This window comes from Mustela nivalis, assembly GCF_964662115.1.
Source record: "Mustela nivalis genome assembly, contig: HAP1_SCAFFOLD_1240, whole genome shotgun sequence".
NCBI lineage: Eukaryota > Metazoa > Chordata > Mammalia > Carnivora > Mustelidae > Mustela > Mustela nivalis.
This window is the reverse complement of record NW_028135424.1, coordinates 105,332-177,420: the sequence shown is the minus strand read 5'-3', so window position 1 is coordinate 177,420 and position 72,089 is coordinate 105,332.

The window sequence follows — 72,089 nt, the reverse complement described above, 5'->3', positions numbered from 1 at the left end:
AGAGAGACAGAGAGACAGAGAGAGAGGAAGAGGAAGGGAGAAAGAGAGACTGTTAGGGAAGTAGCACGGATCACTGGCAAGAAAAAGTTCTGAAATCCAAAAATGAGTATTAATTTCACCTCTCCAAGTGCTTCACTTGGATCCAAAAATAAATGAAATCATCCTTAGGCTGTTGTCTCCTAACTCCAAAACCCAGAGATTGGGTTTAACTGATGCATCATCAGATAAAACTAGATTAGGTTGCATTATTTAAAAGACAGTAACAAAAGTGGTATAAACACATAATAAAAGCCTGAGTCAGGCAGCTGAGGGCTGATCTGGTCAAGCCACAGGGTAGGGACAGGGGCTTCTACTTTGGGCCTTCTCCATCCTTGATTTGCTAACTCTTGGTGTAAGATGATTCCTTACACCATGTCCACATGTCTAGCTGCCATGTCCACATTCCAAACAATGAGGAAAAGGAATAGAGAAGCAACATGTTTCCTTCCTTAAAGAAGACTTTGAAAGTCTCAACACACCTTCCATATCACATTTCATGGTCTAAACTAAGTCACGTGGTCACACACCTCTGTCACAAGGAAGCAAGCAAAGGTAAACTTTTACTAAGCAGCAAAGTGCCCAGTGTTACAAACAAGACAGCCAGCCCAAAGTGGAATTAGTTATGCTAAGACTCCCATCACCAAACCAAGACTTCATTACAGTTCCAGTTCTGCCAGAAACAGAATCTTAAACCAGTCAGTCAGGACTCTCCTGATCAGCACTGTTAAAGAATCTGTCTGATAGACCCCAGCCATCCCCCAAAGGAAAGTAAAATTGCAATAACCAGTTCACTTTTTTACTGCTTCCTCCTTACCACTCACTTCTGCCTATAAAAGTTTTTCATTTCATACAGCTTCTCAGAGCTCCTTTTTTTTTTTTTTTTTTAATCAGTCCCTTGCCTTTGATTTGGGAAGTAAAGTAACTATAAGTGTATTATTCAAACAGCAAATATTTACTGAGAACATGTGTGCTCATGATATGTTTGGTGTCCATTCTGCTCTTTTTTTTTTCAATTCTTTATTTAAATTCAATGTACTTAATATATACTATATTATTAGTTTCAGGGATAGAATTTGGTGACTCATCAGTTGCATGTAACACCAATTCACAACAATATGAATGGACCTAGAGGGTATGATGCTAAGTGAAATAAGTCTGAGAAAGACAGACACCACATGATCTCACTCATACATGGAATTTATGAAATGAAACAAATGAACATAAAGGAAGGGCAGGAAAAATAAAATAAAATTAGATGAAAATGGAGAAGCAAACTATAAGAGACAATGAACTCTAGGAAAATCAGAGCTACTTTTTACCAACTAGATTGGATGCTGCCTAATTCAAACTGATTTTTACTCAAACTTTAAAAAGTTACAACGTGCCTCAGTTTTATCTTTTAACACCAGCCTAGCAGGAGGCAGAGAATGGATTTAGGGAGGCAAGTGGCAATCTCTGCCTATGGAAATGAAAGCCTCCCTTCTAGAATATTGAAATGTGTCAGTGACATGTAACACTTTCTCCAAATATGGCATTTAGACAACACTGCACAGCTCTAAGCTCTTTTCTCTCTTTACCCTAGCCCTCCCTTACCTGTACCACTGTTGACATTTTCTACCAGCACCATCCCTGAGTCGGCCAGTTTCCTTCAGGTTTGCAGCAGATTATCTAAGTTACCTGCCTTGTTTAGGGGTATGAAATTAGAAGATGCTTTATAGGGAAAAACCTACCAAAACATCAAAATGTAATAATAAATACTAGAAGTAGCTAGTAGTGCAAACTGGCAAGAGACAGAATTCACTTCTGAAACCATTAGAGTGAAGATCCAGGAGTGAATGGAGAGGTGTGATGATGCTAACAAGAGGAACAAGAGGCCAGAGACGGCTGCAGCTGACACGTTGTACGACACATGTGATTCACCCCAGCAGCATGAGGGCTACGCCCACCCCTGCATCAGCTGTCTCGCTTCATGCTCACAAGAGCCCTACAAGACAAGTATGCGTGCGTGTGTGTGTGTGTGTGTGTGTGTATTTTTTTTATCACTATTTTACAGATAAGGAAATTGAAGTTCAAAGAGGTCTTGAGACTTGAGGTCCCACATGAAGTAGATGGAAGAAATAAAATGAAAAGAGACTCAGAAAGGGTCACAAAAGTTACTGACCAGTAAGATGGCCCAGAGGAGCGAGCTCTTGCATCGAGACAGGCCACGGTGAGGAGCAGGGACCTCTGCTGAAGAGACACCACAAACCCAGGGCAGCCTAGCAGAAAGGGAGCCAGGAATCATACTTTGAACTCTCTCTCAACACTTCTCAACACTTCTGCTGATCTCCTGCAGGTACCCCTGTTGGATGAAGCAAAACAGAAGTCTAAGTGCAAGGAGTTCTCAATATAATCTACATAGGTGAGCGTCCTAGGGCAGAAAGCAAGGTTGAAAGCAGAGGGCTGAATCTGGAGGGGCAAATAAGATTCCAGCACAGAAGGTGAGCCATCACTGTCTTCTCATTGTATTCAAGGACCACAAATAAGTAATATAACTTTGCTCATTTAACCATAAAATTTCCTTTCCCATTGCCCCACTCACACCTATACAAGCAGGTCAGAATACAGGATGTGATTCAGCACCCTCTCAATACCAGCAGGTAACAAGTTAGTGCCTTGGCCCACTACATCTAAAGATTTCCAAAACCTGAGCCAGACTATATGAGAGAGGCAATTGACTCTCTTATTTTTTAAATTCTGTTGGGAGCACAACTTATATAATTTCTTCCATAGTTTGAAGATACTCAAGAACTTTCTCCTATTTTCATTCCTCACCCTATGCCCCCCCCAATCTCACATGCACAGGAGATGGTGGCCGAGGGACACACTGAGGCAAAGCCCAAGGGCCATGCTCCGGCCCCTATGTCCCAGTGAGGTACACCACCTGCTCTGGGCCAAGCTCAGGGAACACATGGACTCCAGCCCGGCATATTTGATTACAACTAAAAAGGCACCCTTGTTTTCCTAAGAAATTAAAAAAAAAAAAAAAAACAAACCTTTGTCCTATTATATGATTCATCTATTTACCAATGCATCTTCTACTTAGGTTTCTTAATTCTTATCTTAAGGGAAAGAAAATAACAAGGCAGCAACATTCTTCAACTCACTATTTCCTAACTTGAACACATGTCTCTACCGAGATCTTTCCCATTGGTGAGCAGGTCTCTATTCCATCCTCTAAAAGTGATCTGTTTTCCCTTTTTCTTCTCTTTTGCATACCATCTTCGTCCTTACACTGCCCTTCCCAAATGCCTGCTTTTCTGGTCTTTTCTGGCTCAACATTTACTTCCCACCTACTCATTTTTTTTCCCCCAAGAAAGCCTGCTTAGACTAACGCATTCCCCAGAGGAGTTTTGTTTTACTTTAAATTTCCATAGCAACTATCCTCATCAGCAAAACACTAAACACTATGGACCCTCAGTATCTATTAGTGCTGCCTAAATTTTCCTTAGGCTATTTAAGAAATTCAGTATAACAATTTTTGTATGGAAATCAGCCTGGGTTTTTTTTTTTTTTTTTTTTTGAGGATATACTCTTCCACTGTATGAATTTACTATTGTTTTTAATCAGTTCCCTATTGGTGGACACTTAGATTCCTCCCTTCATTGTTTCACCATTATGAACAAAGTTGTGTTAATCATAGTGATAAATATCTGTGCCCCTTTGGGAGTATTCTGTAGAACAGATGCTGAAGACTGGATTTCATAGGTCAAACAGTTTACCTGTTTATTAGTTTAAGAGATACTACCAAATTCCTTTTTAAAAATGTAGTAGCCATTTGCCTCTTATCTTGTTTACACTGCTCTCATATCTCTCCACAACCTGCCTTGCAAAACTGGATACTACTCATCATTAAAATGTTTTCTCAGGGGCGCCTTGGTGGCTCAGTTGGTTGAGCGACTGCCTTCAGCTCAGGTCACCATCCTTGAGTCCCGGGATAGAGTCCCGCATCGGGCTCCCAGCTCACGGGGAGTCTGCTTCTCCCTCTGACCTTCTCCTCGCTCATGCTCTCTCTCACTGTCTCTCTCTCAAAATAAAATGCTTTTTAAAAATAAAAAATAAAAAAAAATGTTTTCTCCATCTCTTCAGTAAAAAATAGTGTCTGACTATATCCATTTGGATTTCTATGATTAACAGTAAGATGGAGCAGTTTCCCACTGTTTATAGACAGTTTGCATTTTTTCTCCAACTTGCCACTTAGCTTTTTCCATTTTCTTCTTAGAATATCTTTTTCTCATTGACTTACATATATTCTCCATATTGTATAGATTAAGACTTTATTTCAAGCATATGTCTGTCATTTATTTCAATATTTTCTCGTCGTCTTGTGCTTGCCATCGATTAATTGGTTTCTTTGTAGATATGAATTTTGAGTTTTTACGTGGTAAAGTAGGTGAACCTCTTTAAATCTCCTCATAATTATAAAAATATGAAAACTTATAAATGCATAAAACTTCTCTCTCTCTCTCCCTCCATCCCTCTCTGTCCCTCCCTCTTCCCACCTGCCACCCGCCCCCATCCACATAGTTCTGACATTTTTATGGAAAATCTGGAAACTCTGCTTCGGCTTTGGAAATGTTCTCAAATTATTTAATAATGTCCTCCCCTCTATTTTCTCCATTCTCACTTTCTGAAACATCTGGAAATCTTGAATTGGTCCTTTAAGTTTATTTTCTTTTCTCTCTAATCTATCTTTTGGTATGTTTGCCATAGTTTCTGGGAGATTGTCTCAATTTCATCTTCCAAATCTTCTACAGAGTTTTTAATTTGTTTTCATATTTTTAATTTCCAAACCACCTTATTTTTGGCTTTTAAATGTTTTGTTTTTATAGCTTTCTACTTTTTATACCATCAGTGGAATGAATACCTTATCTCTCCAAGGATATTAATGAGACTAAGTCTGTTCCATTTTATTTTTTAGGTTTCCATCTTCTTGCTTAGTTTCTGTTTTCCCCAGTTGGTTTAGTCTATATTTTCCCTCTTCGTCTCTGGATTCAAATCATAATTTCCTTTAAGTATCTCATGATCCTTGCCATCCACTCACATTTAAGAACAAGATGCTACAAAGCTGAGTATATGCTCTGTGCATGGGCCCTCACTCTCAGGGAGATCTGCCTTTGCCACCATGTCAAGGAAGCCTCAATGTTAGCCTTTTTTAAGTCATTTCTAGGGATGATAGGGGGCCAGGGTAGGAGGGCATAATCCTATCGAAACATTCAAACATTGGGAAAGATGGTTGATGGTCTCAACAGTCAGGAAGTAAACTTTCATTTAACCCCTTATTTTCAACCCTCAACTGTGTCTAGTGTTCCCCAGGCCAGACCCTCTGATTGTATATATTGGACAATAAGCCTCTAGCCACTGCCTGGAAAGGATGGGGGCAGGCTGCAGCTACATGGAATGGGTTTAGATCTAGGAGTCTACTACCTATAAACAAGTTTCAACCTACTATACTAAACTAACCCTTGCCTTGACCTCTTACTTCCAGGGTGCTTGGCACTCTACCAGTTCCTGACACTAGGGAGTCCATGATGTGTATCAGGTTTCTTCTCCACTTTCCTTACTGCTTATTTAAAAATCAACTCCTCTCCTCTAACACAAGAAACAATAAGTGTATATGAGGGTGTGGGGGAAAAAAGAACCCTCTTGTACTGTTTGTAAGAATGCAAACCAGTGCATCCGTTCTGGAAAACAAAATGGAAGTTTGTCAAAAAGTTAAAAGTAGAAGTACCCTACAGTCCCATAATCACCCTACTGGGTATTTACTCCCAAAATACAAAAACATGAATTCAAAGGGATACACTCACCACTAAGTTTATAGCAGCATTATTTACAGAACCCAATCTATGGAAGGAGCCCAGTGGCCATCAATAGATGAATGGATAAAGACGTGGTATATATATATACAATGGAATTACTCAGCCACAAAAAAGGATAAAATCTTGCCCTTTGCAATAACATGGATGGAGATACAGAGTATAATGCTAAGTGAAATTAAGTCAGAGAAAGACGAATACCATTCAATCTCACTCATATGTGGAATTTAAGAAACAAAACAAATGAGCAAGGATAAAAGAATCAGAGAGAGACAAACCAAGAAGCAGACTCTTAACTAAAGAGAACAAACTGATGGTTACAAGAGGGGAGGGAAGGTGGGTGGGAGGGTGGGTGACATAGGTGATGGGGACTAAGGAGGGCACTTGTGATGATGAGTACCAGGAATGTATGGAAATGCTGAATCACTATATTGTACACCTGAAACTAATATAACATTGTATGTTAACTGTACTAGATTTTTTAAAATAATAGAATTTAAAAATAAAATAAAATAATTAAATATATTGCATGGACAAAAAAAAAAAAAAAATCAGCTCCTCTGTTTTGTTAGATCAGCAACCCCTTATCCTTCTGCTTTCCAGCTCTGAAAATGTTGTTATTGTCTCCTCTCCAGATCGATTTTTCCTTGTGGGATTATAGCTTTAAGAAATATTTTAGGAGGGCATGTATTACATGGAGCACTGGGTGTGGTGCATAAACAATGAATCTTGGAACACAGAAAAAATTAAATTAAGATGTTAAAAAAAAAAAAGAAAGATTTTTCCTATAATTACAATGGGTTTTCAAAATGGAGTGGAGAATAAAAAATGTTTGTTTCACCAACTTTAAAAACTCCTTAGTATCAAATTTTAACATATATATTTAAACACCTTTCCCTATAAATCTCCAGTGTTAATGAGTATGTACATCCCCTCCTCCTACACATGCCCACATACACACAAAAAATGAAAAGAATAAGAAAAATATGTGAGCACACTTGCTAATTTCTTCTGTACTTTGTCTCCTGAGTTAAAATCACGAGAATCAAATTCTGGATTTATTATTCTTCCATCATGTTGTTTACACAACATTGGGATAAATGGGCAATAAACAAGCAAGCATGTAACCAAATGTTATTGTTTCACATAACTATGTTGTCTCTATAAAATAAAGGAAAGTAAGGAACAGAAGTGGGGCGATATTTTGGATAATGTGCCAAGGAAGCTCTTTCTAGAGAAGTTATGTCTGTGCAGAAACCTACACAATGTAGCACAGCAAGTTGCGTGTACTAATGATATCTAGTGATAATCAGCATTCATTGCCACTTTCTTCTATGCACTCCCCCATATTACAGAGGCTGGAAATCTACATTTCTTACACTTCCTTGCCAGCAGGTTCTGAATACAGTTAGGTTCACCCAATGTGATGAATTACTGTGAGAGCTGAAATGTGCAAGGGAGGAAATAGGCTCATACCAGCAGGGGCCACTGGTCTTCGTAACCTATCACCCAGAAGAAGCTGGTGCTTTAGAATGATGGAATAGTCTGTTGAAAACTTAATTACACTACTACCCGAGAAACAGCACCTTCCCAGATTGGTGTAGTATATGGTCCCAAAAAACATTCAACAAATGGCATTGTTTCTACCCTAGTCACAGTAAGTCCAGAAGCCAAGGATAGAAATAGAAGTGGCTTCTCTTATTAATATAATTTATGAACCAGTCATGTAATGTTCAGCACCTTCCTTAGTCTTCTGCAGTCCACTAGACAGAGGTACTGATTTCCATGGGAAAAAGAGTCCCACCAGAATACATGACAACTAACTGTTCCATTAAATGGGAAATTGCACCTGGCCTCCTGTCATTTAAGACCTCTTATGCCACTGGACCAACCATCAAAGAAAGGGATACCTCTCCTCCTGGAATGAGTCTTCATACTAATCAAAGGAAATTAGGGTTGCTATTGATCAAAGGGGCAGAAAAAATGATGTCTGGAACACAGGGGCTTCTCTGGAGCACCTTCTACTATATCTGTGCCCTGTAATAAAAGGTTTAAAGTATAAATAAGATACCTCATGACTCAGACCCTAATGAAATCCAACATAATCAAGACCACTGAGCACTCAGAATTTTCAAGAGACAATCTAGCTAACTCATCAGGTAAAAAATAACCAGACTGAGTTTCTGGGTGAGGAAAATATAATACGAAAGAAGACAGAAATTCTAACTGCAGCTTCATGACCACTTGAAACAACAAGGACTGCAGTAACTATACACATTTTCTTCCTTGTGGTTCAAGTTTATTTATTAGCTTGATCAATTTCCCCCTCTTTTTTCTTAATGTTTTATGTAATTTTTAGATTATATTTGCCTTCTTCTACTCTAAAATGAGCTCTTTTTTTCCAAAAGAAATGTCAGGTGGAGTGTGATGAATGTGGAAATGTCATTCTGAAATAGAGAGATGAAGAAGAGAAAAAAAGAATTAATAAAGAAGACACAAAGGCTGCTCAATGGAGTAGAAGAAAAGCGCTCTAGAAACCAAGAAGAAATACAAGAAGGGAAAGGTCTCTTCTGTACAAGGCTGCTGAGAGAGTCTGAGGAGATCAAAGTATTGGTCACTGTATTTTACAAATTGTTGATTATTATTGACCAACTAAGAGTGGATTTTGTGACGTATGTGGTTTAAAAACCCGACAAAACTGGGTCAGATGTAGAATAGGAGAAAAGAAAGTAAAAACAGTGAACATAGATACTTCTTCCAAGAAATGTCTGTTTTAAAGGGAAGGAAAGCTACAGGAGTTCAGGGCTGATACATAGGGTAACTGAAGGGGAATATGGTGTCAAGGAAGGACTTTTTCAACACCAAGAATATTACATTTTAGTAGGCTTTGGGAATGATCTGGGAGAAAAAAATTTTGATAATACAAGAATGAAAACCTCAGGGAAAGTCCCAGAGTGGAATGGAGCCTAGTAGGTAAGTAGTAATTGAACCTGGTTGAGAATATGACAATTTGTCCATTGTTAACAGGGGGCAAGGCAGAGAACATGGTACAGATACAGGTATGTTAATAGATGGAAATATTCAAGGTTAATTATACTTCCTTTTTTATTTCTAACGAAATAAGAGTCAAACATCAGCTACATAAGGATGGGCAGAGAAATTGGAGGGTTGGCTTAAGAGAAAGAAAAAGAATGTGATGCCTGGGTGGCTCAGTCAGTTAGGCAGCAGATTGTTGATTGTGGCTCAGGTCATGATCCCGGGATTGTGCCCTGCTTTGAACCCTGAGGCAGGCTCTGCACTCCATGGGGAGTCTGCTTCAGGATTCCCCCTGCTCAGTCTCTCTCTCTAAAAAATAAATATGTAAATCTTTTAGAGAGAGAGAAGCTATGAAATACTCATCAGGAAAATGGAAAGGCAAATTTATTGGAGATAACATATGAGAATTATTGAGCAATAATGACAAACATGCATGAAATTTCTGGTTTTAAATACAAAATCCAGACCAGTTGGCAAGACTATGTTTTACTCTATCTGTATTCAGCTGCTTAGATGTAAAGAAGTTGGAAATTTGGATTTAACTTGGGGGTGGAAGCGTTTTTCCCAGGTAAAAAGCAGAGATAGAAAGGCGTTTGAGCATGTATACAGCTGGATGATCATGATGAGGAACCCCAGCATCCAGCCTAGTCAGAAGAACAGTGAAAACAGATGGGAAGCAGGTGGTAAGACAGAAAATTTGGCAGATTAGAAGACTAAAGGCCCTAGAAGACTGAAGGGGTCAAAGTATTGTTGCCATCAAGAGGTCGTAATCCCTGAACAATGAGATTTCAAAGTTGGTACAGTGGTTGTATATGACAAGATCTAAAAGATGACCACAGGAATGGAGAAAATGATTACGGAAAATGAGAAGGTCCAAGAACTAAGTGGATAATGAGAACTAGGACGTATGAAGAGGAAGAGAGCAACTCTTCAATGAAGGAGCAAGAGTCACAGGTGGTGAGGGAAATTCTGCTTATAAGGAAAAGTAGCAATGGGATATGGTTTGAAGTTGAGGCCCTTCAAAAAAACTAGGATTTTTAGGGAAGAGGACTTTCTGAGAACAGCAACCAGAGATAAGAGGATTTGCCTAATTTCAAGCTCTTGTTCTGAAAGAGCTTTAGAAGAAGAAACATTCCCTCAGGATATCGCCAAGTTTCAGAAGAAAAAAAAAAAGTAATTTTACCACAATTAATTTTTAAGTCAATACACAGGTTTCAGTCTCCCCATTTTAAAATCACCTTCTCATTTCAAGAGGCATTCTTGAAACATATCAAATATTTGGATATAAGCTAAAAAATAAGGTTTCATTATAGTTTACTAGGCATTTGATACATAAACGCTTTTATCTGAACCAACAAAGAAATTATATTACTTTACTATTATTATCTTGCCATTAGCCTCTCTCTGAGTTCCCATTCAGTATTGAGAATACTATAGCACTTTCTGCATGTCGGAGATAAGTAAGCAGAGCTGGGGAAATACAGAATCTGGGCTCAGTGTATAGAATTTCAAGAGCCAAAAGTATCACAAAGATTTATTTTTGGAGAAAATGAGATTCTTGCTCAAATCCTTTTTTTATAACCTCAGCAGAAGACCAAGTGATACAGAGACCATAATTTAATTCCATAGCTTCTTTTTAACCTTTTTCTACATACACCCACAGCACAACCCCATACTGCACACTGGGGAAACCAGGTGTTATGGACTACAATCTAGTTGTCATGGCAACACAGTTGCCTCCAAGCAGCTAAAACCAACATATTTTCAGACTATGCAAAAACAAAAAAAAAACACTAATTCTTATACACAAACCTGAACAGATCTTTCATTTAAGATTAAGGTCCATTGGTATAGCAGGCACAATAAGCATCCTAGAATCAAAAATGTAGAAGCAATTCCAAAAGTCCTAGCCATAAAGATATCTCTACTGCCAAATGGTACCAACTTAGCCCCCCATCACTTACGACCAGACACATACGTATAGCTCCTTAGTTGATCACTTATGTCATTTGATAGCCAAAAAGGAGGACATTACAGGGGCATGTGACCCTTGAAATGTTCAGTAGAGAAGTGTTGTTTCCAGATTCTACTTGTTATTGTCAGATTTTCCTTTTCCCTGTCTTACCTCCTCCCACACCAGCTAGCCAAACGCACAGATTCTCTCTCACTGTCCGTCTGTCTCTCTCTCTCTCCCACACACTCAAATACACTACACCTTTGAAAACAATGTCCCCTCCCTCAGCAGACTTCTCTTTTTTTTTTTTTTTATTAAGACTTTATCTATTATTTAATGGAGAAAGACACAGCTAGAGAGGAAACACAAGCAGGGGGAGTGGGAGAGGAAGAAGCAGGCTTCCCAGTGAGCAGGAAGCACAATGTGGACCTCGATCCCAGGACACAGTGGGCCGAAGGCAGACACTTAATGATTGAGCCACCCAGGTGCCCCCTCAGCAGACCTCTGATGCTCTACTAGGAATGGGAGCGTTTGAGGGTGTGTGGAACTGAACCAGGATTAACTTTCAAAATCTCTTTTCCTACCATGACCCTTGTATACCTTGAAAGGGGCCCCTTCGTCAGTTGGCAAACGGGCTGCGAGCTCCTTGTGTATCCTCACAATCCTAAGTTAGACCATAAAGAGGTTGCAGTAGCCCAATGGGCAAGCCAGCAGTTGTGACCTAATAGAAGTACCAGTCAGAGGCAGTTACCGCATGAGGGGCAAGCCCTTTCACCCAGCCCTCCTCCCTTTCCTTCTGAAATTCCCATTTCTAAAAACCAGGATAGACTGTAAATGCCTGTGTGGCCTGAACCTTTCCCCCTGCCATTCCTCACAGTATATGAAACCAAGAATGACCACAGAGACTCATCAGAGTGTTGACTACTAAGTACTCATCAGGTTCCTGAAATGCAGGGGCCTCTTCAGAGAATCTGGATCTCTGTTAACCACCCATGCACAGACACAAAGTAATACATTCTTGCATAGGTTAGAATGCTGCAACTGCAAAGACAAAAACTGAAGAGACTAGTCTCAATGAATAAAACAAAACAAAAAACAAAACAAAACAAAACAAAAACCCACCCTTGCATAGGGCCTACTTGGGTCTTAGCTTGTCTCACAGTTATTATTCTTCCCAAATTTCTAAATAGAATTAATCGGGATAAGGTTGCTTTGGAAAACATACTGCACTCTGCCCCCCTTTATCCTGTGGGCCTTTCCTTGGGAAACCTCAGGTGGAAGGCAATGCCACTCACAAATCAGAATTTTCTACTGGTCTTCTTTCCTGGAAAAGGAGAGAGAGTCCTCAGAAAACTCTCAGAGGATGGAAGAGAAAGGTAAAAAGGCAATTATTTATAAGCTTTATGTTATTAGAGTTTGGGGTTTGTTTTTCCTAAAAAATATTTCCACATTTTCCAATCACCTAGAGTCAATCTATTGTCTAACTAGGTCTTCACCTTCTCCAGAAATAGCTCATCTCTGTGTGTGGCCAACTCGGGCTGAGCAGAACAGCTGGACGGGGCATGCTTGCTCCAGCCATCCCAAGGGAAGAGTTTCAAGACCGAAGACCAGAAGACTCCTGCTGGTCTGCTTCCCACAGAAGACATAAAACAAAAACAACTAGAATGCTAAGATGCCAGAGCCTTTCTCTTCACCATTCAACTTACATACCGAGCTCTCCTCATTTAGGGGTATGGCTAGTCAAATGTCCAGAGGCTCCTGGACTGAAGTACTAGTACCCTAGTACTTTCTTCTTCACCTACTGTTTCTATATCAGCAGATAGAATTTTTGCCTGGTTCAAAAATAATTATATTAAATAAGCATTTCCAACAAGGTCTGCAAGGTAATACCCCATTATTATTACCCTTTAGTCAGTACCTTATACATGAGCAAACTTCCTTTGCCTCCAAACAATGATCTAAAGAATAGTATGTAAGAATTGGGCTGGTTGAAATACTATGGTACTAAGCGCAAAAAAGCATCTGGATATGATAGAAAAGGCCTGGTAAGCACTGGCAAAGGTCCTTTGTGTCAGTTACTCTTTACCATCAGGTCCATTACCTTCCCTCCTGTGACAGGTAGAATAATGGTCCCCAAAAATGTCCACAGCCTAATCCCTGGCACTTAGGAATAGACTGCCTTACATGGCAAAAGGGACTTCACAGACTTGGTTAAGAATCTTGAGATGGGGAGATTCTCCCAGATTGAGTGGCCCCAATATAATAACAAGATGGAATCAAGAGGATCAAAGTCACCAAAAAAGGGGGATATGGCAATGAAATCAAGAGTTAGAATGATGCACTTGGAAAATGGAGGAAGGGTCCAAGAGCCAGAAACTCAAGCAGCCTCTAGAAGCTGGAAAAGAAACCTTTTTCCCCCAGAAACCTCCAAAAGAAACAGGTCTGCTGACACCTTGGTTTTTACATATCTGACTCCAGAACTATAACAGAATAAATTTGTATTGTTTTTAAGTCATAAAATTTGTGCTACCTGGCTACAGCAGCAAAGTGAAATTGAGACTCCTTTCCTTGCCCACTCATTCAAGAAGCTAACACCAGCCAGCCAGGTTTCCCAGGCCTCCTGGAAGCAGGAGGTGCTAGAACAAGACTGGAGGTTGAGAAGAAGAGAGAAACCAGGATACTGCTTTTCCCTCTTCCCACTCCAGGTAATGTCTCCAGCTGTCTCGGTTTCTCTCATATAACCCAGGGTCACAGGTTCTAGAAATACCAATGCCTCCCTGTGTCCCTCCAGTCCAGTTTCTGGGTGGCTTCACCTTCCTCTGTCTGTTTATGCAGCTCTTCTAACACATTCTTGATGAATTTAGCATATTAAATTCTAATAAAGTATATGATTTGTGTTATGCTTTCTTGGCTAAATCCATTCATGAAACTACCATGTTCCTAATGTCTGTTTATATTTATTTCCTATACCAGTGTTGCTTATTCACTACTGGCTGAGATGACTCATACATTTAAAATCCTCTCTCACATCTTTTAGATTACAGCAGAGTAACACTGATGGCTTTCCAAGGGACTGACAGTCTTTTCCCTTCCCTCCTGCCCTGCTTCTGTCAGCATAATGAAATAGATAACTCCCCACATCAGTGGTTGAGTTGGGATTTCATTAGTTTATGCAAATGTTTAATTCAGGTGTGAATCAGTCAGCCTCTTTCTATGATCTAGTGACCTAGAAAAACGAGAGTGACTATGTTCAGTGAGGAATTCTTGGTTCAATCAGCTTAACTTTCATTAGCAAATCAGAACTCACAGTTTTCCGTGTGTGAACTGAAAAGATCATTCATGTCAATTTCACTTAGCTTTATTGCTGCAGTGAAGGTAATTAGGCAAGGTTTTATTTAAGACATTGCTAAATGAGGCTATCTTTGGGGACAGCTCAATATACGATTTGTTCTTGAGCTTTATTTGTCAAGGTCTTAGAGTTCTTTGGAGTCAGAGCACCAGCCCCTGTAAATAAAATCTCAAGGCCTAATTCCTTCCCTGTTATATTAATTTGCTAGGGCTGCCAGAACAAAGCACCACAAGCTGGGTGGCTTAAATGACAGGAATTTATTGTCTCACAGTCCTAAAGGCTCAAAGTTCAAAATCAAGGTGTTGAGAGTGTTGGTTTCTTCTGAGAACTATAAAGGAGAATCTGTCCCACGTCTCTCACTGGTCTTCTGGCGGTTTTCTGGCAAAAATCTGGTGTTCTTGAATTTTAAAGTTCTGCTCTTACCTTTCCCTAATGTTCTCTCTGTGTACATGTCTATCTCCAAATTTCTCCTTTTTATAAGAAAAATAAGTGTATTGGGTGAAGGCCCACCCTAATGACCTCATTGTAACTTAATTATATTTATAAAGACCCTATCTCCAAATAAGGTCATATTTTGAAGAATCAGGAGTTAGAACTGTAAACATATGAACTGGGGGTAGATGAGATTCAACCTGTAAAACCTGTTCTCCAAGGAAAGCCTTTTGGCATTCATGGTTTTAATTCTAGTAAAAGTGACTCAACTTTTACTCTTAGAATATTAACAGGTTTCTCTTGTGCCAGTGCCAATCAATAACAAAACCCATTTGACCCAATGGACTATTTTCTCTACTTTTAATGTTCTTTTCAATGGGAACAACAAGAGTGATGTTGACAATTTTTTCTGACTAATCCTGAGGATAATAGACAGATTGATGATGATGATGATGATGATGATGGTGATTTGAAAATTAAGTGTCGTGGTGAATTAGTGATATCTAGTTGTATATTCCTGTTAAGCTCTGTGAAGTCACAACAAAAGTAAGATATTTTCAGGACTCAGGAGTAAAAGAAATGATAATGCAATTTAGACGAAGAAAAACACCCAATACCACATTACTAATGCAGAACTAGAACTGCTCTGCCCTATGTTCTTCTCCCCCCAAGCCCAGATGTGAATACGTTAATTTATTAAGTTCCTAAATAATATATCTTCCTACTTCTTATTCATCCTTCAGTTTTATTCATTCCTTCTAGACTTTCCAAGGGAGAATTTATTTTAGAATAGGAAGAGAAAGGTAGAATATTCAAGAACAATGTACTGTAAATCATATATAAGAATGAGACCAGACACACAGTTTGAAAACCAGAAGAATGTCCCTATTTATATGGTTATATGTGAGAGATATCGATAAACAAAAGCGCACTCGCCAATCATACTGAACACATTCTTGGTTATATGAAAATAAAACAAAAACACAAAAGTCTTTTTTACCAGATCAATGTTGCAAGTTCTTAGGTCATAGCTCCCAAATAACACTTTTCTATCGCAATCTGAACTAATTCAAGGCCACTTTTCATAGGTTTAGAAGCAGAGAGATCAACTCCATAAACAGTAAGAGAAATGAACATGGACTCAGAATACTGTTTCTTCACAGGTACAGCGACCAAGGGCCACTGCGTGACTCAGGCACATACACCTCATAACCGGCTATATGAACAAAGCCACTTGCCCCACTTCCACAGTGGGATTCTCACAGACTCCTTCCCCACTCCAAGTCATGAAGTTTTTATCTCCAGTTACTCCTGCAAGGTCCCAATCCAGCAATACTAATCGTCTTTTCTTCTCTTATGCCCCAGCCATCACCACCTTGACTCATTTATCATGTTAACATAGAGCAAGTATTTTTCCATATAAAGCCCTTTTGTTAAGACTAACAACTGTAGCATGATAAGAGTTGTCAGCAAAAACCACAAAGAAACAAATACTTCTTTTAAGAAGTTTCAATCTTCTGTGAGCCACACACACTAAAAATTAGTTGATTATAACCCTCAAACAGGAAACATTTTTATACCCTGCTTCGACGGGGGAGGGATGCAACAACATGCTGGCCTCTTGCTGGAAGCCTATTCTTTGCTGTGTCTTCATCATGAATTTAGTCACTTGAAAGCATCAAATGTATCAAAGAGTTTGGCAAGAAATCTTTCCTTCCTTTTCTAATTTCCCAAAGACTTTACAAACTTTGGCCCTTGAACACACAAAACCATACAAGCCTATTACTGTAAACTTACTCTGCCTGAAAATTAATAGACAGAGCAACTTTATATTCCAGACATAGTCTAAAATTGCAGTTCTTGAGCTTTGGAACCAACCAGAAAATTACAAGTGAGAACAAAGGATATCTCAGTCTCGTATGTCTGGAAGAAAATTAGCATTAATACCTGTAGTCTCCAACTCCGTATGGACTGAGGAGAGGTCAAAGTATATAGTGTCAGTTGCTTCCTTTAAACTCTCATTCTCCCAACCCCCATATCCATCTCACATCCATACTGTTTATATAAGCACACTTCCATTTTCAAAACCCTATCTCATACTAACCTTGGGACTCCACAATGTATTTTAAGTTGAGGGTTTTTTTTCTTTTTTAAAAAATCAGCAGTTAATTGGCATATATTAGTCATAATAACAGTGTAAAGCTTAAGAGAGGCTCCAGAATCAAACTACCCCAGTTCTAAACCCAGTGCTACCAGCACTCACTACTAAGTTGAAGCATATGAAAATGCCCTTTTTTGTAGGTAGGGCAAAAAGCCATCTAATATTTACAAGTCTACATGATTCAATTTAACTGAAGTCTCATCAAACTGAAAAAAATAGAAATAATAGTCCTTTGCATAATTAATGAGATAATAAAAAGGTTTGGGTTGCATAATTAATTTTAAAATTGGCAAGTTAAAAAGTAGGGTAGGATAGTGCATCTCCAACATGCATAAGAACTACCTGGAGGTGTGAGATGGTTCCCTAAGATGGTTCCCTTCCTGGTAATAGGAATCACTTGGAGTGTTAGTTAAAAGACTCCCCCCCCCCACCCCAACCCCCAAAACACCAGTACTCCTTACCAGACTCCTCCCTTGGAAACTTTCATTCTTGGTCTAGACACGCGCAGGTATTTTTTTTTATTTTGAACAAGTACCTGCAGGTAGTCCACAACTAGAAAAGTATGGGAAGCACTATTATAAGACAGGTGGAAACCAAATTCCACATGAAAAAATCATTTCAAGCAGAGAGGTCAGAAAAAGTTTCCCTAAGGAGACAACCAGTGAAAAAGGCCTTAAGAAATGGAAGGACTTGACTCTAGAGAGATGTGGAGGAGAACATTCCAGAGCAAAACTAGAATGAGTAGAAGCAGAGAAAGTTAGGATATTGTAGCACAGAAGGGGTCAATGCAATCAGTTCCATTTACCTGGAGTATAAGGTTCATGAAGAGGAAGATCTCAAACACCACATAAAGACATTAAACCTTTATTTTGAAAAAAATGAGAAATATATTGACTATTCTGGAGCAGTGACATGATCAAAACTGGGCCTTTATCCCCATAGCTATTCATTATTGAAGTTGGACCAAGACTTTGTGTCGAGGAATCATGGTGGATAAGGAAGCAGAGCCTGTGATTTGGAACTGAGAGCTTAATGCAATGAACTCAGAGATGAGCCTTTCTTTGTCTCAGCTTCATTATGAGTCATATATCCATTTAAAACATCTAAGTGTTCATGTGAGGTGTACTCTTCCAAGATATTTGTTTTCTGTGTCATCAATTCAGAAAGAACTATCTGTGAATGACTATGTGGATCCCCAAAGCAATGGAATGATGGGTTGTTTTTCCAAATCACATGTAAGATTAGTTTTCATCATCCACACAGCTTTTAAGAAACTCAGATGGTCTCCTGAGGATGGCTTGTAGCTCATACTAAACCTAATTTCTCTATACTCCATCTATTCCTAAAACAGCATTTCATGAAGTCCAACCCCTGTGCTCCAGAATAGTCTGTGACTCCAACTCCAGAGACTCAAAAAACACCCTCCCTTTTATGTAGGACAATGCATTACAAATGTGTTTCACCTTTCTTTAAAAACACCATTTGGATGGATGGATGGATGGATGGATGGATGGACGGACGGATGGGTGGATGGATAAAACACTTATACAAGCTCATGAGAGTGCTAAATTCCACATTCAAACTTCAAACTCTAATCCTTAGGTCATTCTTCCAACCACACCAGCGACCCTCCCAACATGTTGCTGCACCAGCAACTTCCTCCAAAATTATTCCCACCTGAGGGCTACTGAGGCTTTCCAAGAAGCAAACTGCCTCCCTCTATCTTGGTGGCTGCCCCTCCTTGACGCATTTGTTGCCTAAGTGGTCATGTTCTGCCCAGCAATCTCAGAGGCAGTGTTGTTCTGGGTACAATGAGTTTTTTATTCCCTCTAGTTCATGGTATTAGATATTCAGCCAAGGCAGACTTCACAAACATTGAAGTCATACCATCTCACACAGCTTTAAACCTTTTCTTTTTAAATGACAAATGGGATTCAAGAGCTTTCTGAGAGGAGCTACACTGGCCTCGATGAGGTAACACCATTATGATTTGCGTGTGCCCTGCAAGCATGCTCAAGATAATAAAAGGGAAAACCCCTGTTTCGTACACCAGGAACCCAGGAGAATTATAAAGTGAGTGGGAAAGAGAAAGGAGGGAAAAAAACACGTGAGTAAGGCACTTGGGAGACAAAGGAATAATGGCTTCTCTCTTAAATTCTAAATCAGCAGTATTAAAGATGCCCTCCACAAGACCCAAATATACATAACTTAAAAAGTAAAAAATCATGGTAATTTACATGCACTTGGACATTTTTGCCTCAGAAATAGCCTCAGGGCCGCCTCTTGGATCCCACACACTCCACTGTACTTCTGCCACAGCTGAAAAGCATAAGCAGTCCTGAAATAGTGCTCATGTTAAAGCTTTCATTCTCTTTAATCCAACACATTCTCTTTTATTCTCTTAAACACAGCCTACTGCTACCCAGCATGTTTGTGGGATTGTCAGCACTGCTGCTGGTTTACCGCAGGCCATCTACCTTCTGTTCCTCAGTTAATGGTTCTGGAAAGCACAGACAATACCAAGTTGCCCACTAAGATAATAACAGCCACCATTTATGAAATACTTAATATGCACCAGGCACTTTGGAGGGAATACTGTTCATCCTTACACCAACCAGTCAGCACAGTTTTATTATTCCACCCATCTTACAGATGAAGAAACTAAAACTCAGAAGCATAGTCATTTCTCCAAAGCCACAAGTGGCAAAATCAAAAACTGAATCCAGGATGATCTAGTCCCAGGGCTTGAAGCACTGTGCTTGCCTAAATAATGTAGTGATTAACCTATTTCTGGGCAGTTAATTGCATTCCCAGGTTAAAAATCCTAGAAATTAAAACAAAATAAAAAACAGGGGATGCAACATGGGGGCTTAAGTGGGTAGGAGAAGAATAAATGAAACAAGATGAGATTGGGAGGGAGACAAACCATAAGTGACTCTTAATCTCACAAAACAAACTGAGGGTTGCTGGGGAGAGGGGGTTTGGGAGAAGGGGGTGGGATTATGGACATTGGGGAGGGTATGTGCTTTGGTGAGTGCTGTGAAGTGTGTAAACCTGGTGATTCACAGACCTGTACCCCTGGGGATAAAAATATATGTTTATAAAAAATAAAAAATTAAAAAAAAAAAAAAACAGGGGATAGAACCCATATACATATTTAAGAGCTTGGTCCATGACACTTAACCTCCACACTTCTCCTGAGATCTCACTCTTCTAAACTTCACTCTCATAAACTACAATGCCTTCTCTCAGCTCTCCACCTTCATGCCCACACAACTGTACTTCTGTGGCCACCACTGAATGACTCACGGGGGCTTGGTTGGGAGACCACTTCCCTTCCCCACAACTGAATATGACAAGGAAGAACACTCACCAGAAGGCAAATAAAGAAGAATCTGAGAAGGGTATTAACATCCCCAAAAAGGACAAATTTGTCACACTAAAGACAGCTATCACAAAGCCAGTTTTAAGATGTTCCACGCACTTCAGTCACTACATGAGAAAAAAACATGCAGTATTTCTTCTTAATCACTTTTAGATATGTTTTGTCCCATCAGTTTAATAAAATCACATGGCTTTGTTCACATGCATAAATTGAAGATTTGAGAAATTATCAATGTGTTTAATTCTTGGCCAACATATGGATTCTCCTTTAGCTACCATATTACTGGGAGATTCATTTTGGTAACCTGTTTTTAAATAAATTTCACTCCACGTTATAAAAGCCCTCAGGGCACCTGGGTGGCTTTGTTGGTTAAGCATTCAAATCTTGATTTCGGCTCTGGTCATGATCTCATGGGTGTGAAATGGAACCACTATGTCAAGCTCTGCACTGGGCATGGAGGCTGCTTAGGATTCTCTCCCTCCCTCTCCCCGCTCTCCTTCTTTCTCTTAAAAAAAGAAGGAAAAAAAAAATCAATCCCTCTAAGTATGTGGAGATACGTTGCTAACACCAGAATTTAGGGAAGCTGGCCTCAGAGCTGGAGGGCAAACTGGATCACATTTGCTTAACTGCCTGTTTGGGTTAACCAAAAGCCGGCTAATCAGAACCACACGGTATTTAAGTGAAATCCTTTGCATCTATAAAACAAATTCCTGAAGACCAAATAAAACTTGCTTACCCAAGTGTGCTGCTCTCATTAACTCAGAACCCTTGATGTTTGCTCATAAAGGCTGGTTTTGGTCAGACTAGTGGTCATTTAGGGGAAGAGCCATACCCTAAGAAAACTCACAATGACCCAACGGCATTCACATGAAAGAGGTAGTTCTTTGTCAAAACGAGGGCCAAAGTGGGTCTTACAGCTTTCCAAGGCATCTTCACCTAACCTCAGGGGCTGCGCCAGCAAACTAATGTTGCAGTCTTTGCCAAGTTAGGCACTGAGAAGGGGAGAAGACAGAGCCCAACTGGCTGTTTTCTATTTGGGGTGAGGATCATCTTAGGGGCAAAGAAAGAAAACACAAAGTGGAACAGAATATGCAGATAATCTTGACTCTTCTCATCTTCTTTTGCCCATGATATACTTTTGCAGCTTTCTTGATGAAAGACCCTTCCTTCCTTCCTTCCTTCTTCCATATGCATTGTGGGACCAAGCAGTTTTCTAAATGTTGATATGGAAAGAGAAAAAGGAAGGGGGTGGGGGGAGGAAATGCAGCCTTGGAATTAAGCTCTGGGAAACAAAATAACCAGCCCATAGATGACTCATGTAGGGAGTTTTTACTTCATTGTGCTGGTCTAGAGGGCAATGTGGATTTGAATCCCACCCAGAAGCCATAGATCAAGGAAAGGCTGTCTCTTTCTTCCATCCCTCCTACCTCATTCCTAACCTAATTGAGACCATACCCTCCCTCAGAGACACTAAAGAATTCAATGTGAAATCAAATGGCTGTGGTTCATCCATGATGTAGTCATTAGCTGCCTCATGTTTCCCTTATTTTTCACACAACCCCAACGTAGAACAGTAAGCACAGAGCTGGAGATATTCGGCTACCAAACAGAAAGACTCAGGGTGGAGAGCGCTGGGAAGCCAGCCATGCAGCATGAAGCCTGCCACATGTGAAAGGAAACATGACACTCCCAGGAATATGTGCTCCCCAGAAGCAGAGGCTGATTACTACCCAAAGGCGGGGCAGACAACTTGGCTTTTGTTCATGCTGGTTTATTCATTGTTCTGATGTGGCTTACAGCATTTTTATAAGACAAAAAAAACCTGAATGGTTGGAGATGAACTGGGCTTTGAGTCACAAAAAAACTTTCTTCTAGGTTTGTTCCCTGTGATTCTAAAAGAGCTTCGTTTCCCCCGACAAGGAGACTCAGTACCTTCATCTGCCTCAACTGAGAAGACTGAGGCATGGACATATCTTAGACTGCCCATGTAATCACTTAGACCCGACAAGCCATGTGACCCATCCCTAGTAGCAATGGCAGGAATTGATGCACCTATCAATACATCGAGCAAAGAATAAAACTCTTGCATGCTCTCCATTCCCACTGAAGCCTTATCTTAACTTGGTCTCTCTTAACTTAGGAAACATCTCTTCCATTAGATGATCTTCCTGTTCAGAAACTTGGATTCATGCTTGCTGAAGCAAATCTAAGTTCCATTATCTGGCTATTTCAGGCCCTCCCTAATTTGACCCCACAATGTGCCTTTTAATCCTGATTTCCCAGTAACTTTCAATATTAATTCACTGTTTAAGCTTCCTCAACCTCTCCCTGACTGTATACTCACTATATACATTATGCTCATTTCTACTGCTATCATGCTCCTTCTACCTTCATCAAATCTCCAATCAGTATTGGGATCCCACTATTCAACAACTTCTCTTACACTGAACTTCTACAGAATTTATGGTGTGATCCAGGTAGGTTATGTTTTAATTATTGTGGTAGAGATGTAACATTTTGCCCCAACTTTGATCCTTCTTTGTTTCTTTTCTTTTAAGTTACAGAATCCCCTTTTTATCTACATACATGACTCCTGTGTAGAGACTACATTTCTTTTTTTTTTTTTAAGATTTTATTTGTTTATTTAACAGAGAGAGACGGTGAGGGAGGGAACACAAGCAGGGGGAGTGGGAGGAAGAGAAGCAGGCTTCCCACTGAGCAGGGAGCCTGATATGGGGCTTGATCCCAGGACCCTGGGATCATGACCTGAGCCAAAGGCAGAAGCTTAACGACTGAGCCACACAGGTGTCCCAAGACTACATTTCTTAACTTCTATATGAACATATAACTTAAATTGTATCAATGGAATGTGAGCTGAAATCAATTATACAACTTTTCATAACCTGTTTATTTAAAAAAAGATATCTAAAATTTTTTGAAGATTTCAATCCTTTATAAGGAATTGACTGAATAAATACAAAAATCAATAAGGATATAGAACCTTTAAAAAAAATGTAAACCAATTTGACTTAATATTTATGAAGCACAAGACCCAGTAACAACCAACTACACTTTCATTTCAAGTGCTTATCAAATATTCACCAAAATATACCACTTACAGCTCGGCTATAGAACAAATTTCAAGAAATTAAAAGAACTGATATTAAATAGAGTATGCTCTCAGACCACAAGAGAATTAAATGATAAATCAATAAAACAAGGTATCTGAAAAGTTTTCAACTATTTGGAAATTAAGTGACACATTCTAAGTAATCCATCAGTCAAAGAATTAAAAAAAAAAAAAAAAGAAGAAGAAGAAGAATATTAGAAACTATGTTGAAGGGCACTTGGGCAGTTCAGTCAGTTAAGTGCCCAGCTCTTTGTTTTGCCTCAGCTCATGATCTCAGTGTTGTGAGATCAAGCCCCGTGTCAGGCTCCATGCTCAGTGTAGAGTGTTCTTGGGACTCTCTCTCCCTTTCCCTCTAGGGTGGCTAGGTGGCTAGGGTGTAGCAGTGGTTTTAGTGTAATTTGTTCCTCAAAAAAAAAAAAAAAAAAAAAGAAGAAGATGAATGAAAGTGGGGTACAAGTGCAAATTAGTATCATCAACTGATGGCTGGATACTTTTTATATTAAGTACCTACTGTGTACAGGGCCTCATCCAAGATTCTAAACAAAAATAGGTAGGCTGAAGCCATTCTATAAACAGTGGTCTTGTTAGTCCTGGGCTCAATTTTTAGAGAAGGAAGAGATGTCTATTTACTTTGTTACTTTCTTAAAAATTGCTAAATTAAAATTTCAGGGCTAAAAGACCTATATTTTTCTCAGAAGATGCTGGTTTGAATCTCTTTGTGGCACCCACAATCATTTCCAGGATTTGAAGTTTTTATGTATAGCCTACTTAGTGAGTAAACAGATGGAAATGGTTGCAAAATCATGAAACACCACAGGACATTTGGAATCAATAGCGTAAAAGCATTAGATGTTGTTTCATCTGAAATGGTATCATGAGCTTTTCCATTTAACAGAATTTACTACAGAAAACAGAGCGTATCCTATTTTAGTCCCCTCAGATTTTGTTCTAAAAAATTAAATTTGTAATCTGGAGGTACTTAACATGTTTAACCTTTTAAAAAGTCCAAAATAAATGAAAATAAAAATTCACTGAGAAGAGGTTGTCATTTCTATTCCCCCATCTATATGGATGAGATGTCTACATTACCCATTACCTAATATTAGCTAACTTTGTATGAGGGAAACAAATCTGAACATAAAACCTTTCAGCTCTTAAGATGCCCTGTTGTCTTTAGTCTCATATCTTCACTTTATCTCTCAGAACTCAAAAAGGAGAACAGAAAAAAAAATCCACATTGTCTTAAATAATAGCTACTGAGAAAGACGTTCTAACTGTGCCCACAGGGGTAATACCCCACAACACAGTCCATCTATTTGTAAGATGAAAACACAAGACAGTGAACAAAATTCCTAAGTAACCATTAGCAAGTTGTGACTCATGCTTCATCTTCAGGTAACAGGAAGAAAACATACTGTCCTACAAACACGAACACACACATGTCCATCTTCATCTTCTTCCTGGCTTTTCTTCTCTGGCAGCCCAGAGTTATGGTACTGATAAGGTACCAAACTGCAGGGTTCATAAACTTCTATGTCCTCTGGAAAGGAGTCCCTTATCCCCACATGGCTCTTTCTCCTTTCCTTCCTGCACTCCTTTGTGGCAGAATATGTCTTCTTCCCTGAGATAACTTCGGCTCCTTAGTCACATGCTTTCATATCTCTGTTTAACCCTGTATGTGCTACCCCTCACCTCCAACTCCAAAGGAGGAGAAATCATTCTTCTAATCTGTCTGAGACTAAGGCACAGGGAGTGACTGTGTCTTGAAAGCAGGGGCTTTCTTGCATGTTTTCCCACTTCCATGTGTTATGCTGACCATGGCCAGGCTCTAGGGTTCTTTCCCTCATGGTTAGAACCAGTTAGCTCACTTGCTCACTCTTGCTCCTCAATCACATCTTTCCTTCCGCCTTCTCTGTTTATAATTATGAGGCCTTTATATTCAAGAGCAACCAAGTAGGAAGCCTCCCACAGGACTAGAGCCTAACCTGTTTTCCAATATAACTTTTATAAAATGAAGTTATTGGATGTTTATCAAACATTAATAAAGTGGTCATTTAGCCAGGGTTCTCCGGAGAAATTGAATGGATAGAATATATAAAGAGCCATTTATAAGAAGAGATTTATTATAGGAATTGGTTCACAAAGTTATGGAGGTCAAGAAGTCCCACAACCTGCCATCTGCAATCTCGAGAGCCCGAAATGCTGGTAGCATAATTCAGTCCAAGTCTGAAAGTGTGAGAAGGAGGGGCGGGGGCAGGGGGACAGGCCAGAACAAGTCTCAGTTGAGAGTCTGAAAGTCTGAGAACCAGGAATGTCAATGTCCAAAGGCAGGAGAAGATGGATGTCTCAGTGCAAGCAGAAAACAAATTTGCCCTTCCTCAACCTTTGTGTCGCATCCGAACCCTCAATGGATTGAATGATCCCCATTCACATAGGTGAGGGTGATTTCTTACTCAATCTACAGATTCTAATGTTAATCTCTTCCTGAGACACCCTCACAAATACACGAAGAAATAATATTTACCAGCCCCCCCCCTTAACCCAGTCAATACATAAAATTAACCATCACACGTGGTATTTAGTCTCTCATTGGCTATTGTTTTTTAGTGTTTGCTCCCTCAATATGGATCCCCCAAAGAGAGAAAGGTGATTGCTGGGATTTCTGAGTGCTGCCATGAATGCCTAGCAGGAAATACGAATTTCCTCTCCCTGCCATCCTTCACGGATCAGACTGCTCTATGGTACTCAAAACCACCATGACGTCTTTGTGTGCACAATCCTCTCTAATTCTCGGTTTTCATATATACGATCTCATCTGACTCTCACGCAACCTTGTGAGGTTGAGACAACAAATATTTTTATCAATTCAGTCTATACTAACCATAGTAAGGCTAAGAAGACTTATTTGGCTTACAGTGAGTTTATAAAAGGGCCAGGACCAAAAGCTGAGATCTGGAATTTATAGGTCAGGCCATTTCCCTCCAGGCACCACCACAGCCACTCATTCTAAGAGGGAGAAATGGGCCTGTATCTGGGAAACATGTAATGGGGAGGATTTTGTGAATACTTGGACGTGAGAGGAGTGTGAAGGTATGTGTCTGTGTGCACACCTACATAGGCAAAGTACCAGAACATAAAAGGAATATATATCATTATTTGACCTAGCACAATTTCAGTGAAACTTATTATTTCTGAAAATTGGTCCAAGACTAAATTTACCCATTCCCCTTCTTTTTGGAAATTTACACAATAGCGAGAGTCCTCATAACGTCTTTCTGTCGACTCTTCTCAGTTTAACACAGGGAATCCTACCAGATTTCACCACCAATAGGAAGTAACCATGAATGCTACTATATATAGTCATATAACGTCACATCCTTCTTTTCTTCCACAGAATTGGCAACATAATTCCAAAGCTAAAAATTTCATTATTAGCAATATAAAAATTCTCTTGATTTTTTTCTTCTCTAACACTTCTTACCTACCAAGTACTGCTTTTAAACTAGAATTGTACAATTAAGCTAGAACAACCCCCAGAAACAATTAAAAAAAACAAAAGTGAGAAGACAAAATAGAGGTTATCTGACATCTTTATCAGTATAGACAAAATAGCCCTGAGATGATTGGCATTGAGATCTACCTAGCATTTCGGGACAAAAGCAAATCCTTATTGTGATAAAATAAAAATGATTCTGGCCCAGAATAATACATTCATTGTGGTTATTAGAGTAACAGTCTCCCACAAGAGGGCAACCAAACTGGAGACACAGTGCAAGAGGACAATGACAACCACATTAAACAAACTTGGCAGGTAATGGAGTTTCAACCAGCTGGAGCAAAAGCAAATTAACCAGTTTATTCCCATAGAGACATTTTGTTTGCCAAGCTCTTGGCATGACAAGTGCTGCCAGGGATCTGTAAAAGAGCAGGCCAGTATAAGTGTTGACAGGCTGGTTAGGTCTGATGCAGCTGTCAGACACTGCTCTAATGCACAGGGTATGTGTTCTGTTTGCTCACAGTTGTCATTTGGCTGAAGGAGCTAATCAAATTTACATATCCTGTAGTCTTAAGGAGTTTTTTTATCAAACATCTGGGTCTACAGTTAGAGTTGCAAAATGAATTTCAAAGTGTTTCCATGAATTAGGTATATCACTGCATCTTTTTATTTGCAAAACTTAGTTGTTTACAGGAGAAAAAGGAAACTCTGAGTCCTGAGACCTTTGCCATACAGCTGAGGTAAATTGATTCCTTTCTGATTATGTTCTGAGGCTTAACAAATTCATTTGCTGATTTTTTTTCTCCCCATCAAATCCTTAGGGACACCCACTATAAGCTCGACCACTATCTGAGGGAATGGAGAGGAGAGGGAATGGGACAGAGCAATGAACAAATATTCCTGCCCTTGGTACTTAAATTCGGGTAGGAAGTAGGAGTGGGGAGAAGATCCAAGAATAAACAAATGAAAAAGCAAAGGTTTAATATATCAAAATGTAAAAAATGCCATGGGAAAACTTTTGTCTGTGAAAACTATTGTCTGAATGACCAAGGTGATGGTGAGTTTCTGTTTTAAATGGAGGGATCAGGGAAGTCCTTACTCTTAAGATACCAAAAAAGTTGAAAATAGTTCACCATTTGTATGCTCCCAAAGACTGGAAGAGACTTAGATAAACGAAAAGAGCACATTTCAGGAGGAGTGAAGCAGTTCATTTCTCATTCTGACCACTCTGTTCTACTCCCTTCTGAAATGAAACCATAATGAATTATCTGAATGTTTATGAGTCAGTACTATTCAGGATTAATGAAAATTTCATCCTCAGATCTTATTAGTTTTCTATTAAAAGAGTAATGAGAGACATCACCATTGAAGAGAGATCATACAGCTAAAATTTGGACTTGTAAGGGTCTAGTCTCCACTCTATTCATAGATCTTTTTGTAACTTTATGCAAATTGTTGTTTTGTCTGTTTATTTGTTTTAATGGACCTCAAAACATTTGGGAAGTAATTTATATGAAAAGAAAACCACAAATTAAATTAAAAAGGAAAAAAACACATTTTCAGCACTACTTTAATGAAAAAAAAACTCTTTTTAAAAAGAGATTTGGAAAGTGAGAATAAAGTGATTTGTCAAGTGAGGGATACAAGACTAACCAAAACATCCAGTAGAGAGTGTATACCACACATGGGTATGAGGCTGGCAATTAAAGGAAAGGTCATTTCCTTGATTAGAGCCAAAGTACTGAAGAGGTTAATCATAGACAAGTAAAGGAAGAATGTAAACCAGAGCTGACTAAAGAATCAGCTCATACATGGGAGAATTTTATGTCTGATCTAAAACTTCAAAGAAGAAGAAAACTCTGTTGCTCTAATTATGTAGAAAAAATAATGTGGTTCAGGCAACAGTCGAGGAAGAGAATTTGAGAAGTAAACGCAGAGTGAAGAACAAAGTTTTTCAGAGTCAAAGAGAACATCAACAGGACTGAAGAGGTAACATCAGCATATATCCTACAGATGGTCTATTATGTTTTCTGTATTTTCCAACTTTTCCTTAATTGTTATTTAGTATTTTATAATCAGAGAATTTAAGTATATACATAGTCTGAACAAAAGATCATAATGCTAGAAGCAAACAGAAAGCTTAAGTTTCCAAACTGAGGCACTGCCCCAAGGTTCGGGGTGTGATTACCATCTATTTCTACTAGAAACATTTTGGTAAAGGAGGGTGGTGGCTTTATAAAGCATGCAGACTAGAGGGTTGCTTCAGGTGTTATAAAAGTTTCTGCAGAATAGAAGACCTGCATAACAAAAGTAGGGGATAGCAATAGAGAAGGTCATGGAAGAAGAGAGAACCAGTAGCAAGACTAGGGCCAAAAGGGGATCGTTACTCTACATTCCTGACACAAAAACATTCATCAATATCTTAGGATGAAGAAACTGGTAGCTCACACCAGAATGACTTTTTAAATCTGAGCAGTTTCTTAAGATCTGAGCTCAAGAACTCTTGGAACCCAATTCATCACACCCACCAGAATAAACAAATAAGAGAGGGAGGGCATAGATAGCTGTGGTAGAAATGCCTAGAAGTCCACATTTCAAGCTCTCCTCCGGCCCATAAAGTGGCTCACCTGGGGCACCTCCTAGGCTCAAAGAAACATGGCTTGAGAACTGTTAGATGTAAATTATACCCATATATTGGGAGTTTAATTCACTAGATGGAGGAGTACCTATAAATACACCTGTATTTACATAAATGTGAATTTAAATATATTCATAACTTTAATGTATAAAAATGAATTTATGTTAATTTTTCAATACAGCTGACATCGTTCTGACATCCGGAGCCCATTGAGGACTATGTGAACCTGACTGAGGGCATCCAATTTTAGGGTCACTGTCTTGATGCATGCACTAGGCTACAGAATCAGACTGAACTGGCTGCCTAATAGTCACTCCCTGAGAGTTAATTAAATGACAGCTATCTTCAATGTAAAGGTATTCGTGGGAGAGCATACTCAAGGATGGGCTGTGAAATCCAATGACCAGTTTATCTGAAAGTCTGAGAATAGTTTCTGTAAGATAAAAGAATCAGAAGTGGGACAATAAAAAGCCAAAGTTGAATCTAAAACTAGAACAGTCTTAAATAAATAAATAAATAAATAAATAAATAAAACTAGAACAGTCTTTTCCCTAACTACACTGTACATCAATCATTCATTATTCTCTGGGTGGTTGTTTTTTTCTTAATTTTTCTGATTAGCTTTTGCTTTTTTTGCCTGGATGTTTGCCATTTAAACATCTTGATTAAACAATCCACAGTGACATCTGCATATGTGATTTCCTCTGACTTGCTGAAGTACACAGCCCACTGGTGTATAATAGACAGAGGTCTATCGAGATTACTATGAAAAGGGGTAGTAGAGAGTGATAAATGATCTACATCAGGCTCTAAAATAAATAAGCCCCCAATTTTTAACTCTGTAGTTTTTAAATTTTTAATTCAATATTAATGCGTAATGGATATGAAATCATTTCTATTTATCCATTTTATTTGACATTTTTTATGGGCTAAGGAAAATAAGAGCAGACTTAGATCAGTGCTTTCCATTTAGACAAGTCAGGAGAAAAATGAGCTGCCTGGTGGTATTTTATTAATCAGTTCTTAGAACAAATGGAAAAATTCACTCCATGTATTCAGCCATTTAGACTTAAAAATAAGAACTGAGAAGCAAGACAATTGTTCGGAAGGCCCTAGAAAATCACGGGGAAGTCCCTCTCAAGTCCTCTAACCCTCACTTCCTCCTCAACAGCAAACAGGGCTGTTCTCTTTCACCACCACGTTTCTGACACCCAGAAACAAAGACACACAAGCCAGAGTTCTCTGGATTTTTAAGGAACTAAAAAATGAGAAGGGTGAAGGTGGATAAAGAAGCCGCTCTTTCTCTTTCAAACGGAAGTCCTTTTCCATTCAAACCGAAACCAAAAATGGCCTATTACATTAACACACACACACACACACATACACACACACACACACACATTATTTTCAGGTACTATGAAATTGAAGATCATTTTCCAATTTTCTAAGAATCGGCTCCAACAGCTGCTTAAGCCCTTTAGTTCAAAGATTTTCCAGGAAGTACCTGGCTCCCATCCAAGCCTAGAAATGACAAAAACCCATTTTTAATGAAGGCCGCCATGATGATATCCTCTAGAGAACTAAAAGGAGAGTAAAAAGATGTCTGTGCGATTCCACTGAGCAGAGGTAGGTTTGGCCAAAACGACACATTTCAAAGCATTTTATGATTCCATAAAACAGGATTGGGAGGAGTTGCTGTCTGGGTTCTGAATAAGTACTAATAATACACCTAGCTGATGGTCTGGGGGAAGGGGTCTAACCACAGCAGCAGAGTGTGGAAGTAAGAAAATGCAACTGCATATTTAGCTAAACAAATTGTTACTGCTCCTGTTATATTCCACTCCCCTGGGGTCCTTGAATAAGTCTCAGGAAGAGGTCCCAAAAAAGAACCATTTCTTTATTTCTCCAAAAGAAAGAAGTATTTGATTCCTTCCTTGAAATAAAGGCTCCAAGTAAAAATAGGAAAGATGTTAAGTCTCAGTAAGTTTTCCTTCTAATGTCCCTTATCTTGGTAGCTCAGTTTAGACTTTATAGTCTAACTTGCCAAGGATTTCTCCTAAGCTTTTGTTCAAAGCAGCAACCCAAAATCATCCAGGAAGAAGGAGGCTGGGGACACAGGGGAAATCCAAAAAAAAAAAAGTCCTTATCATCTCATCTCTTGAACTCTGCACCAATTAAAGATTCCTCCCCAGCCAGCTTTCCTCCACAGCAATCAGATTCCACCGTATATTGAGTGCAAGGAAGGGAATGGGAAAAGGAAAAGTCATCAAAATTGTCTTGAGACAAAGGCAGATTCTTACAGAGCTTAATGCAGTGCTTCCCCACCCCAGTCCCCAGACCAAATTTTAGTCAGGCTGCTCTGGGCCACCTTTTTTGAGCAGGCCCTATCCCTGAGCACGTCTTCAAGAGCCTAATTTTAGCAAGAATGCTGCTAAGTCCATTTAGAGAGAACCTCCATTCTCAGTATCTGACCAGATGCTTCGTCCTATACCCTTGGTATCTATTCTTCAGCAAGAATCATGTTAAGTCTCCCAGGTGCTTTCTCTAAAGTGATTTTCAACCCACCAACGGCACCGTGCTCCTTGGCTATAAATTCCCATTTGCCCAAGTTGTATTTGGAATTGAGCCCAAATAGAGAGACATATTCTAAGAGTTCTTTTCACTTGCAATAGTCCTGAATATAATCTGTTTTTACTGCTTTCACTATAGTCCGGGTCAGGTTTTAATTTGGCAAGCTTATCCCTTCTAAAAGGTTTAGACACAGGAAACCTGTCTTATTCATGGACAAGAACATTTGTTTATTCACAAAATGGAAACAATTTTGCTTAGAATAGCTGGTTTTACAGAGATCTCACATAGAATGGTTTCATATATTAAGAACTCACAAAATCTAATTCTGAGCTCCACAGAATCACTTTATTGTTACAGCTCAGTTTTAAGAAGCAGCCACAGTATTGTTGACTCTACTTGACAGAGTTGTTATAGGAGTAGGAAGTCTTTAATGTCAGGAGACTTCCAGACCGTGTGAGAAAACTTCCTGGTCCTCAAGTCCTACTATTTTTCTCCCTAAGAAATCTAGGTCTAATACCCTTATCCCTAAACCTTTCCCAACAACTAGACCTTATAGTGGAATGTCAACCAACATATAGACTCAGCACATACTAAAATCTTCTAGGGTCCTCATTTTAGAGATGTGGGAACTGACACTCCCAAACATTTAGACAGTGCTCCTGGACACTCAGTAATGTCTTCCAGAGGACTGTTATATGACATATGCAAACCTGAAAAAGTCCCAACAGACAAAAGCAAAAAGAGGGAATTTAATTCCAAAATATATTCAAGCAAAAGGCTATTCCAATGAAAGAAAATAGGTCAACAAATCATTCTGTACCTTAGAAGTTAAAAGGAAGCTAAGTTATTTTATTAAAATCTACCTTCCATTGGTTTAATTTCACAGCTAAAACTTTATTTTCTTTATCAAAAAGAAGAGACTTCAAACTCTAAAGAAGAGAATGTCATGGTTAATAGAGAATCAGAGAGAAGATAGGGTGAAGAAATAGTTAAGAAAAGAGGGTATCAGATCCAAACAGATGACATCCTAGAGTAATAACAAAGCTAAATTCATGAGTGCCCACTACATGGCAACCACTGCTCTAAGTCCTTGACACATTCAATCTTTATAACAACTTGATAGGTACTACTATTCACCATATTTCACAGATAAGGAACCAGAGTTAAGAGGGGTAAATAAACTGCCAAAATTTCAGAGTCAGGATTCCTGCCTGAGCAGGTTAGCTGCATTCTTCCTGACTACATTATACTGAATTCCAAAGGAACGTGCTTGAATGATAACTAAGACACTAATTTGGGGGCAGGGGAAGTACAGACGACTGGGATGACAGTCAAAAGACTTGGGAAGGTCAAAGGTTCTTATTTTCAAAAACAGACAAAAGAAGATTATGAAAATGAAATCCTCATGGTCTGACGACAAACCCCAGGAGTACATGTCTAAACAGATAGTTTCTGAACTTAAGAAAGGAGTAAGGACTGAGCATTACCCCAGACTCATTACAGACAAGTCATGCCTTCTGATAGGGTCACTAAATGGCAGGCCAAGGAAATTCTGGAGACAAAGACTATCTGAGTTCAACAACACATTAGCAATGTCTAAAATATTCTTAAAATCATGATAGATAAATATAGTTAGTTATTCCAAAGAGAGTTGACCAGTGGAGGTCTGTCAAATAAGAAGGAGGTCTTGCATGTAATGAAGTTCTCTATGAGTCCTGTTCTGTTTCTATCAATGGTTAGAATACAATATGCTTTCAAACACAAAGATATCACAAAATTTGGAGATATAACAAATAAGTAAGAGAATCAACATTTGAAAATAATTTTGAACAGGCTAGAATAATGTAACCAAACTCACAACATATATTTAATGAAACAAATGAAAAACATTTTACCTAAACTTAAAATAATCAATTGCAGAATAAAGAATTGCCTTGACTTATTTATTTTATAACTAGAAGTTTGTACCTCTTAATCCCCTTTATCTATTTCACCCATTCCCCACACACATACCCTCTGGTAACTGCCAGTTTGTTCTCTGTACTTAAGAGTCTGGTTGTTGTTATGGAGATGAAAAGTATAGCCCAGGAAATATAGTCAACAATACTGTAATAACTTCGTATGATGATAGACGGCAACTGCCCTTATCATGGTGAGCACTGAATAAAATACAGAATTATTGAATCAATATGTTGTATCCCTAAAACTATAACATTGTATGTTAATTATACCTCAATAAAATAAAATTTAAAATAAAGGAAAAGAAAATGAAACTGTTGCCTCGAAAACAGTTCATGTGAAAAAGACTTCAAGGCTTAAGTGGATGACAACCTCAAAATAAGCCCACAGTCTGAACCTGCTGCCAAAAAAGCTAATGCAGTCTTAGGCTACATTGAAAGAAAATGTAGCTGTCATTCCATTGAGCTCTGATCACATCCAGGACTGGATTTATTGTGATCCACAACACATTTGAGATATGCATTGAAGTGTATCCAAGAGAACAACCAGTATCATAAAGAGTCTAGAAACTATATTGGGAAATATAGTTGGTGGGACCTGTAATTCAACATGTCTAAAACTTAACTTACTTCTCTCCCTCACCCCATCTGTTTCTCTTCCAGTATGTACCATATTGGTTAGTTAACACAATATGTTAGTTAGTTAGTTAGTTAGTTAGTGACACAATCTATTCATCCCTCCTCCCAGCTTAGAAACCTAGATACCACCCTCAAACCACCTATGCCACCATTGACAACCGACCCCTCAATCCTGTCAGTTTCTGTAATAAATTCACTCATTTCTCTCCATCCACCCTGACTTACTTCACTTCCAACATCCATTGCTAAAACTATTGCAAAACTTCCCTACTAGTCTTCTTGTTTCTATCTGAAGTCACTTCCATCCACTTCTATCACTATAAACAGAGTAATCTTTTGAAAAATCAAATATAAAGTTGTCCTTCTGCTTTAAACTCCCTTATCTGTAAGATATAGTTCAAACTCCTTAGCAAGGCCTCCAAACCCATGAAGTTTTTCTCCATGGCTAATCCCACCTCTTGTTACTCCTCTCTGTGTTTTCTACACTCCAGATTTACCAAACTCTTTGCATTTCCCATGGATATGATTAGAACTGCAAACCAGGGAGCATCTGGGTGGCACAGTCCATTAGGTAACCAACTCTTGGTTTTGGCTCAAGCCACGATCTCAGGGTTGTGATATGCAGTCTAGTGTACGGTTTGCTTAGGACCCCCTCTCCCTTTTCTTCTGCCCCTCATCCTGCTCTCTCTCTCTCTCTCTTTCTCTCTCAAATAAATTCATAAATCTCGAAAGAGAGAGAAAGAGAGAAATCAAGAAAGCAAGCAAGCCAGAAAGAAAGCTGTGAACCAGTTCAACCATCAAAAGTAGAATTCTGACGGAATGTGAGGTGCTGGGTAAATGGGTAAGGCCTGAATCACTGCTCATAAGTGTACCCTCTACGCAGTTATAAAATGTGCCACTCAGATGTCCTATGGCAGGGATCCTAATGACTGGATCTCCTGGTGCTCCTCCTCCAAATCTACTACCTCATTCAGGCAGATGCCACAATCTCTAAGAGCTACTCTCAGTGTGAGCAGGGCAAGTGTCCTGAAGCACATTTGGAAGAGAGGCATCTCTCCTTTAATGGACAACTTTGGCCTGAGTTCTCCCCATCAGGCTGGCCAAGTCTTTCTTGAAAGTGTCCAGAAGTAAAGGACTCTTTCTACTGAATCATCTTTCCTGCCTTCTGTCCTTCACAGGTAGAAAAGCTGCATCATGGTCTGAAGGCTCTCCTGGATCCTTCTGCTCCTCTCCCAAGCAATTTCTTGCTTATTGAATTACATCTTAACATCTGCTTTTTGGCAGACAGAACATTTAAGTACCTTCTCTATATGCTTCGTAGAGTTGTTTTCTCTTCATTTTCTCTAATGTCTTTTCATCAAAGCCTCGTCATTACATTACCATCATGTCAACAAGTTACCTTAAAATTATTGAAAAGGTACCTCTTTTTGAAGAATATACTCAGGAGGAAAAGCTGTTATCTTCTCCATGTATGGGTTTGAACACCATGCTGTTCTCTAATTTTCTCTACCTAAAATGCGCTTACTCTATTTGTGCTTCTATAGACTCCTACTCATGCTTCAGAACCTAGCCCCAGAGTCATCTCCTCTGTGAAGAGTTCCTTGATCCACCTACAAATATGTGGTAAGTCTCTCTATTACTTCTATTAGGATAGATCCTACTATATCCCCTATTATTATTCTGTCTTCTTACTCAACATGAGGCCTTAGCCTATTGCTTGGCATACAACAGGTAGCCAAAGGGGTTACTTAAAATAAACAAGAGTTACTTAATCTGGAAAAGATAAGATGTAATAAGGACATAACTACCTTCAAATATTTGAAGCCCTGACAGCAATCACAATAGGTATTATCCCAGACACTCTCAATGAACACTTGGGGAAGATATGAAGAAAGACACTGGGAAGAAAACCTTCATTTAAAGAAGAAGAGGAAGGAGGAGGAGGAGGAGAAGGAGGAGGAGAGACAAAGGATCAATAGAACAGGATACTCCCCTCCTCCAACATGGTATTACTGTGGTCTGAAAGTATTTTTATTCCATAAGGCAGAGCAACATTATAGAACTGCTCTGATTTCACAATCAGGTTATAGAAAACAGATAAACAACAAAGCTCTTTTTCACTAAGTGTCTGTAGAAACAGTACATGATGGTAGCATTTTCATTCTTGAGACCAGCCTAGAAACATGATTCTAAAGTCTCATTTCTCTCCTAGTAGTATTAATCCTAAAGTACAAGCTACGACCATAGCGCTCTTCTCTCTGATGTTAATCCTAGGCCCGGCATGGACCAGTCCTTAAATTTTTAAAGATGCTACACTTATAGTTTGGGAGATGGAAGGGGCCATAATACAAATAATGCAAAAAATGGAGCCCTAGAAGCTAAAAAAGTCAAGGAAACGGTTTCTTTCTTAAAGTCTCCCAAGGGGGTGTAGCCCGGCCAATCCTTGGTTTTAGTCCAGTGAAATTTTGGAGTTCTGACTTTCAGAACCATAAGAGAACAATTATTTATTGTTTTAAGCCATCATGTTTGCAGTAAGTTCTTAGAGCAGTCATAGGGAGCTAATAGACTGTGAGGTACCATCTCCCAGCCATATCTCAAGCATTGACAATAGTGTGTACTTACTGAGGCTTACCATGTGCCAGGCTTTATGATAAGTCTCTTATGTGTATTTGTTCTTTTAAACTTCACAGGGTATCTATGAAGGAATTACTATTAAGATCCCCAGTTTACAGGTATGAAAACTGTGTCACACAATCAGCACAGTACAGAGCTGGAATCTGAAACAAAGCAGCCCATAATCCAGAGTTTGTTCAATCTGACTTCTGTCCTTCAATGTCTACTCTTTTATTTTTTTTTTTTAACGGTATGGTTAATAACCTTTTTTTTTTTTAATTTTACTTATTTATTTGACACACAGAGATCACAAGCAGGCAGAGAAACAGGCAGAGGGAAAGAAGGGGGAGGAAGCAGGCTCCCTGCTGAGCAGAGAGCCCGATGCGGGGCTCGATCCCAGGACCCCGAGATAATGACCTGAGCCGAAGGCAGAGGCTTAACCCAACTGAGCCACCCAGGCGCCCCAATGTCTACTCTTTACATGTCTCATTTATAGTTTGAAATCTTTGGGAGATGAGAAACTGTGATGGGCCACCCAGAAAATTCACAACAATTTATTTCATCCACTATCATTATATCATTGACTTCAAAGGATTTTCAAATATATTCTGCTTAACAGTTGGAAAAACTGAGTCATACAGAGATTAAGGCTGTTCAACAAGCCTGTGGCAGAACTGGGAACAGAGCCACTGCTGAGTGCTTGCCTCATCACATTTACTGTGCTTTCTACTCTTCAGAGCACCTTCACACCTTATATCTCTTCCAGGCCTCACAATAGTTCTGCAAGATGAGTGAAGTAAGTATTAGGACTTGCATTGTGAAGATGAAGAAACTGATAGAGAGAGAACAAAGTCCATAATTCTATTAGTTGGTAAGGTATCAACAAAAGAGCTCTGACCTCCCTTCTTCAGCCCTGAGCTCTCTCTGCTTATCCACACTTAGCCATATTTTAAATGGTCCAGCACCATTTACTGGGCTATTCAATGAAAAGACTCACCTCTGGAATGGGTCCTGTCTATAACTGTGATATCCAATGCACTAGCCAGTAACCACAGGTTACTTATGACTACTGTGCATTTGAAATGTGACTAGTCTGAAGTGAGATGTGTTTAAGTGTAAAGTGCACTCTGGATAACACTTGGGATGCAAAAAGAATATAAAATATCTTATTAATATTGTTTATTATTTTTAAAGATTTTATTTATTTATTTGACAGACAGAGATCACAAGTAGGCAGAGAGAGAGGCACCCTAACCCAGGTGCCCCTTGACCCATGTTTTAATTGGGTTGTTGATTTTCTTAATTTTGAGTTTTAAGAATTCTTTGTGTATTTTGGGTAATAGTTTTTTGGTAGATGTGTCTTTTGTGTGTCTATAGTTCTGTGTTTTATATTTAAGTCTGAGATCCATTTTGAGTTCACTTCTGTGATGAGTTCAAAGTCTGTGTCTAAATTTATTTTTTTCTTATGTTGATGTCGAGTTGTTTCATCATCATTTGTTGAAAAGATGATCTTTTATCCATTGTATTGCCTTTGCTCCTTTGTTAAGGAGTTAACTCTATTTATATGTGTGTGTATATATACATATCTAATGTATATATTAGATATAAATATATAGTTTTAAAAAACTAAATATATATAGTTTTCCCAGTATGGTTCCTGAGTTTCATGTCTCATTAAAAAACAGATCTTAATGAGGGCACCTGGGTGGCTTAGTCGGTTAAATGTCTGATTCTTGATTCCAGCTCATCATGATTTATGGGTCATGAGACTGGGTCCCTCATTGGGCTCCTCACTCAGCAGGGAGTCTGTTGGAGATTTTCTTTCTCCCTCTCTGTCTGCCCCCTACTCCTTGCCCTGTGCTCAGGCTCGCTCTTAAATAAATAAATAAATAAAGCTTTAAAAAAAAGTTCTTACATTTTAGTTATTTTGTTGTGTCTTGTTTTCATGTTTTTAGGCATGGTTTTAGATTGAATGGTAATTTGAGAAAGCATTGTTCAATTTTACATTTGTAAAGAATTTATCAAACTCAAGTCCTTTTCATGAGAAAGTATACTTTATTAATCTATCTCTCTTCCTTTACCTGTGGTTTTGATTCAGTGGAAAATAATTTTCTATTAGAGACATCCAACATGGAGTCAAGTGGTTCTTGAGTACCTCTCTGTCCCTGAAATTGTTCAAATTGAAATTGTCTTGTGAATATTGTAAAGGGACTATTTCCTGCATGGTTGGGACAAAATGTAGAGCAGGACAAGACAGGGCCAGGTGCTTAATTTTACATTTTCAAGTAGCATACTTAGGGAAGTAGAAAGCAATAGGTAAATTTAATTCAAAAATACATTCTGTTTGGCTCAAAGTACCCCCAATACTATTTCAACACATAATCAATGGGGTGCCTGGGTGGCTCAGCAGGTTAAAGCCTCTGCCTTCGGCTCAGGTCATGATCCCAGGGTTCTGGGGAGCCTGCTTCCCTTCCTCTCTCTCTGTCTGCCTCTCTGCCTACTTGTGATCTCTGTCTGTCAAATAAATAAATAAAATCTTTCAAAAAATAAAATTATATTAAGAAAAATAAAATATGGGTCAAATACCTTAACAGATATCTCATCAAAGTAGATATTCATGTGACAAATGAGCATATGAAAAGATTCCTTACATCATATGTCATCAGGGAAATGCAAATTCAAACCACAAGATACCACCATACACTTACCTGAATTGCCAAAATCCAAGACAGTGACAAGATCAAATGCTGGCAAGAATATGGAGCAGCAAGAACTCTCATTTATTGCTGGTGGGAATGCAAAAATGGTACAGCCACTTCAAAAGACAGTTCGGCAGTTTCTAGCAAAACTAGACATACTTTTACTACATGACCCAGCAATTCTACCCATGGATATTTACCCAAAGGAGTTGAAAACTTGAATCTACACAAAACCTACACAAAAATATTTATAGCAGCTTTTCTAATTGCCAAAATTTGAAGCAATCAAGATGTCCATCAATAGGCAAATGACAGAGAAACTGTGGTACATCCAGAAAATGGAATATTATTCATCACTGAAAAGAACTGAACCACCAAGTCATGAAAAGATATGCAGAATCCTTAAATGCATATTACTAAGCAAAAGAAGCTAATCTATATATTATATGATGCCAATTCTATAACATTCTAGGAACGGCAAAGCTATGGATATTATAAGAGGATATGGGGTTTGGAGAAAGAGAGGGATAAGTAGGTGAAACATCGAGGATTTTTAGGGCAGTGAAACTACTCTGTATGATACTAGGATGGTGGATGCACATCATTACGTATTTGTCAAAACCCCTGGGATGTACAGTATTAAGACTGAACCTAACATAAACCATAGGTGATGCTGCTTTGTCAATGTAGACCCATCAGTTACAACAAGCATACCACTCTGATGGGAGATATTGATAGTGGAGTAAGCTGTGTACATGTATATATGTGATAGCAGGGAATACATGGGAAATCTTCATACACCCCACTAAATTTTTCTATGAATCTATAACTGCTCTAAAAGTTTGTTTTTTTAAATTACAATTACAAAGAAGAATAAGACAGGCTTTTGTTTTTTGTTTTCATTACAAAGCCTAGTTTCTTTTCTTTCTTTTTTTTTAAATTAACATATAATGTGTTGTTTCAGAGATACAGTTCTGTGATTCATCAGTATTACACAATTTATAGCACTCACGATAGCACACCCTCCCCAGTGTCTATCACCCAGACACCCTATCCCTATCCCCCTCCCCCCAGCAACCCCCAGTTTGTTTCCTGAGATTTAGAGTCTCCTATGGTTTGTTTCCCTCCCCGGTCCCGTCTTGTTTCATTTTTCTATCCCTTCCCCCTATGACCCCCCTTCCCTGCCTCTCAAACTCCTCATATCAGAGAGATCCTATGATAATTGTCTTTTTCTGATTGACTTATTTCACTTAGCATAATACCCTCTAGTTCCATCCACATTGTTGCAAATGGAAAGATTTCATTTTTTATGGCTGAGTATTATTCCAATATATATATATATATATATATATATATATATATATATATATATATATATATATATATATATATACCACATCTCCTTTATCCATTCATCTGTTGATGGACATCTGGGCTCTTTCCATAGTTTGGCTATTGTGGACATTGCTTTTATAAATATTTGGGTGCACATGCCCTTAGGGTCACTACATTGGTATCTTTAGGGTAAATATCCAGTAGGGCAATTGCTGGGTCATAGGGTAGCTCTATTTTCAATGTTTTAAGGAACCTCCATACTGTTTTCCAGAGTGGTTACACCAGCTTGCACTCCCACCAACAGTGTGGTAGGGTTCCCCTTTCTCCACATCCTTGCCAGCACCTGTCATTTCCTGACATGTTAATTTTAGCCATTCTGAGTGGTGTAAGGTGGTATCTCACTGTGGCTTTGATTTGCATTTCCCAGATGGCGAATGATGTTGAGCACTTTTTCATGTGTCTCTTGGCCATTTGGATTTCTTCTTTGCAGAAATGTTTGTTCATAGAAGATAAGTTTTAATAGCTAATTTTATTTGCCAACTTGATTGGGCCATGAAGTACCCAGATATTTAGTCAAACATTATTTTGTGTGTGTCTGCAGGGTGTTTTTGAATGAGAGTAACATCTGAATTTGGAAACTCAATTTATCAAACCACTTTACTCATAAAGTAGAGTGTCCTTCCTAAGGTAGAAAGTCCTCATTCAATCAGTTGAAGGCCTGAAGAGAACATAGAGGCCAACCTTACCACAAATAAGGGGAATACCTCCTAGCTGACTATTTGAGAGGACAGTTGCCTCTTCCAGCCTTTAGTCTCAGACCAAAATGTCAGCTTGTCTTGCTAACTACAAATCTTGGGACTTCTCAGCCCCCAAAATCATGTGAGACAAGTCCTTATAAGAAATTTATAATTCCGCATAATATATCTTATTGGAGAACCCTGTCTTAGATTATCATACAAGATACTTTGTTACATGAAATAAAAATTAGTAGACTCATATGTGTAAAAAAGGGGGATGGGGGAAGGAAACAAAAAAAGGAGAAAAAGGAAAGAAAAAAGAAAATGAATCAAGAACAAAAATAAAAACAAGATGATTATTCATATAGTGTTGTTTGTATATAGAACATCTCCAGAAAACAGAACAAGAAACACGTAACAGTGATGACGTGAGGAAAGGACAATTAGGGGTCTGAGCAATGGGTGGATAGAAAACAGTTTTCACATGCCTTTTGGTTATTTTTCTTTGAACATGTGTTTTCCATTCGTATATATATTTTGTAATTAAAAATCACCTTAACTTGGGACACCTAGGTGGCTCATTTGGTTGGGCCTCCAACTCTTGATTTTCAGCCCAGGTCATGATCTCAGCTTGGGTCATAATCTCAGGGTCATGAACTGAGCCCTGCCTCGGACTTTATGCTCAGCTCGGATTATCTCTCTCGATCTCCCTTTCTCTGGCTCTCTCAAAAAAAAAAGGAGCAAAAGGGAAAAATTGCCTTGCCTTGCCTAAGAATTCCTGCCAAAACTTAAGAATAAACATTTTAAGGGAAACTCTTCAGCTTATGAGCTCGAACAGGGAATAGCTGGCCAGTCTTGCAGCATACAGTGATATTTTGATGCCCTACATGTTGACTTCAAGGCTCAGTCCATGCATGAAAGGATGTCAGCAATGACTAACTTGAAGACTGTTGGATGCACACAACACACACCACACCACGTTCTCAGAATCACATTCTAACCAGGTTCACCCCTGCCCTTCTCTACAAGAAGTTGGATGGCAGGGGGACAAACCCCAGAGCTAAGCTGCAGATGGGACCAAGAGCTTCTTCACTCTCCCCTCAGACGAATGTGACATGAGTCCCCAGGAGGACAGCCCCAGACACACAGGTCCTCTCCTCCCCCATATATATGCCAGTGATAGATAGGGAGGAAGCTGTTCTCTGACAGCTGATACAAGATCCACTGAGAATCCTCTGAGACTGGTGCCCAGCTGGGACCCCAAACTACCAAAGGGTGGGAGTTCAGGCATGGAAGTGTGCTTTTGCCATCTAAATTGGGCACTAACTATTATACCAAAAACTTTTCCTCACTCTTAAAAACTTCAAAACAAACTGGTCCTCAGGAGAATCTGCCTCAGTGACACAGTTTCGCAAACTGTACCTTCACACTTTTAGCTCCTGAGGATATCTGGTTCCTCCATCCGATAGGCAGGGAATGACAGTGTTGAGATCTGTGCCCTTAATTTATGAACATACAGTCAGTTGTTCGAGTGGTTTGCCACTACCATGAGGACAGTTCTCATCGGTCATCTGCTGTGATCAGTAGAGTTTCAGGAACCATATTCATAAGGGTGGGGGTTAGGAACACATACTGAGTAATCACCCTGGTCCTCTAGTATTTCAAGAGAAAAATCCCTGGTTTGCTTGGGGGGAGGGGGATAAAGCAATGTTTTAATGTTTCCATCACAGAAAACATCATTCAGGAGTCACTTACTGGCTATTTGCCTGGAGATGTGTAACCTAATGGCTCTCAATTTATGTCCTTGTCTGCAAAGTGAGAATAATGATTCCTTTCTCATGTAGGAGTGAGAAGGACTAAATGAGGTGAGGTATGGGAAAGCACCTAGTATTCTGTCAGTCACTAAATCTAATTTCTTTTACTCTTAGAAGTGTAGACACGAGGTACAGCATTCCACCTACAGAAAATAAATGATATATTCTCAGTTCACTAGTAGCCTTACAAACTATTCATGGTGTCACCACATTTCAGCTAAACTCTAAGTTACACACTTTCTTTTCATGTTACCTGGAAACTAACAGAATAGAGCATCCCTGGGTGGGGTATGTGCCACATCTCCAAAGTCCACTTTCCAGGAGACATTGCAGCAAAGGAGAGCCTCAATCATAGTAGTCAATACCCAGGGAGTGGTTAAGCACTTCATATGCTTTGACTCTTTTCATTCTCTCAACAACCCAACATAGATACTGCTGATGCTGCCTGGAAAGTTGAAGCACAGAGAGGTTAATTTGCCACAAGTCTCGGAACCATTATTGGTAGACCCAGGGTTAACACAATCTAAGCGCTTAATCATTAAGGTAAACTGTCCTCAAGAGAACTGAATCATTACCAGCCTGAAGGCGGACAGAGGGGGAGGCTGGTGTCTGAGGTCAGGAAGGAAGGATAGCCCTTTATCCATTTATCCCCTTCCCAATCCTGCCTTTAATGGAAGGCTATCTTTTAATTCTACCTCTGCCCAATTTTCAAATCTACTGGCTCCATTCTCCCCAAATCTTTGATCCCTAATTTAAATTAGGTTCTTCTTTTTAGATGTTTGAACTTGGTCTCCTTTTCCCAGAGACTCTCTCTACTTCTGCCTCTCAAGCTTTCCCAACTCACTGTTCTCTACTCAGCTTCCCAGCTCCTAACTCTGATCTGCTCTGGTTCAGTAGATCTGTTCACTTCTGCCCCCTTCCCCCACCCCAGTTTACCTCTGGATTCTTAACCTTCATAACTTTCTGGATTCCCTCAGCCTGCAATAGCCTTCCTCCTCCTCTCTACCTCTTAGAGCCTACCTACCCTTCAAGATACAGGTGACTACCACTCCTGCATCAAGTTTCCTCTCCTGACCACTCTAGTGAGGAGTGGTCTGCATCCTTCATGATACACCTTTGCAGATACTCAGTGTCTTGAATATTTTGCAATATCCCATCTCAACTAACAAAATGCTTTATATATAATACAAGACTGAAAGTGGTGGCTAATATTGATGTTCTAATCAAGCACGTCAGCTATACCAGCCATATGTACTCTGTCACCTTCAGGTCACTTAAAAGCCCATATAAAACTCATATTCATAATACCCATATCTACACATGGTAATTCTTCCTGCCAGCAAAAAGCAATACAACCACACTGTGCATGCAACTGGGGAAAAGAGCCATCTCTTCACAGAGAGAAAGAAGAGAAAGAAATACCCAGAATAAGGAGAGGGAGGAGGAGGAGAAGGCTGAGGAGGAAGAGGGGAAGGAGACACAGGGGAAGAGGAGGGAAAATAGTCCTGCAGTAACAGTAGGGGAAAAGCTGGAAGGCTAAATTTGGGTCAGGCTTAAAAAAAACAATGCCCACCCCAAGGCTTATTCAAAAAGAAGAGTGGTCAAAAACAAATTCTGAAAATGCACTGAAAAAGCATGCCAATGAATTTAGTATTATTTAAATTCTGGCTGCATGAGAGAGTTATAAAATCACAACCATTTTTCATTTGCTTTTATTTACTTCTGATTCCCAAATATACAGTTCTGATAAAAAGAAAAAAAAAAGGCTTTGTTTGCCTATATTATTTTGTTTGTTTTTTGCTAATCATGTTTAACTAAGAGGAGTTTTTATTTTTGATTAAAAACAAGTCAAGACCATTGAATGTGAGGCCAACTGCTGCTTTCCAAATTCACCAGACCATTGCTAACTCACCAAAGTCAGGAAGCAAAAATAATGCCTGCTCTTTATAGAATGCCTTTTCTCCCCAGGAAACTTCAAAGCTCTGTGCTGACACTTGGGCTCTGCAGCTGCCAGGAAAGAAATGTGGCTCCCCTTACCTCAGAGGGAGTATCAGAAGCACATGGGGACCCACAGCAGTGACCCCACACCCATGGCTGCCTCCACTGTATCAGAGACCACACCCAAAGCTCTGGTTCAAGGGCAAGAAAATAGAAAAGGCAGCAGTAGTAGCAGGCTACACCCATCCCTCACCCACCCAGACAAGCATCCTAAGGACAGGAGTGACCAGATGCAAAGTTGTGACTCAGTCAACTATGTTGCTTGTCAGAAGGGATAGTAGTAAAACAGACAAAGTTACACAGCTCTTTATAGATAGAAAATTGGGTTGGGCTAATCCTATCAATGTTCCTATAAAAATATAGTTCCTACATTAACAGGAAAAAAAAAAACCACAACCATGAATGCTCATGGTTGCACCTCCTGGCATGCATTTCCTCTTACAGTCAACCTTGTCCCTTTAGATGAAATGGAATAACTGTTATTTACTGAAAATCAACATATGTGAGGCATTTCAGTTTTATTGGTGTGAATCCTCACAGCTGTCCTGAGAGGAAGGTATTATATTCCATATTTTATAAATGATGACATTAAGGTTCAGGCAGATTTCATTTTTTAAAAAAATTAATGTTAGATATCTAAGGAAGAAACATTTCTATCAGTCTTGCAACCACATCTTTGCCCTGAGAGAAATAATTCCATAGTCACTCAACATGGGGCTGTCACAGTAGCTATCCCACCTTGCAGGTCAGGTGGGATACAGACCCAGGTCAGCCTGAATTCAACTCAGCTATCAAGAGTGAACTTTTAAAAATATGTTATTTATTTATCTTTAGAGGTTAGATACGGGCAGAGGGAGAGGGACAGAGAGAGAATCTGAAGCAGATTCCTCACTGACCACAGAGTCTAACATGGGGCTTGATCCCATGATCCCATGATCCCAAAGATCATGACCTGAGTCAAAATCAGGAGTCAAATGCTCAATCAATTGAGCCACCCAGGCCCCACCTCTTAGCAGGGCATCTTCTTCCAGCTTCATAGGTCCCGTGAGTGTCCATTTGGGTACAATGAATGGAGGCAGGGAGCGTATCTCATAGACGGTTTTTTGTTTGAGTCCCTACATTTCTGGTTTTTCTCTCAACTAAAAGTTGAAAAGAATGAGGAATACTTCAAAATACAAACCAGCCCTCCACTAAGGAACCAGCTGAATGCAGTGACATGAGTGTGCCCAGGCAAAGCCAAGCAGAAAATAAATTTGCCATCATGTAACAGGGGCTGAGGTCGCAGAGACTGATTCTCTTGCCCAAGAATACAGAGCTAGTTACTGAGTCAAGACTCGAGTTCTGGGGTGCCTGGGTGGCTCAGTGGGTTAAAGCCTCTGCCTTCACCTCAGGTCATGATCCCAGGGTTCCAGGATCGATCCCTGCATTGGGCTCTCTGCTTAACAGGGACCCTGCTTCCTCTTCCTCTCCTCTCTCTCTCTCTCTGCCTGCCTCTCTGCCTACTTGTGATCTCTGTCTGTCAAATAAATAAATAATTTTTTTTAATAGTTAAAAAAAAAAAAAGAGTCGAGTTCTGAACTTGACTCTGACTGCTGCCATGCATGTGCAACTTGCACAGCAACCCCAAGCATCAGCTTTCACTATGGCTCTTCTGGGCTTTGTCAACCTGGGGGTACAGATGCTGAGTAAGACTCCACACATGCAAATGTGGATTCATTATTCAGCTCTCATTTTAGCATTGTCTTCCAGGTTTACTAAATACCAGACTCATTGATTTACATGGAAGCAGGAGTTCTTTCTGAAATGACATCGTCCTTCCAGTGGGACAAGAAAAAAATCATTTACCTAGGGAGACCCTAGACCTCACAAATCCCTTACTTCCATGGGGCTAATCATCAGTACCACCATGAACCATCCCTGAGCCATCACCCCACAATGAGGGAAGAGTGGCTCAGAGATATCCTTTGTCTATGCTATTTCATATCCAAGATGCTGGATATATTCTGTGAATGGAAATGACCCATAATAAGGTCTGTATGTTATCACTATGAATTAGAAGAATGGTTAGCCAACAGGGTATCTGTAGGCAGTGGGTATCTTTCTGACAACTTTGCATAGTTGTATCCTGTAAAATGAACAGTTACCCATTGTTCTGAGGAGGGATTGTTCTGTGTTGGGATTTCCAGAAAAAAAAAAAAAATGTTGGAACACAGCTAACTTCTGAGTATGGGTGCATTGCATAGTGTCACAGATAGTACAAGATGATTCCAGTGGGTGGAAAGAGGAAAAGAGGGAAATTCGGGATGATATGGACCAAATATAGAGATGGGAACATAAAGCACATGATTTTAAAATATGTATAAGAGTCTACGCTGGCTGGAAGGCAGGGGAATGATGACAGACGTAGACATCATGACCTTGATCAGTTCATGTATCTGTTGAGAAAACATTCACTTTCCCTTGGGAATAAATGCAAAAAAAGCTAGCTCAGGCCCCTCAGTACCGTGAAAGACCAGTAGTTTTGGAACACAGTGACTGTTACACACTGGATTCTTATTTGAATTTCCCAACACAAGTGAGCACTGAAGTCCATATTTCATGAGAATTCCTTGAAGGACAGGGTAGCCTCTTTCTGACCACTTATAGATTGCTCCCATGTTGCAAACAACTCCCATGTGAGAGCCCCACTGACTATGAGCGCAGAACCAAGACACAGGCAACAAGATGACTCTCTTCCTTCAACTCCACACATGACCATGATGTTCAGTGGAGAAATTTGCAGTTGCCAAGATGTAAGCAAAGTCAATAACTAGTGTAAAAAGAGCAACCTTAAAAATCAAGAGCCAGGGCCAGAGTCCTGGCTCTGCTCCTCTAGCTCCTCAGACATGAAAAGGAGAAAACAAACAACACGATGTGAATTGCTATTCCATATCAGACATGTACTATAGGCCTAATATATGTTATCTTATTCAGTCCTCTCCACCACATAAAATAAGTGCTATTTATCTCCATTTTATAGAGTGGAAAATGGAGACTCCACAAACTCACAGAAGAACAAATAATAAATCGTGGAGCTAAATGCAAAACCAATGCCCTTCTTATTATACCAAATAGTTTTTCTGTTCCAAATAGTAAACCCCCTCTGTGTCTTTCAACCCCTTTAGCTCTATAATTCTAATATTATATTCTGATTCTGTATAGAGTCATGTAAGTGAGGTCCTTCTTTTTGAGATTATTTTGAGATATATCTGAAATACAACATTACGTTCATTTCAGATGTACAACATACAATTTGATATGTTGAATATTGTAAAAATAGTTGAGTTCTAATAGGAAAAAATCGTACCCACATTTCCTATGAACTGTTATCAAAGGATATTAAAATAAATGAAAGCATATTCAACTCATCCAGGTATTACAATAAAATTCTAATAAAAATGTGTACTTTCCTTGTAATGTCTTTGATGTCTCAAGAAATATGAGGCATAAGGTGTCCTATGAATATCTGATTTCTGTATTATTCTGAAACAACTAATAGATTGTCAATCTGCAATTTAATAGGTTTTTTTAATGTCTGCAAAAAAATACATGGTTAAAAGAGGTACTATAATAATATCACTCAATTTATGCATATATCTGTAGACATACATGTATGTATATACATAAAGACAGAGAGGAAGAGATCTCCAACTATCTGTCCAAATCTACTGATACATCTCTACCACCACTTGCTTTTCCTCTCCACAACATTTGACAGAGCACATAGCTCTCTCATTGTTCAAAACCTGTCTCCACCCATTTTGCTGGGACTCTGCACTTGGGAGCCTGGCAACTGCTTCTCAGTCTTGCTCCTGCTCTTTCTGACTCCTCAGTGTTGGAATGCTCTAGAATCTAGTCCTCCCCCTACATTATCCCCAAATTTATCTCATCCAGACTCATGACTTTAAATGACATTGATACATTTACGGCCCCAAAATGTACACCTCTAGCTCAACTTCTCCCTAAGCTCCTGGTTTGTATATCTGTTGTGTTATTGACTCACTGGTTGACATCTGTCAGGCATTTCAAACTTAACATATCTGAAACATCAGTCCCAATAGACTGAATCCCTTACACATAATTGTTAAGTCCAGAAACCAAAGAATCATTCTGATTCTCCTTTTTCCTCTAACCTCTTCTATGATCCATTAGCAAATCATGTGACTGTATCTTCAAAACAGGCTTCAAGTACAAACATTCTTACTAATGCCATTCACCCTACTGTGGCCCCAGCCCCCATCATCTCCCACTCACATAGCTGCTAAATCTTAACAGGTCTCCTGACTTTGGCCCCTTTTCTTCCTTTAATCTAACTTGATATAGTAGCCAGTAAAAACTTATAAAACTGGGGGTGCCTGGGTGGCTCAGTGGATTAAAGCCTCTGTCTTCAGCTCAGGTCATGATCCCAGGATCCTGGGATCGAGCCCCACATCGGGCCCTCTGCTCAGCAGGGAACCTGCTTCCCTTCCTCTCTCTCTGCCTGCCTCTCTGGCACTTGCGATCTCTGTCAAATAAATAAATAAAATCTTTTTAAAAAAAATTTTTTTAAAAACTTCTAAAAATGAACAAGATTATGCCATCCACCCCTGTTAAAATCCTTCACTGGATTTACATCCTACTCATAATACAATCCAGTGGCACACAATGCCCTATACAACCCAGATTGCCTACTCCTTGGGCCTCATCATCTTCTCTTCCCACACTCACTCTGGTCCATCCAGCCAGGCCATCTTCCTACTTCCAGGTGTGTCTCAAACTTGTTTCTCCTTCAACTTTATACTAGCCCTTTCTCCTCCTGAAACATTATTCCCCCAGATGTTCACCAGAGCCTACCTCTTCATATAACTCAGATCTTTCTGCTCAAATGTAGCTTCCTTAGAGAAGATGTCCATGAGTGCACTAGTTAAATTTGTACTGCTAACCACAACCACCCATAGCTCCATTTCCTTATCTTGTTTCACTTCTTCACAGTCCTTTCTGTTATCTGGAATTACATTATTTTAATTATTACTGAAGTAAATCCTATTTGTCCATACAGATTTATCAAAACATGGATTTATTTGCCCATTTACTTGTGTATCCTCTGCCTCCCCATTAGAATGTAATTTCTAAGGGACCTGTCTGGTTGTTCACCACTGAAATGCCAGTGCTTCCATAGTGCTTGAAACACAGCAACCACTCAATAAATATGTGTGAATTTAATAGCTGAATCTTCTAGGTATTCCATGCCAGTCTGTGATGCTTCGTTGCTCTTGAATATGGCCCTTATCTTTGTTACCACCTATAAATTTCCCAAAAGTTCATTTTGTTTATAGTTCCTATCTACTAAATTTTTATCCCTTCAATACCATTTATCCATTTAACTTACTATGATAAAACCAGTTCTCAATTTTTTTTAAATGTTACATCTCTGTCTTTTTTAACCTAAACACTCTATTTTCTGAGCAGTCCAAATATAGCTTATGTAGCTACAATGGTAAGGATATTTTTTTTATGTGCCTCTGGAGATGAGTATAATCTTCTGTGTAAGCTCTAGAGAGAAAACATTTTCTCTTCTCATCTCTGACTCCCTCCAGCCTCCATCTCAGCTCTGGACACACACAAATATTAAACAACAGCACTGGTATGACATCATTCCCCATTAAGTACCACTGATCAGCCCATGTCTACTGCTGCATAAGCTGCATGACCATGGAAGAAAGATGGTTAGAAAAGCCCACGTGATTCCTCCTCTTGACTGGGGCTGGGAAAAAGGTTATGACAGCAAAGATAAGAGTGTGTGTCTGTGTTCTGTTGGCACTAGTATGCAGAAATAGAACCATAGTCAGATTGGTCCCACTCTGGAAATAGCCAATTAGCAATGTTCACAAACTAAAAAAGTTAAAGGCCATTCCAAAACATATTAAAAATAAACAAACTTTTTTTTTAGTTTTTTATTTTTTATAAACATATATTTTTATCCCCAGGGGTACAGGTCTGTGAATCACCAGGCTTACACACTTCACAGCACTCACCAAAGCACATACCCTCCCCAATGTCCATTATCCCACCCCCTTCTCCCAAACCCCCTCCCACCAGCAACCCTCAGTTTATTTTGTGAGAAAAAAAAAATAATAAAAAAAAATAAACAAACTTTTGAAATGGGTATATTAGACACAACTTCTAAAAGACATTTACAAACTTTTACTTCTAAAATACACTAAACAATTGAAAAATCAATACAGTTTTACTAGTCTAGGGTGAGACTCTATCACTGGAAGGCTTTCAAAAATGATTGACAGCAACATTACTTTCCTGTACTTTATGGGAACCATATTTGCATAATTGCATAAAGTGATTCAGAATTGACCTCACGCATGAAAACAGGCAACAGATGGCATTAAAATGTGATGGTGAAGGAAAATGCATTATGGAAATTGCTTGCAAAAACTAAGAGATCAGCCTATTTTTCAGAGTCTATAGAATTTATAATCATTAGGTTGCTGCTATATTCATCTTTTCAAAAGATGTGACCCAGACTATTGTGAAGGCTCCTATATAGGGCCTCCCCTTTCTTTTGTTTGCTTATTTATGCCTGGCTAAAGAGAAAAAGGAGGTTCCATAATCTCTGCAGTCCACACAATCAAATCTTTTTCATTTTTTATGCCGTTTCCATTCTCATTGTTTCTGAATATAAATCCTCAGTTGTCCTCAGACATCCAACTCCAGTAAGACTAAAAGATTTCCCCTTGTTGACCTGGAATTCATGTGGAGAAGCACAAATCTCAAGCCACTGTACTGAGTGAATTCTGGATACAAATAGGAGGTTAATTCATGTAGAGTCAAGATAGGAACTTGAATGACTGGGTATATGATAAGCATCAATGAAAGAGATGTTTTCCTGTATCAAAATTAACATTGAAATAAGATACAAAATTAACATTGCAATGAAAAAACAGCTTTTTTCCAAATGAACATATAGCCTTCTCCTAATAGGTTTCATAGGCAATACAAATGTCTGAAAATTCTTCTGGGGACTGCTATACTTCCCCCCTTCCCTCCAGAAGAATCACATTCATGATTTTTGAACTTTTCATGGAAAAATAATCAGCACTGCTTGGTTCCCAGTCAATCTTTATCAAGCATCTACTGTGTCAGGCATGTATCATGAGCTCTGAAATCAGAATGGCCTTTCCTGCATTAGTAAGGAAAAGGACACATTGCAACCCTGTGACGCATAAAGCCACCCATTGTCTAGAATGCACAGCTTCTATTGTAAGACTAAGTGCACAAACTGAGGCTCATTTAGTCTTACTCATGCACAGAACACAATGATCACTCATCAAAGCAAGTAACTTTCGCTGGCCTCACCTACATGCTCTCAGCGGACACATGGCCCATGTGTGTGAAATTGATGCTACCCTTCAGCCCATACCTACAGGCAGCTCTGCTCTCAACAAAACCCTATTACTGCCTACCCCACTCCCCAAAGAAAGCTCTAAGAAAGGCTGAGTTTTCCACCTTCTTCTTACTTAGATTCCCTTGCCCCACCCCTCTTCACCAGCAGGACCAGGAAAGTCCATCTCTGGTAGGGCTCTCCTCATTTTTGTATACCTGCTGGTCTGAAAGGCCTATGCTTCTTGCTTACATTTCACCTGGCTTGAAGTGGGGGGTGAGACAGAGGGAGAAAGGGGGTCCTGATCCTCTTAGAATTCTGAAAAGGGTGAATGTCTTCCGAACTTTCCAATCCACTACTTAAAACTTCTTTCCCCTGACTAAAGTAAAACATATTACAGGTTGAGCCCATACAAAATTGTCAATATTCATCCACTTTTGACATATAAAAAAGTCAATTTCACATGTTCCAACCTGATAACAGTGACCCAACTCTTCAGCTCTGTTAATTCTAAAGTTCAGTTTTTTTAAGGATTCAGGAGACTATTGTGACTGGCCACTTTCTTTCTTAACTTTGTTGCTATGGGAAGAGTTCTATATCCCTAACAACTGACCGCAGACAAATTTTGGAACACAACCCATTCATAAGCTGAGGACTGCCTACAAAGGATGTTCTTTCTTATTCAAGACAAGGCTGATGGATTGCATTTATTAGAATTACAGGCTAAAGAAACCACAAAAGACTTACTTTGGGTCTCCAGATATCCCTCTCAGCCTTTTGGCTCCAAAGCGTAATCACAATCTAAAGCTTTCTGGTGGTGAGCCAGGCCATTCCAGAGAACACTGCAACCCGACTCACGAGGTAGGGCAAAGGCCCCAGTTCTGAACATGGAAGCACAGCAAAGGCTGATTAATCTAAGGATGAACAAATGTAGTCTAAACAGTGGTTCTCAACCACATCTCCCTGTTGGAATAACCTGTGGAGGTTTAAAAATCCCCCAAAATACTGATCTCATTCATCTGGAATGCGCCCCCTGAGCAACCAGATTTTACAAAGCTCCTTAGGCAGTTCTAACAAGGAGTTACTTTTGAGAACCATGGTTCTAAAGATTAGTCCAAAACTGAGAGAAAGATTCATGGAGTAAAAGCATAATTAGTATCTGTAGGTTCTAAATGAGCCCTTGATCCAGGATATCACCCCAACAAGTAAAGCCAGTGGTCATAGTCCCTGTAGGGTACCTGAAGGCATGCCAGTGGACGGAAGCTCAGGAAGGCTTATGGTATCAGAAAAATATAGCATGTGCTCGCAGGGCCTCAGTAGTGGGTTCAGGTAAACCTCCATGAGGTGGAAATAGAGGGGCAGTGAGGAGCAATGGGGAAAAGCCTGGAAATCAATCACAAAATTCCTCCACTACAAAACCAATGAAGACGCAGCAGGAATCAGAAAAACAAGGGGCTGTGCTTGACAGATATAAGGTCGAACTATGAAGCTGAAAGGTGAGGAATTTCATTCCATACTAAGTTCTCAACTCCTTCTCTTCCTTCTATCTATAGTTGGTATTGTTCCTACAGCTGCAAGGGAGCTTTCTTAACCCAGCTGTAGGGGTAAAGTCTTAAGGGTCAAGAGCCTAGCAGATCTTCATAATTTTTCCTTCAGAATAAACATCCTACCCCCTCCTGTCTGTCATGTGCAAAAGAAAGGGTCATCTCCTTTAAACTCCGCTCAAGACTTAATTCAGACACTGTCCAATCTAATGGCATAATTGATGGTCCATCCTCTCATGTCAATGTATAAACATGTACAGTTGACATTCTGCACACTGTACAGAAGGCAACCAAATGAAAAGGGATAGAGACTGAAGTCATGTGGCTTGGTGCAGGGCTCTTTATGCTCAGAGGATCCCTTTCTTTAATTTGTGCAACTCACGATAGGCTAGCAGCAGCTATGACAAAGACGATTGATTTGCATCTGTTCAAATATTTGTTGACTAAATGATTAAGCTACTGACTCACTCTCCTTGCCAAAATAGATAGATAAATGTTATATTTTGGATACTTCACAAGGCATTCTGCACTTCCTTTGCACATATGCATTTTCTCACTGAAAATGCTCATGCAACTTAAAAATTAAAAAATCCATCAAGTGAAGCAAGAGAAAGCTTATACTCTGTCCAGCCAATTTTATCCACTGACGACAGTGGAGAAAAGCATAAGGGCTCTTTGTTTTGCCACCTTTTGTTTCCCATATTCTGAGCAAAACTGCATGGGAATTATGAACAGTTAGCAAACGCTGTATAAGTGACCAAAAATCAAATGACAGCTCTAGGAACAAAACCAGCTTGGCCTCAGTGAAGCCAGGCCGCTGGAGTCCTGGAACAAGAATTAAGGAATCAAATTCTATCCCTGGCCCTGGCCCCAGTTTACTGCTGACCTTTACTTGCTCCCATTCACAGCCTCCCAGAGCACCCATGGTGCTTTGTGACCCATATTTTGCAGTGCAAAGATCATTGCGATGCTACTCAAAAGAATCTGAACATCTTGGACAGAGGCCACCAAGTCAAGTCATTGTTAGGAGACCTCTTCACTTGTGTCTCCGCCTGGGGTCCAGTCCTCCAAGGGCTCTCTCTCTCTGGGGCTGTGCAGCTGCTCTTTGGATGTCAGTCCTTGACTAACGGAACTAAGGGGAGGAGAAGAGGGTGGTAGGAAATATCTCATTGCCAAATGGGATGGACGTTCTTGACAGAGATCGACCCAACAGTGCAGAAAAATTCAAGTAAAATGTGATTGTGTCTTCAAAGAATAGACACATCCTGTAATTTGAACTGGCCTTTCTCTCTGCCCTGCCATGCTATCCCTCCCCCAGCCTCACTCAAAATTAAACCTTTTAACACCATGTACTTCATCTCATGACTCCATCATCACTATTTTATGCTCAGATGCAGATGACCCAGATAATTCCATATGAACCTCGTTTTCTTTATTTCTTTCTTCTCCAGGAAAAAACATCCCTTCTATTTTGAAAATCACTTCAGCTATTCTAAAGGTGGAACATGGTCCCCTCCTAGCTGACAGGGTTCTCTGGACACATTCTAAGCCTGATGTGGTTGTCTGCCTGAAGAATTATCTCCCTTCTCTAAAACTAGAGGCACTCCAAGGCAAGGGGGCATCCCACCTATTAAATTTGTTCATATTTAAGTTCCGGTCTCACATCTATTTCTTCCTCCCACTCACTAACTGGAATGCTCTAATAATGTGTGAAGTATTTGGGCCAAATAGAAAAATGAAGTTCCTACTTAACCTAAGGTAGAGTTTTTTTTATCATCCCTAGGTCCCATTATCCTCTCAGGTGGGCCTGATTCATGAGGTCCTGCTCTAGTAGCATCTTCCCATCCAACTCCCACCGTCTGGGAACTTACAGTACACAACTGGGTCAGGGGAGGGCTGGCTTTGCTTTGTGTGTTTTGGTTTCATTTGGTTTGGTTTGGTTTGGTTTGGTTTGCCAAGGAACAAATTTCTCTCTTTCCTTCAAAGCTGGTTTTCACCTTGCTCACCTAGAAGAAGCCAGAGGTCTGGAAATCTGTGATAATACTGCCCTTTTTTCCACCCAGTTCCCATGCCAAACTAGCCCCCCCCCCCATATTTAAGAGATTCAGAGACGTTGGACCAGGTGACTCTTAAAGTCTTTTACAATTTGAGATCCTGCAATACTCCAAAATTTTTTTTACCTCCTAAAACATTTTTTGTAAGTATAGGCTTTTACAGTTTTTCTTCTTTTCATGAACCATTTTCAGTGAGGCTAGTCAAAATCAAAAGGAATTAAAAGTAACAGAATCACATGTCTGTGGTTATTATTAATAAGAAACTATGCATAACATCTCTACATGTAGCTTTAATTGCCTATTCTACTTCATTTTGTCTTCTTCAGAAGAAGTATTCTCTACAGAAACAAAAAAGTAAAATACATTTAAATTACAAGTAGATATGATTTAGTTACCCCCCCCCCCAGCAAAATTAAATGGGTAAGAATGCAGGATCCAATCTTCAGAGAGACTTAAACCCACTGAGTTCAGTGGTCCTCAGCCAGGACTAATTTTGTTCCCCAGGGGACTTTTGGCAATGTCTGGGGACATCTTTGTCACAAATGAAGATAGCGGATAGAGATGTTACTGGCATCTGGTAAGTTTAGTACCAGAGATGGTGCTACACATCTATAAAGCACAGGACAGTCTCACCAATAAAGAATTACCCAGCCCAAAATGTCAATGCCTACGCTGAGAAACCCTAGTCTACATTTACGAATGCAGCTGAAAATACAAAGCCATTATTTTTCCACACAAAAGAGAACACCATTTATTCTCATTAATAAATAGCAGACTCACTAAGTCAGGCAGCCACAGAAACAGCAAGGAATTCAGAGGTACTGCGCAAATTTGAGGGCAAAGACTAGAGGTGGGGACCTGCAGCTCTCCCTTTAATAGAAGTTTGCTGGCCACAGAGCAGCTCACTCATCAGCCACTGAAGAATGTTGCTGCCATCTAGGGGATGAAAATGGGATTCTCAAAAGCGCTCCATTCCTAGCTCCAAGGACACAAGCTACCAGGCATGCAGGCACACGTGCACTCACTGATTATTTTCTCCATTTCATATTTGCAGTACGTAATGGCAAGTCCACGTTTCTGATAAGGATGACAGGCACTTGGTAGCTATTTTTATTCTAATAGTTAAATGGAGTAAAGAGCGAAGATTCAATCAATGGCACAAGAACTGCCCGGTAAAACCTTTCTGTTCACCTTTTACGCTGGATCATAGAGAGATAATGCCAAGTTCTCAGCATATTAGAATTAAACAGAATTCCTTTGCTTATAAAGAAAAAATTATTAAGTTTAAAAATCAAATCAGCTCTAATTAAATGAAAATTAAGAAGAACCAGAGGGTAAACAGAAATCGTTCTCCAGCCAAACACATTGTTACTCCTACACACACACACACACACACACACACACACGGTCCACAGACATAACAGTAGTGAAAGGACTTCTCACTTTGAGAAAAATGGAAAGGAAATTTGCACCACCTTCTGTGTAGTTTCTGGAGAAGCAGGACCTAAGGCTAGAGGGGTGCAGTGTAAGCCAGAATTACAGACTTCTGTCTCATTCCTTCTTGTGGTCTGCCTCAAGTTTACCATGGTTGGATGGTCTGAACCTTGTCTGTTTTTCACATACAAGAGGTAGAAAACTTTCAACTCCTTCACCATAAGGGTTTCTAAACCTCTTAAAACAATGAAAAAACTCATTCTGATCTTTACCACATGCCTTTTGAATAGGTTGTGAACTCTATTTCTATGTTTTAGACAAAGTGATGGCTTTTTTTCCCCATTTCTTTCTTTTTTCTTTTTTTAGGACATTTTATCCTAACTCACCCCATCCTCTAAATCCCAGACTGGCTCCTAATTCAGGGTAGTTGCATGAAATCAGAGGGCTCTTCCTTCTGATTGTTTCAATGGACTAGCCCTGCCCATCACCACGCTCTAATTTTGCTGGGGACCTGCAAATAGTACAATCCTAAGCTTGTGTTATCCAAAGGGAAAAGCCTTAAGGAAAACAATTATACCAAAAAGAGAGAAACTCATAACTATGACATGATTACATAATTAGCCAAAAGTAAGAATTATCTGACAATCTGTCACCTCTTTTGCAGCCCAGCTCACAGACTCCACATGGATAGGTGGATGGGTAGACAGATGGATGGACCAATAGGGATGGACAAGACACAAAGTTTCCATTACAGTTCCAGCATTTCCGTATATTTTCTACAGCCCAATTCTCCTAAACAAAGAATCTCATGCAATATATGAGAAATCTCTGTCTTAGATAAATGCAAGGTGTTATTGAGGGTAGACGCTGTTATTAATATTTACAATGCATTAAATATTAATGTGTTTAGATTGCATACAAAATATCATCTATTTACTTACTTCAAAAAGTTATTATGAAAATCAAGTAAGAGAAGGCAAAGAAAATACATAAATGATATCATGCATATTTTAAGATGACATTGTTTTTATCGAATACAGTAAAACTGAATTGAGGCCACTTATACGTCACAGAGTCAATTTTCCTGAAGGTGATAGCAGTCTCCATGGACATGGATGCTTATTCCTTCAAAGATCAAATATTCTAAACTATCCCTCCTCTCAGAAAAAGGAAACATGATTTGGTAAGTAGACAGCATAATTTGAAATTGAGATATCCTCCACCCTTTTCATGAAATATCTTCCTTGTATCTAGTCCAATTCACAAATTATTTTACCTTGTAGAGAGAAGGAACCCTTAAGTAAGATCTACTGGAAGCTCTTCTTTATCAATTTATTTATTGTTTGTGTTTTATAGGATATATGGGAAATAGTAATGGTATCCTGATATGTAAGAAAAGCAATATACAAAATTATCTGTGTGTGTATGTGTGTGTATCAACAATGTAGGGAAAATATGTGAAAATCATATGTGATTATCCCTCGATGATGAGATTAGGTTTTTCCTGCTTAAATGAGGGAATGAGGGTCCAGTATATTTTGATCTTTTCATTTTTATCAGAGTTGTATATGTGCATATTTTAAAGTCATTTAGTTGTAAAATGTTGATAATGAAAAAAATGAATTTCCCTGCCTCGCCTCGTTCTACCACAAATTTCTTCTCCTCAGAGGCAACTAATTCTTTTAGATGCTTGTTTTGGGTTTTGCCTCCTTATTTTTTTTTTATTTTTTTAATATTTTATTTATTTGACAGAGATCACAAGTGCTCAGAGAGGCAGGCAGAGAGAGAGGAAGAATGGGTTTTGTCTCTTTATTTTTAAATAACATATTTTTACAGCTATCTCTTGATGTTGTAGATTTAGATACTGTATCCTCCTATTCTGGAAAAGGAAGACTTAGCACTCTTGATGCCGCCTCACACTCATGAATTTCCTTGTTCCCATCCTCCAATGTAATTATATCATTCATTACTATGGAATCATTATCCTGTATTTATTTTGTAACAGTATCCATACCCAAAAACTCTATCAAAAGAATCTGTCTCTTCTCAGCACACTCAAGCACAGATATTTTAAAAGCTTCATCCTTGCCTGTGTAACATCTTCTTAGAAACTTCTTTGCGCCAGTCCTCTCTGGATGTGTTGCTCTCCTTGCTGGTTTCACATCTATGATATCTGGAGATTTCTTTGGCTTATCTCCTGAGTTGAGTTTCTTACTTTCTGGATCCCATGTTTTCCTCATTCTTGGCCTATCTCTGGTTTTTCTTGAGCACATGTGCTAGCGTTAACTATGAAGAGTTCAGTGAGAGAAAATGTTGAGGCCCCACATATCTTAGAAGGCTTTTGTTTTTCTCTCTTACTAATTAAGAGATGGCTGGGTATAAAACACTAGTGTGGATATCATTTTCCCTGAGAATTCCTATTTTACTATTGAAAAAACTGAAGAGACAAATTCTCATTTGTTTTGATCTGCTGGGGGGAAGCTTGTTTTATTTTTTTATTTGTTTGTTTTTTCCACTTAAGCTTTTAGGACCCTTTCTCTATGCCAGTACTCTAAACTGTCGCAATGATGTGGGTTGTGACAGGAGTTCGCTCATCTATTTGCAAATTCAACAGTTCCATCTGGAAATTTGCATCTTTCAGTTCTGGAAATTTTTTCTTATTTCCCTTCTTCTATAACATCCTTCTTTCTCTCTCTCTCTCTCTCTTTTTTTTTTTTTTTTCTTTAATTCCTGTTAGTTAGGTATTGTACCTTCTGGATTAAATTCTTTTTGAAAAATAATTCCTTTTCTCTTATTTTTCTACCTCTTTATCATTTTGTCTTTTTATCTACCTCTTTATCACTTCTTGTGAGCTTTCTTCAATTTTATCTTCTAATTATGTTATTGAAATCCTTATTTGTGCAATCTTGTTTTTAAGTTCTAAGAGCTCTGTTTGGTTCTCTGAATACTTCTTTTTGTGTCATTCTGTTCTTGCTTTATAGATGCAGTGTCATCTATTATCTCTCCAAGAATACAATTTATAGCTTTATTTTTTTTTTAGGCTTTTCTATGTTCTGTTTCTTGCATTTTCTCAACTTCTTTCATGTTCTGTTTGTTCTCATTGTCTCTTTAGGGTCTGTCTTTCATATTAGAAGTTTTTATCAGATGGCTGGTATTCTTGGCCATCGCTCACACTTAAGAGTGAGGCAATAAAAAGTGTATTGGAAGTTCTTAAAGTAACAGACCTTACTGTGGGATGATTTCAGAGACGCCTGGCTGACAGTCTCTGTGAATCTTTCCTATTAGGCTCATTTTGCCCTCCACTATCTTGCTTAGGTGGTACAAGCCTGATGGGAGGCATGTTTTTAAAGTGAAATTGAGAAAGGAGGCTAAGGATCGCTCTCAGCACTATGTAGGCTTTTATTTCATCCCTCAGTGGAATCTATTTCACAACAAGGTGTGGTTCTAGAATACAAATAAGCTCATCTGCATTTGAAAAATAGAAAATATATGTCAGGGAAAAAATCCAGAAATTACCTTAATTTACATGTCATATTTCCAAAGCACAGGAGAAGAGAACTAGAAAAGAATTACAAATTTCAGCAGAACAAGAAAAAACTTCCTGTATTTTGAAAATTAAAAACAGGACTCTGGAGTCCTGACAGGTTGTGCTGCCTCTGTGGCAACTCACGGGCAGCCCCACTGACTTAGAATACCACTTCTGTCTACAACAGGTCCGTCCCTAGCAGACGTGCTAGGGTTGTTACCAACATTCCTGTTCAACTCTTTCTCTGACTTCTGACCAGCATAATAGGCCCCAGCCACAATAAGCTGTCTGCCTCCACAGTTACTGTTTTTATTAACACTTTGGGTAAGTTTTGACTTCTCTGTCAATCCTTTTTTCTTTTTTCTGTTTTGCATATGACCTTGTATTTTCAGGAAGCAAGTTGGAAGACTGGATTTTCATTCTGTCTTATGGTAGACTGTCCACAAAACTAGCCACAACATTTCCTCTCTCTGAATCCACACCCCCTTTGTAACAAATATGATTTTGTAGCTCTGTCTGTCAAGAGGTAGCACCTATCCTCCCTCCCCTTGAATCTGAGCTAGACTTGTAACTTGCCTTGTCCCACTGAATACATGGAAGAGACACTGTCATTTCCAAGGCTAGGCCTCAAGAGTCTTGCATGTTTCCACTCATTCTTGGAACTCTGCCCAGCTCAAGTAAAAGGCCTGGGCTTAGCCTGCTGAAAAACAAAAGACCGTCTGGACCACAGAGAGTCAGACCAGCTTTCCCAGCTGAAGCCCCAGAGATATGGGGCAGAGGTAGGAAGGGCATCTTTGATATATCTTCTCTCAATCCATATTTGTAACCAACTTTCCTGTTTCTAACCCCAAGGTGCCCCCAGTTTTAGAAGGACTAGGAGTTTCAGATTACTGAGCCTTTCTGGGACTCTGCAGTAAGGCATTATTGCTTCTGGGCCTCCCCCACTCCCAGCTGAGGTTTCTGTTTCCTCAAATCAGCTTAGTTACTACTCATTCACATTTTTCCAGCTTTCAAAATGTTATTGCTCTGATGTCCTCTCCTGCTCTCTTTGTCCTTGTTTTTAGTGAATTTTTATTTCCTTACTGCAAAGTTTAGTAGTGTTTGGAGAGAAAGTGTAGACAAACACATATGTCTAATCTGCCAGAATTAACAAGATGTCTCCTCACTTCATTTTAAAGATGAGGAAAAAAGTCACAGCAGCTAAGTGGCTTGCCCACCAACACCTGTGAGGTTAGTGAAAAATCTGAAACCATCCAAAGCCCGGGGACCAGTCCAGTGTTCTCTCCTCTTTTCCCTGCTACCTCCATGATTAAGTCAGGAAGCCCATCAACAGGACTAAATGTAAATGCTACCCTTATTTGAAATGACTGCAGGTTTCTTGTGTATATCACACAAGATTCTGCAATGCCATGGTTATGTTCTAGTCTTGACAAATACTACGACAAGACAATTCAATAAACAGTATGAAGAATACAATAGAAGTGTACTTATAAGTATATAAATAAATTTTCATATAAATATGTGATCTCTGCTGATGTCCAAACCATCATTCCCATAGAATTGTGAATTTTAGTATTCTCACAAATTATGTGTAAATTCTTAGACACAAATTGGAAATAGTGTTTTACATTCTAACTACATAAACAAAAGTCTGTGCTTTTGAAACAAAATTGCATGGTATATAAAGTGGCCTTACTGGACAAGTAAATGACTCTGGAGGCTAGAACTTGGTGTTTCAAAACAATACCAACAACATATTCTGACAGCTGTTGGCCCACAGATCAGTTATAAGTATCTAGTTTCTGCCAATAATTATCACTGATTATGCAAAAGAACATGGTTCAGACATTGGGGTCACTTATGCAAAACCCACATGGGCTGCCATAATCCTCCCTCCCAACTCCAAGGGGCCATGCTCAACTCTGCCACACCACTCCAGTGGGCATCAAGCCAACATGGGGTCAGGACTTCTTGTGCATCCAAACCCCAAGAACAAGAAAACCCTGAAAGGATAAGGCACTCTTGCCTTATTTTTTTCCATGGTTATACTCTGTCAAAATCAATGAATCTTGAAAGACAGTTTAACTTCCATCTTTACGCAGCGTGTAGCACTCTTGAAACCTAGGATGACCAACTCTTGACTAGCTTATCGAATTTAAACCACTCTATATTGGCTTCAGGGTCTTTCACCAATTGTGACCCTCCTTTAAACATCCTTAACATTCCTTTCCTTGGTGCTAAACATAGATTCCTGCCCCATACACAGAGTTCAATTCCCATTAGGATCCTTTCCAGGAATGTTCTGCGCCTGCTCTTCACCCTCCTTCACAGCAAGGAGGCACAAGTGACCAGAGCTGAGGAGGCACCCTGGAGAGTTACAGGGAATGCAATTATTGTTGCAAATATTCATTGAATTTCTGCTTTTACCACACAGCCTGAGAAATGCTTTATAGGCATCATTTCATGACAACCCCAGACAACTTTATGAGATAGATACTGTAGCTGTAGCTCAGATAGGAGGAGTCTTTTGGACATTCTGAAATGCCCCAGGTTACAGACCTAACAAGTGGGGGAACAAGTCAAGCTCTGTCAAATTCTAGAACTGGGTTCTTAGCCACTGTATTTTGGTAGTTATTGTAGAACAGAGTGAGGCCGAGAGGGTTAGATTTTATGTGATAGCAAATCTGGAGCCTAGGAGACTTCAGGAGACATGATTTAAGGGTTTGCTGACATAGGCTTCAGAAGGGTTTAGAGTTGGAAGTGGTGGTCAGCAAAGTTCTCTGGAACTTAGCTGACCATGAGTAACCAAGGCCTGAGCTTAGGTTTCTCACAGCACATTAAGCACTCATGCCTACGAAAAACATCAGTGGAGAAGGGTAGGAGCAGGGCTACAGGACTGTGGGGGCCAAGAGGGAATGGAGGACTCACACCCTTTCCAAGAGAAAGAGATTCTACTCAGCTGCAGTTTGGGAATGAGATGCATCATTGTTTGATCTTCCAATTTTTAAGCAAATAGGGGCAGAAAGGAGAAAATGGAAATTATCTCAAAAAATATTCAATAGAATTTGATATCACACCACACTGTATATTTTTTAAAAAGAATAAAATGGTAAGGTAAAAAAAATTAGAAAATAGAGTGATTTTGAAAATGTTGAGGCCACTGATACAAACAGAACACTTTAAAGAAGCTGATAAATATAGTATTGGATCTATTAGGTTAGAACTTATACAGATAACATGTGGGAATGTTAACACAGCCCAATCAATCAAGTATTTTTTTTAAATAAACACTGGAAATATAGGTCAATAATCAATGATTAAACAACTAAAGTTGCAAGACCCTGTTATAGGCACTATAGGCATGATCTAGAGAGTGTAGTAAGGGAGACAACCAAGTACAAAAATAAGAGAAAACAGAAAAGAATAAACACTACAGTAGAAATATGAGCTAAGTGCTATGGCACTTGAGAGATGCAAGAGATTAATTCCTCCTGAGGAAACCTGGGAGCATCTGGAAGCAACAACGTAGCACAGAGAAGATGGGGAGGACATTCCCAGTGGAGTAAACAATGTCAGCAGGTCCAAGGAACAGGAATAGCAATTAGTGCAGGAGACTAGAGCGTAAAGTTCATGGATGGAGGGAGGAGAGGATGGTAAATATCAGGCTAGGGAACTAGGTCGGAGCCAGATAATAGAGGGCCTTAAAGTCTATATTTAGTATGGACTTTGTTCTATAACGAATGAGAGAGTCCTCAAAAGCTTTAGAGCAAGGAGTGACAAGCTCATATGTGAGTCATACACTAATCTTTTATTTCTGTAAATAAATGTCTGATTTGCATAAAATGAATGAAGTTCTGCCTTATATCTCTCCCCTGTCACTCTACTTACTTTAGCAAGTCTTGACCTTGGGATAATGTTCCTGAATTCTATTGCATTTTTTAATGTTCTATACAGTACTTCTAATTAACTTTTTTTCTAAACAAAAGTCTTATTTTCTTCTTTCTTTTTTGGTGAGAACTAGAAATATCAGTTTTAACCAAGGATTTCAACAAAAGAGTTCTTCCTCTTTTGTTTTAATCTCAAAGTCTGATATTCTACTAATTGACCCAGATTCCATCTGTAGCTTCATGTAACAAAAGGAAGCCTTGCTCTGAATGCTTCAACCAATGCTTTTCTTTGGCAAATTCTTTTAGTACCTTTGAGTATCATTTTTCAGAGAACCCATAGTTTCTGAGCAAAGTGATCTGAAGAAGTCAAAATGCATCCATTTCCCTCAAACAAGTAGGCTTCCTACTGTAAAGAAAAAGGGGGAAAAAATGCCCAGAATGTGAGAATGTCATTTAGAAACTCAATTCGATCTCTTCAACCTATCCAACCAGAACAAAAGAAAATTCCAGGAGCCAGACCTTTGAATTTTTCCTTCAAGGCGGCAACAAAGATACTTTCCCAGAAAACAGAGTTGTAATTCATTATATTCTCAGCAATATTTTTCTATTAGCTAAAATCCTCCCTTCTATAAAGTAAACCCATTCCACCATATTCTATCATTAATAAAACAAGGAAAAACAGAACATTTCTACCTGCCCTACCATCTTTTAACTGGATTCCTTTAAAGTTAAGTGTGACATTTAGACATTTGTCATATAGCTAAGAAACTCAGCCACCTACCATTTTCCCTCTCTTGCAGATACCAAACCATCCCTCAAACAAGAAGGGGCCATACAACATGTTTCCACTTGTCCTTTTCCCCATTCCACCCCACCTCACCCCCTGCAAAACTCATGTTGCTCTTTAGTTTGTCACAATGCATTAAACGTACAAGCCTACAAGAAGCATGAGTGGAATAGGGTGGGAGCAGCGCCAGAGGGCTATGGGGGCAAGAGGAATGGAGAAATCATATCCCTTCCCAGGCAGGGAGCTACTATTCAGCTGTAGTTTGGGAATGAGATCCAATATTGTTTGAACTTCCTATTTTTTTAAGAGAAGTAGGAATTCCAAAATCTACTTATTTTACAACTATTCAACACTAAAAATTCAAAAGCATTTGTAGAAAACTGCATGGACCAAGGTAATTCCTGGGGCTCTAGTTTACAGGCTATGTACTACCTCAAGGTCTAGATGCAGTGAATAATCCAAAATCTACACCAAGTTGTAGTGCCATCTTTCCTGTAGCTTCTTCCAGGTCACTTTTCCTATACTTGATGACTTGATAACTGAAGGAAGAGAAACCACCAATGGACAGATTTCATGTTCTAATATTCCACTGTACTTGTTTTCATCTAGGTATCCTACCTTCTATGAGATATGCTCCCCTCCTCTCCTAAACCCCAGCCCAAAAAGTCAGCCTGCCCATTCATCATTTTTCTGGACCAGAGATAAATATGCAGCCCTGCTGTCAGCAAAGGGAAAACTAAGAAAACTCTCAGGAGGCCCTACTAGTCCCAGATGCTAGAAATAATTTCCTAGGTATGTCTCCTGAGATCTCCAGAAAGAGTGCTTCCCTTGGCTTAAAAGAGAAAAAACTATGTTGAGTCATAGCCTCCCAGTCAAAATGTTCTCCCCTGGAGTGAATTATGCAGCTTCCCAACTTGAATGAGCCTTTTCACCCCACATCACCCATCTTCCAGGTACTCTGTCCAGCACAGCACATTTCCATAGCAGCAAGCAGTCTTGCAGAGAAGAGAGTCTACTTGCAGTATAGTATTTGACCGTCCACAATCCCACTGTGTAGTTTTAACTAGACAAGGGCTTGTAGATGATCTTAATTAAAATGTGCATGAAATTAGATATGAAACTTGAGTAGTCAAAAAACAAGTTCACCAGAATGAAGAATAAACACCAAGAACAAGTCAATGACTGCAAGGCATTTTTCGTGTTTGGTTTCTTGTGTTTTTGCGAAAGACTGGACTCATTAAATTAGCCTTGTGGACCTGTGATCTCTCCAGCTCCAGATCACACTTGCATTCATAGTTGTTCCCTATCTGTAAGATCTTCCCATCGAGGCCTGTCAGGTCCTTCCCATCCAATCAATCATCTCAGCATCCAGTGAATTAACCTTCACTCTAACTCACATTCTCTAAGGTAGTCTGACCACGAAGGCCTTAGTTTGGGCCCAACATTTCACTATTTTCAACTTTTGCCACCTTTACCTCTATATCCTGTACTTTCTGTCTATCTTGGCTGGCTTCTGCTCTTGGCCTGCTTTAGGGACCATTGCAGAATATCCATTAAACCCTGTGTTTACAAGGCTCGCCATGCTTCCTAAACTAGAGTCCTTACTGTACTATCTACTGTTCATGCTTGGCATGTCATGCTCAAATCTGGATATTTAGGGACGATGCCATTGGGGTCTGAAAACTGATACTTGAAAGGCTCCATTTCCCAGATGGCTGCAATCTAAAGGATGCATTTGCCTCCTTGATTGAGTTTTTGCTTTTTTGGCCCACTACCCATACGATTCCCTCCTGAAATCACTCTCACACTATTTTTTTTACTTTATTTATTTTTTTTAAAGATTTTTAATTTATTTATTTATTGGGCCCCGCTGAGCAAGGAGCCTGATGTGGGACTCGATCCCAGGATGCTGGGATCACGACCTGAGCCGAAGGCAGCTGCTTAACCAACTGAGCCACCCAGGCGTCCCTTTTTTTACTTTAAATAATAGAAATTTGCCTCTTTACTTGTAAATGTCTATCTTTCTTATCCAAACATGAACTCACCATTCCTTTTTTCTTCATTTAGAGAGTATGATGTCTTAATATTCCTATTATTAATACACAAGAACCTGATAAATTTCTCAAGAATTCCATTTTCTTCTTTTGACGTCAATATTCAGCCTGGTCTCCACTCTAAGATGGTGTTTGGACACTCTAAGATGATGTTTCCCAAAAGGGAGTACAAAGACTTCACAGACACAATCCCAGCTGGCTTCCTCTCTCACAAGAGGCCAGCCAGATGCCCTGTACTGTTCGTTTCTTGTAACCCATCATGAGGCAGAGCCCAAGCTCTAAAACTCATCTGCTTGGGTTCAAATCCTGACACTGCCACTCTCACTATGTACCTTTGGTTGGTTTACTCATTAAGCTTCAGTTTAATCTTTCCAAGATGGGGATGCTTTTGTAAGGATTATCATGAGGATTAAAAAACTGATGTGTACAAGGTGACTGGGTAGCTCAGTGGGTTAAAGACTCTGCCTTCAGCTCAGATCATGATCCCAGGGTTCTGGGCTCTCTACCCGGCAGGGAGCCTGCTTCCTCCTCTCTCTCTGCCTGCCTCTCTGCCTACTTGTGATCTCTGTCTGTCAAATAAATACATAAAATCTTTAAAAGAAAGAAAGAAAGAATTGATGTGTGTAGTTAGAACATTCAGTACCAAGACTGCACATTAAGTCATCAGCCATCACAGCTTCTTGTTGTTGTTGTTGTTGTCATTGCTGTTTCTAGGAGGGGGAGGGGCAGACAGAGAGGCAGAGAGAGAGTCCCAAGCAGGCTCTGTGCCTAGCCGGGAGCCCGACAGAGGCCAATCTCACAGCTCTGAGATCATGAGCTGGATGCTCAACTGAGCCCCCCAGGTACCCAGTAATCACAGTTTTTATTGCTACTCTCTCCAGCTTTCAGGGTCAGAAAACAGCCTGGAGCTTATCTCAGTCTTAGATGGTACGCTCTTCACACCAGCAGCGGCTGAGCTACTGTGAATATTGATGCTTCCAACCGCATGACCTCCCTCCTCTGCTTTTTCTCCTCTTTCCTTGAAGTCAAGACATCTTTAGAGGTTCATCCACAGCACACAGGAATCCATCCCTCCTCTTAACAACTTTTTCACATATCAATCAAACTAGCCAAAAATTGACCTATGGCATATTTTAAAAGTTAAGATTTAGGAAGTAATGCCGTAAAATCCAAATCATCAAATCCAGTGTCCTTTAAACATCAGTGGGGAGCCCTTTCACCCTGGGGAGTTGAATTTGGTCTTGTTCACAGAAAGTAGGCTAGTACAGGTTGGGGGCTGAGGAGCTATGGTCAACTATACCATAAAAATAATTCCTGCATTCAGATTATCCTTCCAAGTATACTCTGGAACTGGCCCATATGTCCCTCACCAAAGCTACTTCTTTCTCCTTCATGCCCACACTTGCCTTAAAAAAGTCAGGTTTTATTTGGGGGAGAGGCTGTTAAATTTTTTAAACTTTTTTATATCTTTACAAAGTCCTATGTATTAAAACAAAAAGCAAATAACTACTACTACTATTAACTGATAGTAATAACTAATAACTATTATTGGTGGACTTATTTTAAGAGATTATTGAAACTCTATATTGGAGACTTCTCTGAGTAAACATTTATAGTTTCTAAGATATGATTATATCTTAGAAAGATTTGACAGACAGAGATCACAAGTAGGCAGAGAGGCAGGCAGAGAGAGAGAGAGAGAGGAGGAAGCAGGCTCCCTGCAGAGCAGGGAGCCTGATGTGGGGCTTGATCCCAGGACCCTGGGATCATGACCTGAGCTGAAGGCAGAGGCTTTAACCCTCTGAGCCACCCAGGCGCCTCTAAATAAAATCTTTTAAAAAATATCTTACAACCTACCCACCCACATATTTATTTGTGTGTTAAACAAGTGTCAAATCTCCACTAAGAACAGAGCACAGATGAAGGAGATTCTCAGAGCAATCTACACCGTGGGAGAGGTAGATATGTGTGCAAAAGCTACAAAGAATGAAAAAGAGTGTGGGGCACAAAGAGAGAATGAAATAAAAACCAACAAAGAAAGCAGCTGATCTCAATGTTCTAAACTGGATCCCCAGGGTGGTGGCAGAAAGGGGCCTTACTAACATTCTCAGTCTCAGCAGTATGGTTAAGAGATGAGAGTCTGGGGATAGGAGATAATCACTAAGGCATGGCCTCTATGGGCACATGTGTGAGGAGCCCCTAGTCATATCCTCTGTGCCCACAGGGGAAGTTCCATCTGATTCTAGAGTTCTCCTCCCTTCCTCATGCCTGTTAAGATTCAGACTCCCATTCCCAAGCCATGCTAACCCTTGTGGAGATACCTAGTTCCAAATACATTCTGGATTTTCTGATTTTATCCAAGTTGGCGGCGCTCATGCTGCAACGTCCCTCCAACTGGCCACTGGCAACCTCCTGCCCGTCCTCTGAGACTCAATCCAGGGGTCTTTTTTCCCCCTTCTCCAGACCCCAGGTCCAAGGGCTCCTCCCTTCACCTTTATACACTCTGTGTTCCTCTTCTGTATACATCAACCACATTGTGCCCTGTTACCTGTGAATGGCATTCCACACATTAAACAGCTGGGCAGCACAGGCAGTGCCCATCAGAACCCAAGCTGGGTGCTCCACATCCATGCACAGCGACCAAGGTTAGCTTGCTCCAATACGTCTTTCACCCACAAGATACTGAACTCTATAAAAATAAGGGCAAGCTTTTATTCACCAATATATTGCCAGAGCCCAGCAGGTTTAGTAAGGGCTTGCGGATTGAGTAAGTCTAAGATTACTCGGAAAGAAAAGATCATGAGAAGCTTGTGATGAGGATTAGAGTACAGCTTCAAACCACCTCGGCTTGTTATCCTTACATACAACGCTCATGTCCATGCCTTACTCAGGGTTTGTACAGCTGTATCACAGTCAGACTACGCAAAAGTGAAAGAAGATGATGTGCTAGCCTTCCAAATGTTCATCATAAAGGTCCCTATTGGTTTTAGATGTAGGTAACTAGCTAAGCATCCATAAATTCCAGTCAGTTAGAAAACTTACTACCTTTGGGAACAGTATCCCAGAGCCCAGTCTTTGTAAAGCCATCTCCTCTATCTCACTCATATGAATTCTTACTACTTTTCATATTTTTAAGTAGTCCAACAGATGATATTTTTAGCTGACTGCTGAATTATAATATATCCCTTTCGTATGACTGGGGGTTAAGTTTAAGAACCTAAGCTTATTTTAAGAATATATAATTGATGAAAAATTCTTCTGGTACACCAAAATTACAACAGAGGTTAGAAGGTCTTCTAGCAAATTACACATCAGTTTCACTCTCAAGACATTAACTATGTTGTGTGATCTCCTTACTACTCTCCGCTCAAAGGCAATTATAAGGGGAGTACTATAGTAAATCCAGAATCTAAAAGCTGCACTTGGTGCCTTATGGACTTCTCTGCTGACATGGCTTTGTTCTGTATTCCGGATCAGAGAGTCATACATGGTGACTGGTACTAAATGCAATGTGTTTTCTTTTCAGTTTTGTACAATGTGTGTGCAGTTT